Here is a 72,089-nt window from a genome sequence, read left to right as displayed (position 1 = left end):
AAGCCTCCGGCAGTTCCAACTTAAGATATTCATTGTGCTTGGCAGGGCTGATCACCAGCCTCCGCCGTTGTGCAAGTTGGATCTTGAACCTGACCCCTGGTTTTCTTCCTCCCCTCATTATTTTCATGCTTTGTTTCCTCTACAGTCTTGTATCGTTTCTGTCCCACTATACCATCTATTTGATCATCACCAACAATATTTGCTGTCAAGGAATTTTTCTCCTTTTTAATCACCATTTTCCATTTACGTACATTGGCTAGGGGTTTTTCCTCCTCATGTGGACTTCCACATGGTATATGAGTTTGTTGAGTTGCAAGGACAGATGGATCACTATTCAAACCCACACCTTTTGCTTCAATCATGATAGGCACCTTAGTAAAATTATTCCCATAAATTTTATGATTTTCCATTAGCCCCTTACTTGCCGTATACAACATGGTTTCCTGACTAGTAGTGGTTGACTCAATTTGAAAAGGAACAGAAGTTTTCTCATCTCCCAAAACCAAATTGTTAGCTCTAACTAATTAATAGCACCATTTGTTATAGCAAGGAATTGTAATCTTTCAAGCTCTCCGCCAATAACTACCAAACCAGGTGCTAATAATGGCCCGGACCTTGTCCTTGAGTTAAGCCCCTGAACTATGCCCTAGCAGCTGGCTGCAGGAACCAACTTAATTAAGATAGATTAGCATAATATAATTAAGCTACTTCTACCTGCTGTTATTGCTACTACATGTAAATAGAATGTAAGTAGCATTGTATGTGATCTTGCATATATCAAAGCCACTACCCAATCCAACGCACCAATTTTTCATTATTGTTCTGCACACACACCCCTTCACTTCCTAGGACCACCCTAACCTGAAAAAGAAAAAAAAATCGGGAACACCATCAAATTTTTTTATGCCAATAAAATTAAATTTTGCTTCATTAATTGTTCTACTTTCAAGCAAAAAGAAAAAGCCCAAAAAAAAAAATATTAACTAAAATCTTAAAAATAAATAAATAAATAAATAACATAGCAAGCCCACCCCAGGGAAAAAAAGCCCAACATCAATCCTAAACAAGACTAATCCAAACGGATTCTCAAAAAAAACTTAGTTAAATTTTTATTAACTAAATACGGCCCAACCCAAACTAATTCTAAAAAAAATTTAGTTGAATTTTTATTAACTAAATACGACCTAACCCAAACGGATTCTAAAAAAAAAAAAACAAAAAACCCAAATTACCAATACGCGTCCGCCGATTAATCAAAATCATCAAATGGTAAAGCAAATTAGCGAAATTGAAATTAGAACTAAAATCCTGACCTAAATGAAAAAAACCTCATCAACGACCAAGCCGTGGCACCACCCCTTATGCCTCAAGGTATTTCAGTTCTTTACTTCTCTCTCTTTTTCTCTATCCGTCTAATCTCATCTAAATCTTACATCTTTGGTTTTCCTAATTATTGTGCTCTGATCTGAGAGTGACTAAGTGAGAGCGGAGCTCTCTCTTTCTTTCTCTTTGTATTGAAATGAGATTCTCTTTATCTCTCCGTTTCTCTATGTCTAAATGTCTAATTGCCTTTACTTTATAACTTTATTTGACATTTTGACTTTATTGGTTTGTGAGTTTGTCGTTTTGTGTATTGTGAATTTTGTGTGTTGTGAATGTTTGATATGTTTAATATTTTGTGGAATGTTGATTGGCTCTTGTGACTCTTGTCTGTTGAGTGAGCAGTGGATGGGGGCCATGGGGCCATGGGGTGGGATATTTGAATTGGGGAAGTGGACAGGTAAAGGCAATAAAGGCTGAAGGCATGCAAAGGCAGTATAAAAATCAAAAAATTAAATTATGTTAGGCACTAGGCAGTGGGTTGAGTCATGGATAATGCACATGGGGTGTGTGCTAGACTACTAGTAGTCAGTAAAGAAAAATAATGAAGCAACTAAATAACAATAATTAATAATTTAATTAACCAATACATTATAAAAGACAAACAAATTAAATATTGTTAGGTAGTGGGTTGAGCTGTGGATAATGCACAGTGGGTTGTGTAATTTATACTCCTTAAGGAACACCCAAAGAAAAATTCCTAGAGCCGCCACCGGCAAGAAAAGCGTGAAGAAGAAATAAGATGAAATCAAAGCCAGCAGGAAACGCATGAAGAGGAAGAAGCCAAAGAACGAGAAGTGAAGCAGTTGGAGCCCTATTAACTTGCAACCCAACCAATGCAAGGGAGGTAGGGCCCACGGCTGAAGAGGAATAAAGGGTATGGTTTGGTGAAGAGGGGAAAAGACGTAGCTTTGGTATCCTGCTAAGACCCCTTTTGGAAAATGCTCTGCTGGGAAAGGTGGGAACCATTTGATGCATGTTAGGGAGTGTGGACAAGAGAGATTAATGAGGTTTTGCCGTTAGGGGAACGAGGCAGATAAGGGTATTATGGCCGGATTGGCTTTTGTCCAAAAGATGAAGGAAGTTCGTCACTAACCAAGTAGTGGGACTAAACTTGCTTCTAGCAGCCAGAAGGTAGTGGAATTGAACCCACCTACACACGGCTAGAACGATACGCTGTGGGTGTTGGCTGAATGCCTATAGCAAACAAAATTGTTGGTGGAAAGCAAGGGCAACAAAGGGAAATCACCTAGGCTTGATCTTTGGTGTAAAAGGAACAGTACCCATGAATATGGGGTAACACACATGGTAACAAGGAGAACACAGTAACTAAGAGAATCAGAATAGTGAGTTGAAAGTGAAAGAAGAGAGAAAGAGGAAAAGAAAGTGAAATGTAAAAGAGAATAGAGAGTTGAGAAAGTAGAGTATACACGGTAGACTTAACATGCATCACTATACAACCTTTTCCCTCCCTCATACAAAACCATACTCTCTATCATCTCAATCGAGAGGATAGCTATTTTGACCCACTCTCCAAACTACATAATTTTATGGCCTTGTAGGGTAATAAGGTTAAGTAAGTTGGAGTTTGGGCTCTTTTTAGTATATATCCTGCGGAGAACCCTTTTACTTTTGTTATTATGTTTGCTGTTATTACTATTTATTTCTGCTGCTAACATTCTCAGACTAACAGTTATTCTGCTGTTACTATATACATATACGTATGAATATTTTTCTTTGTTTAAAGTGTTTGGTCTTGTGCACAAACTGATTCCAGGGGAATCCCACGGAGAGAGCCAAACCCAACTTCCTTCCCCCCTGCAGAAAGCCTTAGCCCAATAGCGCAAAGAGGCACCCACAATATTCATATAACTTAATTTAATTTTACTACGGTTTGGTGAATTGTTTACATTGGGCATTGTACCCTAAGAGTAGGTTTGTAAGCGAATCAAATCGTTCATAAATGGCTTGGGTTTGGCTTAATAAAAAGCTCATTCATGTTTTTTTGTATAAAAACAAGCCAAATTTGAGATTTAGTTTTAGACTTGTTTGGTAAATGACTAGATCCAAAGCAATAAAAACTATTTATGAATAGGCTTGTGAGTAATAAAGCTTGATAAAAACCAAGTTGAGCCTAGGCTCATTTATGCACTTGGTAATAAGCTTGATATGAGTTTGGAAAATAAACTCATATCTTACTCAACCTTTAATTAATTGAGAGTTGGGACCACTTTGTCCAAATCAAATGAGTTTTCTAATATACTTATTATGGACTTAGATAATGTACTTGAGTTGAATCTCGCATTCAAGAGTTTGATATTGAGTTCAAACTCGGCTTGACTAATGAATTAAGATGATCCAAGCCAAGCAAACATTGTTTATACGTTTGGTTCAAGCTCAAGCCGAGTTTGAATATTTTACTTTTATTGTTAAACCAAGCTTTAACATTCTATCATCAACAGAGCTCGGATCATTTACTGCACTAACTAAGAAACTAAGGTTTGGCATAATGGGTAACTAATGCATTTCCACCCAAGTGAGACCGCATCCCAAAGGGGTAGTGTATCCTCGGATATGGTGATTCAAGTGTCAATGTTTTACCCTTCGATTGAGGGTTTTATAAAATAGAATCCGCTTAATTTAAACTGATGAACAATAAAAAGTAGATCACAAACAAGAAGATTAAGGAGTCAAATTACAACAGAGTTTCTTCATTTTCCCGGGACAAAGTTAGTGGCGTAGGCCCATGCATTGTTGGCGACTGGGTCAGCAACATGGTCAAACAGGTTCTCAATTGGACCCTTTCCAGTAACAATAGCCTGAACAAAGAAACCAAACATGGAGAACATTGCCAACCTCCCATTCTTTAGTTCCTTCACCTTCAATTCTGCGAATGCTTCAGGATCATCAGCCAGTCCAAGTGGGTCAAAGGCACCACCAGGGTAAATGGGGTCAAGTCCTTCACCGAGTGGTCCTCCACCAACTCTGTATCCTTCAATGAAGCCCATAAGCACAACTTGAACAGCCCAGATTGCCAAGATGCTTTGTGCATGAATGAGGTTTGGGTTGCCAAGATAATCAAGACCACCTTCAGAGAAAATCTGTGCACCAGCCTTGAACCAAACTGCTTCACCAAACTTGACACCATTCTTTGAAAGGATTTCAGGGAACACACAGCCCAAAGCTCCAAGCATGGCCCATCGGCTGTGGATTACCTCCAGCTCACGGTTCCTAGCAAATGTCTCAGGGTCTGCTGATAATCCAGCAGTGTCCCAGCCATAGTCACCAGGGAATTCACCAGTAAGGTATGATGGAGTTTGCTCAGAGAATGGTCCCAAGTACTTTGGGCGGTCTGGGCCATACCTGTTTAATTTGTCACATTTACAGGTTAATTATGTGAGTTTGTAGTTTAACATAAGGGGTATGGAATTAAAAAGTTTTGATATGAATTTCCATGATAATAATTTCCTTCTCGAGTTCATAAGTTGAACTAAAACTGGTTGTTAAAAGTTTCTTTCAACATGATTGTATAATAGTTTTTGTTTTAGCTAAGACTATTATGAGTCCACCAATCAGACTATTTTGATTTATAAATAATTTGGTGATAGTAGTGGAGTTTGAAGGAATTTACTATTTCATGATGTTTAATGCCAACATAGGTAAGTCGGGATGACTTCAGCAATTGATGTATTAGAAATAGATAACATATTCAGAAATAATGATACTCTTGGAAGTTGGATTTTAATTCAGAAAATGCTAGGAACACAAAAAATCTCACAACTATTGCCACAACTTGTCACATGGATAGTTGTGAATGGTGGATGTCAAATGGTGAGTCCACGCTTCCACCACTCATAACTCGTCACGTGACGAGTTGTTGTAAAAATTGTGAAATTTTTTGTATCTTGAACAATGCATTCTTCATTATAGAAGTAATTGATTAAAACAATTGTTGTTTTGTTTTGTTTTGTTTTGTCTTTTGATCTGTGAATTGAATGAAAATATAAACACGCTGCATTAACGTGTAAAAAGAAAGTTTGGCCTCTAATGTTGCCCACCTCCTAATTTACATTTTAAGGAAACTTTGTTCCTTTTGGCTTTTGCAAGTGTTTCTTTACTCTAAAATTGATGAGCTTTAAAAACAGTGTTTAATTAATATGGGTACTAATTTTTAATTAATGTGAATGACTTACTAATTCAGCAGGAAAAATAAAGACATAATAATAATATATATTAATGCTAATTAATAAGAAATTAAGGTTGTTACCAAATGCTTTGTGGAGCACTCTTTACTGTGCGCCTCATGGTAACACGGCCACCGCCAAAGCCGCCAACCTTACGGATGAAGTCATTGTACTGCTTCAAAGCGGTGTGGGTGTGGCCGGCAAATGCAGATCGTTGGATGGTGGAAGTTGCCATGGTTTAGTACGCTAAGCTTCTTCTATGTGTTTTTTTTGTGTACATATGTTGAAAAGGGTCAGGGGATCGAGAGATGTTAATGTTATGTTATAATTAAGGGAATGAGAAGATGTTGTGGATTAGGATATATTATCTACACTACACATCAGCACCATCCTATTGGTTCACATATTGGATGTGGATTTCCTTTCGTGCTGATTTCTTCTTTGGGATGAGAATGTGGATAATACATGTTTAGCCATGTCAGAATGAAAGATTTTTTGTTGGTGTGATGTCCAACTCCATAGCTTGTGAATCAATACACGCCACAGATGTATCTTACCACACATTTCTTCTTGTTTGGGGTTGGACTGATGCCACTTCATGAATGTCCATTGGCCAATAACTCGCCATGTCATCAAGTGAAATTAATTAAATCATTGCTTCAATTACCCATATTTATTTATTTTTATTTTTTGGGTCCAGCTAGATAGAATTTAAATCATTCAAATAAATTTAGGCAGTATTTTTTAATATTTAAATATGAATTTTCTATTTTATAATTGGGAAATGTTACTAAATGCCTTAAAGGCATTTGTTAGTGAACTAGTTTAGTAAAGTTCTTATGGTAAAAGGGAAAAAAAAAATTATTAATATTTTGACAGTTTTTTCTATTTTTCATAAATAAGAAAACTGTTAACATGACCCTTTATAATTTAAAATATATATATATTCTTCTTGCTCTTTGACATGTAAAATTATCAATTAGTTTTTTTTATTTAAGTTTTACTAATATTTGTTTGCAATTGATAATAGTTAAGTGTCTTTAATCTTCTTATCTCGTAATCAATTTTAAATTGGATTTTATCAATTTTAATTTTGATTTTGGAAAAATTTTTCTTTACATAAGCAGTTGCAATAAGTATTGTAATAAATTCTTTAAATGCGTGCATTGAAAAAAAAAAAAAAAAAAAAAACCCTTGCCTTTTAATAATCAACGTTTTATTACATATTTGAACATTATTAAGATAATTTTTGTTTTTGTCTGCTGTATTATTTTATTTTTTTATAACTTTTTTTTGACAAATTTCTTGTTCATATATAAGATTTTCATCTAAATTTCCCATTATACTTTTGATATTGCAAAATAAAAAATTGACCAAATTGCAATAACACCCCATAGGTCAATAACTTCACCATGTTATCATGTGAAAAAAAATTGAATTAACAAACCCACATTGATTTTAGTCTCCCCTTTTCTTTTGTGTTTTTGGGTCTAACTTGATAGAATTTGGATGATATAAATTTAAGTACGATTTTAAAAAATTAAATATCGATTAAATAATATTTATTTAACTTTATTATATAATTTTATAAAACTTATTATTCTTGTTTTTTGAGATGTAAAATTATTAATTAAATATTTGAATTTAACTTTTCCTAATATCTCTTTGCAATTGATAATAGTTAACTCACTAAATCTTCATATAATCAATCCTAAGTAGGATTTCATCAGTTTTAAATTTGGAAAAAAAAAAAGACTTTTTACATTAAAAAAAAAAAACTATAATAAGTATTGTAAGAAATCTGTAAATGCAAGCATTGAGGAAATAAAAACGGTTTGGATCTTAGTCATATTAACCATTTTTGTAAATGTGGGACTTTTGGGGTATCCGTCATCAAGACATATGCTTCTCGAGATAACCTGGATTTCGGGATTAATCACCAAGGCCTACGCTTCTCGTAACCCCTTTTGACTATAATGGACAAACAAACTACCATCCAAGTTGACACTGTCAACAAGGACATGATGCATGATAGATATCCTTTGCTGAGACCTATGCCTCTCTAGTATACCATGGTGGCACAGTCACTATTGAGGCCTTTGCTTTCGTGTCCCATCCAGCCAACTTGTGCCAACATGGGGGAATGAATGCCACACTATCTAGCTTTTGCCAAATATTTCCATGGAAAGTTGATACTCTTACCTCACTAGTGAGATGTATTAGATAACAAGATCCAAATTATTACTTATAATCCTCTAGTAAGTTCATAACTTCTCAAAACTTGACTTCTCTTAAAAATTGTTTAGTTTCCACTGTCAACGCCTTGCGGCTGCATGTTGACCACCCATCGTAGCGACACTCGCGCGTATTGCGCATGTGCTGTGGAGGTGTGTGTCATACCTCGGGTGTGTGACTGGAATGTGAGTCGATTTTAAGGAAATTACCAAGGGTAAGTGAAGTCACCACCAAATATTGGGTTTCTTCTAAGGTGTAATTGGTCACCTGATTCTATTTGATTTTATTACCGATCCTAGGTTAAGAAAAAGATCATTTTTCCTAATCTAATATGGATGGGCAAAAAATCTTGATTCTTGAGTTCGGAAGTCTGGTAACGTGTGGGGAATGCGTTAGGCACCCCACAGCACCTGTCCGTAGATAGTCCTTTGTTTTGGTAAAATTATAATTTTTAGACATTGGCAATTAAAACAAGCTATTGGCATTAGCTTTCAGGGCTTTGAATGTGTTGGGCTTTGAGATTTGGTTTCGAAATGGGTGTGGTCCTGATCGATGCTTTCCAAGTTCGTTTGAAGTCACTACAAAATTTGTACAGCGAAAATCCAATAGAAGTTCACCTTATTTTCGTGGTGGAAATCCGACAGCACTTCACCTCAAATGCATCATAGCACACCAAACGCTATTCTCACCAATCTTTCAACATGAGAATAAGGCAATGGAGATGCCCCATTTTCTCGACAAAAATCTAGCAGAGTTTTATGTTTAATGTGCTACGGCGCACCGAAAGGGTTTCGCGTCTATGTATACAGAGCATATCAACATGCTCTCACCATGGGAAGCCAAAGCCTCCAAAGTGTTAGAAAATGTTGATACATGTCGCATACACAAGTAAATCAATGTCATTTGGTGACATGGATAATGACAATCACACCGCAATGATCGTGCACACAGTAGCATGAATATGCACATACGACAATCGCCTTGAGCACATACCCATACTACAAGGTCAAGAGATATCACGACTAGAGAGGGTCACTCATATAACCACGAGAGTTCATCATACAAAGTGCATAATCACTCACACACACGCAGGCAAAGATATATATATATATATATATATATAGACACACACATGCATTATGCACAATGCTATCACACAAAGCGGGAAAGTAAACCAAACATTGCCAACGTTCCAAGGGTATGGCCTAGCAAGGTACAGGAAATGTAAAACAGACATTATTATACTCAAGGAACACGGCCCAAGCAAAGAGTAGGAAAATAAAAGGGGGTACATGGATGGGGACCCTAATACATGCTCTAGAGAATAGGCTTAAAGAGAGGGAAAGAGAAGACTGCTTTAGAGGGGCTAGGCCCCCTAATCTACTGATCATTGCCCTCTGTGGGCTTGCCTCCTCTTACTTGCATTCTTGCACTTTTTGCTCATGTCTAGGAGGTCGTGTCCTTGCTCCATGCGTGTACAGGTAAAGACAAAAGAAATGATCCAACAGACAAGCAAAGAAACACACAGAAGGAGAAGCATGCTAAAGACTAGCCAGGAAAAGATGTCAAGCGAGGGCAAACAAACAAGTGAAGCACACGAAAAGACAAGTATGTTACCAAACAAAAGGGGGTGTCCTAGGAGGACAAATGTAGGTTTGGATCGAGTGTTCGTAGATCCATTAGATTGAAGTACGGACAACACACAGACTCATGCATGAACTTGTAGGCAAGTGTGCAAAGATGCAAAAAGGCAAAGAAAGTCAAACAAGTGGTGCAAAGCAATCAAGGCAAGCATATCAACATCACATGGAGTGGAGAGAGGTGTAAAGCAAGCACACTGACACCACGGAGGTATATCCCACTAGTTGTCACATCCAAACAAACTCTAGAAAGGACGGATGTAACCACACAAGCACAAACCCACTGAAGGCACAAAGCATGTCAAAGCCTAGATCTAAAAAGGCTAACATGGAGATAAAGCATAAAAGCAAGCAAGAAGCAAACATCGACATGCAAAAGGAAATGATCCAAACCTTTTAATATAGGCCTAGGTGTGTAGATGTAGGCCTAGACCACATGATCTAGATGTACACCCCACTGGAAGGGCCAAAAAGCAAGAAAGAGAGATATCAAATGACAAAAAAGGCTAAAGTAGCACATGGCATATCAACCAACATAGATCTAAGCACACAAGCATGGCATGAAGCACATAAACACATAGATCTAAGCATATAAACATAGATCTAAACACTAACATGTAGATCTAAACAAAAACATTACAAAGAACACATAGGCATGTAGATCTAAGCATAAACATGGCAAGGAGCCTAAAAACATGTTGATCTAAGCACAAACATAAAACGTAGACATATCCTAGCCCAAGAAGGCTAGGCCAATAACATCAAAATGATAAATCATGGCAAAAAGCAAGTAGACATGCCAAGAAAACTATAAATCATGCGAAGAAGCAAAAACATGCGAGGAAAAGCAAATAAAGCTAAGAGAAGCAACAAAGAGAAAGGGGTGTGGATTGTAGCTAAAAAGCTACATCCACACCCCTAAACCTTAAATCCAAGGTATAGAACCAAGGAGAGAAAGATTGAGAGTAAGAACACTACCTTTTGATTGTTGAGAGAAAGGAGGAATTTTGGGAGAGAAAACTACCCAGGAACTACTCCCAAACTGCCCAAAAACGTTCCCACTTCAGATCTGGTCTGGAAAAGGACATTTTGGCCATTTTATAAGCCAAAAAGTGCCCGTGGCCCTTGTAGGACCACCGACTTTGGAGGCCTTTTTGAAGGCCTTACCGAACTCGGATTAAGCTGATCTTAGTGTCTCTAGAAATCTTTGGATGTCTAGTTTCTGGAAAGCTAAGGAATTCAAAATTCCAATGGTTGGATCAAATGTTATGGCCTTAGGAAGCAAGTTGATGCGCCCAACACAGTTTTCAGGATATCTCAACCGTTTTAACTCCAATTTCGACCCATGAGCAATCGTTGAAAAGGAAATTCAATCATATTTGCAATGATACTAGCCCCAACCCATTCCAATGGACGGATAAAAAATTAGGGTTTCTAATGCCCCCAAGGGTCAACTCCAAGTTAAACTTGGTCAAACTTTGTCAAACTTGACAAAAATCTTTGAGTGGCGAGGGTTTGATGTAAAAGTATGAAAAATTTTGTTTTAAGATGATTTTGACTGATTTTGACTTTTGGTCAACACAGGGTTGACTAGGGGCATTTTGGTCAATTTGACCAGAAATAGCACTTCAAGTACTCCAATGCCATAACAGGTTGTGCCATATCAATCTAGATGTTTCAGCTGCCCCTTGGAGAATAGTTAATATTTTTGGAATTTTCGGGGTTCGACATGCAAATCAAGAGAGGAAAAAATACGATATCTACATCCATGCTTTCCATAATTATCATTTCTTGAAAATTATTTGTTAGGATTTAAATATTCTATTTTATGATGGCAAGCACGTGAACCAAAACTAGTCTTGTTATAGTCTTTAGAGCCTATAGATATGTAAAGGCAAGTGCTCAAGGTTTTGGATTAAGTGTGCAAGAATAGAAATTTGATTAATTTCTACTAATCAAAAAACTTACAATTTCGACTTATCAAAATGAATCTCAACCGATTGAAACACAGTTTTACTAAAACATATTTTCAATTTATAAGCCCATCAATTGATTAGGGTTTCAATTCTATTTCACTTAGTATATAAAGAAAACCCTAAGACACATTCTTAGAAGACTTTGGAGCTACTCATTTGAAATCTAAAAGGTTCTACAAAGTCACTATCGGTGTCCATTCTCATACAATTTGAACCAATGGATCTGAAGTTACTGCACTCTTGTTATCATAGCTGTTGGATCTAAATCTTTAAGGGGATATTGAAATCGTTGATTGGAGGTTTACATTGTAGCAAGTTGCTATCGGAGACATTTGTGGATCTCAAAGTTCAGTTTGATAATTGTAATTAAATTTATGAAGAATATGGTTATTTAGTCTACAAAATTTTATTTGATAATGGATTTGTTCACCTTGGGATTGATAAGGTCAAGTCCCTTCAAGTTTAACCTATGTATAACATTATATTTGTAAATTGGCATATCTCGAGACAAAACGCACTTTACATATAATTGAGTCCTAGTTTCTACTGTGTTTAAGAAGACCTCAAAGTTGACAAAAAAGTTGTATTATTGAAGACACAAGAACACTCAAGGAACTGCTTAAGAAAAACTGAAACTACAGCTGCCGATACCTCTTTGATACTTGTCAATCTATCGAGATTTAATGAACTTCGATACTTGCTTAAGGACACCGTTCAATCTATCAAGCCTTGGGTAAATTGAAATCCAAGATCTGTTTTCGACCCATGATGACAAGGCTTCCTAGGGATTCGCGTACTAGGGTTCTAGAGCATATAAAAGGCATACTTAACAACCGTCATTTGATTTATAAATAAATAAATATAGAGAGATACACGCTTAATAGAAGTTGCTGCAGCATTTTGTATGCCTTAGGGTTTTGTGCCAAGCTGCTTCTAGATCATCCAAGAGTGGATTGAAGAACTCAGCCAAGCTACAACAATCAACAAGTTGTTGTGGAGTTTGTCACATACTAGGATCCATGCAAAGGAGAAGTCTTCTATAAGATTAAGTCCAATTAGGGATTGGAACTGAGATTGGTATAGCTCAGTTGGTTCTTCTTTAGGTAGATACTTTGAAATAGGCCAAGGGGGTAAGATTCTTTATACCTGTAACCACTTGTTCTTGATTAGTGGAATCTTCAAGAGTGGTGACCTAAAAAGCACCCGGTGGGGTTTCTGCATGCGAAAGTTTTCTCTATCATGATCAAATCACTATTTCAAACTTATTTTACACTGCACTCAATTTAGATTGGTTATTTGATTGTGCCTTATTTTGATTTACATGTAATATTGACTAATTAATTAACTTGGGTAATTGAATTGATAAGCCGGGGTCAATCTATAACCCAACACTATGGAACTAGTTTGTTTCACTAGTTTCTTGGATCATCATTTCGTGTAATGTTTACTTTTTCACACTTGCATGATATTAATGTTTATCTAATTAGCCTAAGACTTTTCAACACCCTCCTCCTCTAATTATTATATTATAATATATATTTATATATATATTTAAAAAAAAAAAAAAAAAAAAAAAAAAAAAAAAACAACAACAACAACAAATTTGAATATATATATATATATATATATATATGTGCAGGATTTTTCCTTACAATTATGGAAATGAATCAAGACCGGCTGATCATGAGCCTTGAGCAGATGCTATTAGTAGTATGTCACTTGTCAACGTGTCTAATACGTGTAAGGTGGTGGATTATTGAGAAAATATTGTCTGAAGATGATGAAATATATAATCTGATGGGCCTATCTTAAGGGGCCTGACGGATTGGGACTGTTTGGCCTGTGTGAGGATGGTCCCACGCGCTTTTAAGGCCCATCGCTGACAGACACAGTATGGGCCCATGATCCGAAATCCGTATCGCCTAGAAAAGTCCTAAGATCCGAAAAGGGGAATCCCGGCCCACCACGCTTTTGGAGAATTTGTATCAGAGTCCCACATTGGAAAGATCTGGAGGTCAAGAAGAAAAACCTCCTCTCCACTGCTATAAAAGGACTAACATTCTCGCAAATCGAGGTATGATTAATTGACCCTACCTAACACTCTAGAGTAAAGAGACAAATTCTGACTTGACCTTCGGAGAGTATTTGGCCGGCCCCACACCGGTGCTCTCTAAAGGTTTTCTTTCGATCGTTTTTATCGTGCAGGTTCGATTGAGTCGCGAGTACGGTGTGACCCATTGGTGACAATTTTCAACGTCATCAGTTGGCGCCGTCTGTGGGAATTGACGTGTAACACCTCATCGCTTCCTAGACAAAAGAGTTACATGGTACTCACACGCTCAATGGCAACCACAAATGATGTTCAGGAAGAAGAAGCCCCAACGACTGCCCTTGAGAAACAGGTCAGGACGCTCGCCGCAGCCGTGGAGCGCCTCACCAAACAAAACCACGACCTAGAAGAACAGTTGAAACAAAAGAATGCCGCGGAGAATAACCAAGGAGCGGATCAAGAAGGGAACAGCGCTGATAGGAGAAATCAGGACGGACCACAGGGGAGTAACGCCCCGAGTAAACAAGTGCGACGGGACATTAGCATCCCTTCTCTAACGGATACGGCTCCACAATCCGTCATCGCGGAGATGCAGGCGATGAAGGAACAGATGGATGTAATGATGAACGCTCTCAAGGGGCGAGTGTCAAGTGATCTTAACGACCTTGTAAACCGGACTGACTCGCCATTCACGGCAACCGTCAACTCTTTCCCCCTGCCGAGCAAGTTCCGTATGCCAAATATGGATAGTTATGACGGAGTCAAGGACCCTCTAGATCACCTAGAGACCTTCAAGACCCTGATGCACCTTCAGGGAGTGGCAAACGCGATTATGTGCAGGGCCTTTCCTACAACCCTGAAGGGAGCAGCAAGAATTTGGTTCAGCCGGCTAGCGCCCAACTCCATTTGCACCTTCAAGGAACTAAGTGCTCAATTTACTACGCATTTCATCGGAGGACACCGACATAGAAAATCCACGGCTTGTTTAATGAATATCAAGCAGCGAGAGGAGGAGACGCTGCGGGCCTACATATCACGCTTCAACAAGGAAGCACTCTCGATCGACGAAGCCGACGACAAGATATTGGTAGCAGCATTCACGAACGGGCTGAAGGGGGGTAAGTTTTTGTTCTCCCTATACAAAAACGATCCCAAGACCATGACGGAGGTGCTTTACAGGGCCACCAAATATATGAACGCTGAAGACGCGCTACTAGCCCGAGAAGATAGACCCAAGAAAAGGGAAAGACAAGAGGATCCCCGACAGGACCAGGGACGGAAGAAAGGAAGAATGGGAGATCGAAGGGAGGACAGACGTCCAAAACCCACGGGCGGAAGATTCACAAGCTTCACCCCGTTGACCTCGCCGATAGACCAAGTCCTAATGCAGATTAAGGACGAAGGGTCCCTGACGTTCCCGGGAAAGCTGAAGAGTGATCCCAGCAGAAGGTCCAAAGACAAATATTGCCGCTTTCATCGTGACCACGGCCACGACACGGCCGATTGCTACGACTTGAAACAGCAAATCGAAGCCCTTATCCGACAGGGGAAGCTGCAGAAGTTCGTCAACAAGGGAAGAACAGATCAACCCCCACAGGAACAACACCTCCGCCGAGAAAACGAGCGACCAAGACCCCCAATTGGAGACATAAGAATGATAATCGGAGGAACTGCTGCGGCCGGATCGTCAAAGAAGGCTCGCAAAACATACCTTCGGATGGTACAGAATGTCCAGTTGACGGGCAGAGTGCCAAGGATAGCAAACGGAGAAGGCCCTATTGTTGGGTTCACGGAAGAGGATGCACGGCGCCTACACCATCCACACGACGATGCCCTCGTCGTCAGCGTGCGGACAGGAGACTACAACGTGCACCGAGTGTTGATCGACAACGGCAGCTCGGCCGACATATTGTACTATCCGGCATTCCAGCAGATGAGGATTGACAGGGACCTGCTAATACCGACAGACGCCCCGCTCGTTGGTTTCGGAGGGAGTAGGGTATTCCCTTTGGGCTCGGTAACGTTACGAGTGACAGTAGGAGATTACCCCCAACAAATCACCAGGAACGTGACATTCTTGGTGGTCGATTGCTCGTCCGCCTACAATGCCATTCTTGGACGACCTACGCTCAACTCGTGGAAGGCGGCAACATCAACTTACCACCTAATGATCAGGTTCCCGACGGAGTATGGGGTAGGAGAGCTACGCGGAAGTCAAGTTGCCGCACGAGAATGCTACGTCGCTATGATGGAGATGCAAGACCAAATCCAGGCCTTGAACATAGAAGAGCACCGAACGGTGGCGGAACCAACAGAGAAGCTGGAGGAGATAACTCTGGACAGTTCCAATCCGGACAGAACAACCAAGATCGGAACGCTTGCCAAACCCGCAATCCGTCAAGATCTCGTAGCTTTCCTGAGGAGCAATAAGGATGTGTTCGCCTGGAGCCATGACGATATGCCGGGAATCGATCCCTCCGTCATGGTACACAAATTGAATGTACTGCCCTCATTTCCACCCGTCCGACAAAAGAAGAGAGTGTTCGCAACGGAACGAGACCAAGCAATAGCGGAGGAGGTCCGCAAACTCCAAGAGGCAAGCTTCATCAGGGAGGTCTACTATCCCGATTGGCTGGCGAATGTGGTAATGGTAAAGAAAGCGAGCGGCAAATGGCGTATGTGCGTGGATTTCACCGATCTTAACAAAGCATGCCCCAAAGATAGCTATCCCCTTCCAAGAGTTGACGTTCTAGTAGACTCGACGGCTCAACACCAATTATTAAGCCTCATGGACGCTTTCTCGGGTTATAACCAGATCCGCATGCACGAGGCCGATCAGGAAAAGACTTCGTTCGTAACCAGCCAAGGGCTATTCTGTTACAAAGTAATGCCATTCGGCTTGAAGAATGCGGGGGCAACATACCAAAGGCTAATGAACAAGATGTTCGCGCAGCAAATCGGCAGGAATGTTCAAGTCTATGTCGACGACATGCTGGTGAAGAGCCGAAAGGAGGAAGACCACCTGGAAGATCTTAAGGAAACGTTTGGTACGCTTCGATCCTACAACATGAAACTCAATCCGGGAAAGTGCGCATTCGGCGTAACGGCAGGCAAATTCCTAGGGATCATGGTATCCCAGAGGGGGATTGAGGCTAACCCGGACAAAATCCGAGCCATAGTGGAGATGGCCCCCCCGCGAAATGTGAAGGAGATACAAAGCCTTAACGGCAAGGTAGCGGCATTAAATAGATTCGTGTCGAGAGCCACGGACAAGTGCTTGCCCTTCTTCCGCACATTAAAGAAATCCTTCGAGTGGACGGACGAGTGTCAGCGAGCGTTCGAGGAATTAAAGTCATACCTATCTTCACCACCCCTATTGAGCCCCTCGCAACCTGGTGAAGAACTTTTCCTCTACTTGGCTGTCTCCTCCGTCGCCGTCAGCGCAGCTTTAATTAGAGAAGAGGATAATGCACAGAAGCCTGTATACTACGCCAGCCGGGCGCTCCGCGGCGCCGAAGAAAGATACCAACCTATGGAGAAACTCGCTTTCGCATTGATAACAGCGGCTCGCAAGCTCAAACCTTACTTTCAAGCCCATACCGTGAACGTAATGACCGACAAGCCCTTGCGAAGGGCACTGAGTAATCCTGAAGCCGCAGGTCGACTGACGCTGTGGGCAATAGAATTGAGTGAGTTTGATATCAAGTACCGTCCGCGTGTGGCCATTAAAGGACAAGCTGTAGCCGACTTCATAGCAGAGTTTACGCGTGACGAGGACAAGGGGGCAGAAGAACCCCCCAAGTGGAGCATCTACACCGACGGGTCATCCAATCGGCGAATTGGAGGGGCCGGCATAGTGTTGCTGTCACCAGAAGGAGACAAGATCGAATGTATGGTCCGTCTCGACTTCCCAATTACCAACAATGAAGCAGAATACGAAGCGGTGGCGGCAGGACTTGACCTAGCCAAGGCCGCCGGAGCTGAAAGTGTAGCCGTCCATTGCGACTCTCAGGTCGTGACCAATCAAGTAAACGGAGACTACGAATGCAAGGGGGAAAGGTTGAAGAGATATCTTGATCAAGTGAGGGCAAGAGTTAACGGGTTAAAAGCGACGGTCGTCCAAATCCCAAGGGGAGAAAATGAGCTCGCCGATCGGCTAGCCAAAGCCGCCTCAGCAGAACATGTGACGACGCCGGGTAATGTACTTTCCTTTGTTCAACTCTTTCCACTAATAGACCCCGACAATATGCAGGAGATACGCTCTGAAAGAAACTGGACCACCCAGATAACTTCGTACTTGAAGGACGGGTTACTGCCACAAGAGAAGAATGCAGCGAGGAAGCTGAAAGTCCAAGCTGCAAGATTCGTCCTGATAAAAGACATTCTTTACAAGAGAGGTTTCTCCCGCCCTTACCTAAGATGCCTCGGGGTTGAGGAGGCAGACTACGTAATGAGGGAAGTACACGAAGGAATATGCGGGAACCACTCTGGATCGCGGTCGTTGGTGCACAAACTGGTACGGGCTGGGTATTACTGGCCAACCATGCAGAAGGATGCCGAGTCTTACGTTAAAAGCTGCGACAAATGCCAGAGGTTCAGCAATTTTATCGGACAGCCAGCTGAGGAGCTGACCCCTATCACGGCTCCATGGCCGTTCGCTCAGTGGGGACTGGATATCATGGGACCTTTCCCAACAGCGGTACGGCAGCTGAAGTTCTTGGTAGTGGGTATTGACTACTTCACAAAATGGGTAGAAGCGGAAGCCTTGGCCACCATTACAGAAAAGAACATTAGAAGTTTTGTTTGGCGGTGCATCGTATGCAGGTTTGGTATTCCTAGAGTCCTTGTCTCGGATAACGGGAGGCAGTTCGACAACAGCCACTTCCGGGATTTCTGCACACAGCTAGGAATAAAAAACCACTACTCATCACCCGCCCATCCTCAGGCCAATGGCCAGGTTGAAGTCACGAACTGATCCCTGCTAAAGATTATCAAGACTCGGCTCGAGGGGGCAAAGGGAATATGGCCCGAAGAATTACCGAGCATACTATGGGCATACAGGACAACGGCGAGGACTCCGACAGGAGAGACGCCATTCCGACTGACATACGGGAGTGAGGCGGTCATCCCCGCAGAAGTTGGCCTCACAAGTTACAGGGTTCACAACCATGACGAAAGCAGGAACGACGAATCTATGAGGCTACAGCTGGACCTGATAGATGAGGTAAGGTCGGTGGCGGAGCAAAGGATCGCAAGATACCAGGATCGCAAGATACCAGGATCGCATGGCCAGACATTACAATTCCCGGGTCCGACACAGAGACTTCCAAGTAGGAGACCTGGTACTTAGGAGGGTCCTGGGTGCAGCTGGAGACCTTACACAGGGAAAACTCGGTCCCAACTGGGAAGGACCTTACAGAGTCACGGCATGGAAAAGGAAAGGAACATACCACCTGGAGACTACAGAGGGGGAGAAGCTACCGCATCCATGGAATGCTGAGCATTTGAGGAAATACTACCAGTGATAGTAACACGGCGAACGGCAACCAATTTTCCATTTGGCTTTTATTATAACTATTTATAAGTTTTTTCTTTAAACTATGTTTCTCTTGCTACAATCTTGTCGTGCCTTTTTTAAGCCCAAGGGGGCAGGCACTTTTCCTTTACGCATCTCTATAATTAGATACAATTATGATCTTCTTCTACATGGATGTCATTACAATTGTCCTCAAAGTTAACGAATGCTAGTTAAAAGTCCACAAGATGGACAGACACAAAATAAAGTCCACAAGATGGACAGACCATCTTACACGAATGTCACCATCCCACAGATGATTACTTGAAATTCACAAGATGAATGCCCGACGGATCACCAAGACGATGAGAATGACACAAGTCCATAAATTGGACGGTATAGCCTCCACAAAGTGGACGGATCACCAAGACGGAGAGTAATTCTACGAGTCCATAAAGTGGACGGTATTTCCGCCACAAAGTGGACAGATCACCCAAAACATTGAATAATCCTACATGTCCATAAAGTGGACGGATCACCAAAACGGTGAGAATTATACAAGTCCATAAGTTGGACGGTCCACAAAGTGGACGGATCAACAAAACGGAGAGTCATTCTACGAGTCCATAAAGTGGACGGTATTTCCGCCACAAAGTGGACGGATCACCCGAAACATTGAATAATCCTACATGTCCATAAAGTGGACGGATCACCAAAACGGTGAAAATTGTACAAGTCCATAATTGGACGGTGTATCCGCCACAAAGTGGACGGATCACCGCAATTCAACACGTCCATAAATTGGACGGTATGTCCGCCACAAAGTGGACGGATCACCTAAAATGTTGAATAATCCTACATGTCCATAAAGTGGACGGATCACCAAAACAGTGAAAATTATACACGTCCATAAATTGGACGGTGTTTCACCCACAAAGTGAACGGATCACCTAAAATGTTAGTAATTCTACATGTCCATAAAGTGGACGGTATAGCCGAAACAAATTGGACAGATAACCCAAAGCGGTGAATAAATTACACATACAATAAAGCGGACGGTGCAACCGCCACAAAGTGGACGGATCACTGAAAACGGTGAGTAATTTTATAAGTTCATGAATGATATGCTCCCAACACGGACGGTTCTAAAACGCCCACGATGTGGACGGACAACATGACGATATAAGTCAGCTTAAATAAAGCGGACGGATAGTATATCGTATACGTAATAGACGGGTCCGATTAGAGGTGAGAAAAGCTTTTAAGTGGACGGATCAATAGACCAGTTTATGCAAATTAACACTTAACATACAAGTAGACAAAAAAATCCTTAACGGATACAAATAACGAAGAGACAATGAATGGAAAACATTGTTCAGTACAAAATCATTCTTAAAACAAACCGTCTACAAATTACTAACAGTACATAAAAAGGGGACGGATCCTCCTCAACAATTACAAGGGTTAGTCTGCTTTCTTGGGGTCGGCAACAGGCACCTCATTCGGCACAGCGGACTCCCCGTCTCCCTGGACAGCATTTTCACCAAAAAGATCTTCAGTATTTTCGGAAGCGACGGGTACAGCAGACGTCTGGTCTTGATCAGTAAGTGTTATCATGGACACGTCCAGATCTGGGTAGGCCTTTTTTATCTGACGGAGTGCATCGTCAAAGCCTTGAAGGAACGATCCCCCCAGCTCCTTCAGCAAAGCCTCCGAGTCGTGATACTCTTTGACGGCGACCTCCCTGGCCTGACGGAGTTTCTTCTTCAAATCCTTTAATTCATCATCTTTTCCCTTCAAGGCCTTCCCAGCTTCCTCCATCTTCTGTTCAAGCTCTTTTCTCGTCATCTCTGAGAGTTCAAATTTCTGCTCCATTGTGGACTTCCACTTGTGCAGCTGGCTAAGCTCCTCCTCCGTCTGCCCAGCTTTTAACCGTACCCGTTCCAGAGCCGCTTCACGGTTGAGGCAACGGTCCATCAAGCCCTTCATCATAACCAAGGACTGAAATAAACAAAATTAAGTGTTAAATATGAAACTAAGAAGTGGACGGACATACTCCGAAGGATAAAGGAGGTTACCTGTCCGACGGCGAATAACCCCGTCTCCCCCATTGCCTCCGTCGAGTGATTCCCCAGATCCTCATAGTCCTCTGCAGAAATTATGGACGAAAGCTTCTCCAAAGCAAACTTCGAGTCGTCACGGAGAAGGGGAGGGGGTTTCTACTCGTTGACGGGTGGGGCATTCATTAGGCCCTTACCGACCCCATGTTTAACTTGGGTGACGGTCTTGGCACCCTCAGCCATTAAGCCCACCACAGGTTCCATTGACACCTTTGGCTGCTTGTGTGGACGGTCAGATTTTGGGAGCTGCTTCCTTTTAGCCGATGACCCCGCCACATTAGGCACCACGATCTCACCCGTCTTCTTTTGCTCGACGGCGAGAGATTTTATCATTGCCCTTCTCTTGGCGTCGTCCATTTCTACAATACAAGACGGATAAAGGCATTTTCTGAAATAAAATTTCAACTTCAAAAGTCAAAGTCGACAGACTCACGTTTGTGTATTCTATCGTCGTATGCAATGGCCTCACGGGTAGGTTCTGGACCGTCGCAATACCAGTGTATTGTCTTTGGATTCACTAACTTAGCCCAGGTCCTTTCCTCCGGCTTAGTTTTCCTGCAAATCTTTTCAAGGAAACTAAATTCCTCGAGGCTAACCTGCGGGCGCCGTCTACCTGAAGAGAAAGACGGTCAAAATACAAACATAAAAGTGGACGGATGTATAAAAAAAGGGACAAGCAAGACGGGTGCATACGCAATTGATTTATTATTCCCCAAGTTGTATCGACGGGCATGTACTCCGTCTCTCCTGGACGGTTCATCCATCTGTCACCCTCCATGAAGAAGTAGCGACTCTTCCAGTCTCTATTTGAGTCTGGGGTTTCAAAGATAATCTTCAACAGGGGACCCCGACTAGCAAAACGGTACAACCCCCTTGATCTATCAATCTCATCAGGACGGTAACAGTGAAGAAATTCACGGACCGTCAATCTCCTTTCTCCATCTGACATTGCACCATAAAGAATCTCCATTGCTATGAAGACCCTCCAGGCGTTCGGAGAAATCTGGGTGACGGACAGTCCCAGGTAATGCAAGAGTTCCCTATGGAGTGTAGAGAGCGGGAACCGAAGTCCTGCCTTCAACACCTGCTCGTACACTCCAACTCCTTCTACCCCGTCATAATAACATTTCTCCGACACGTAGGGTAGACGAATGGGAATGTAATCTGGAATCTGGAAATTTGTTCTAAATGTACTGAAATGTCTCTCCCTGATGACGGATGTGAACCTATGCACGGTCCACTCTGGTAGCATGATGAACTGCCTTAGTCCATCAGCACCTACGACGGACTCCAGTGCTTGATTCCCGTCGTCAGCAGGACCCTCTACCTCAATTATCTCCACATCCTCACTTGTTGAGGACGAAGAGGATGCAGACGGACTCCTATCTTCGCCGGGACTATCTTGGTCTTTATGACCGGACGGGTATACATTCTCGTATTCCGTCCCGTCACGAACCACCGACTGGTTACTTGACGCACTAGACATTTCCTACAATTAATGATGAAACCTAAGACTTGACAGGTTTGAAAGCATTGACGGGTATAGTAAGCCTAACAACAATGCTTGGACGAAAAGGTAACTTGAATATGAAATTAAAGTAAATACTTACCACACCTGGCGGAGGACGGGTGACGGTTGTGGTGATTGTTGGTTATCAGTAGTCGACGGATTGCTCTGACAAGGTTGACGGTTCGCTCTGACAGACGTTTTTGTTTGGAAATGCGAAAGTGAGAGATTGAGACGCCTCATATATATAGGGGATGCACGGAAGACGAAGCGACGCATCGATCCTATACAACGGCCATTCAGAGATTGACACGTGGCATGCTCAATAAATGTTGACAACCTGTCAGTACGCATCAACAGATTGTGCCTTACTTATAACCGTCGACTCAATGAATCTTCTTCGGACGGTTGATCCATCTTAAACCGTCATCCTACCCGGCGGTTAACTCCGTCAATCAGTTTAAACCTTTTTGTCTCACGGATCCCATTCCGTCTTTAAAATACCCGTCATGCCCCTACATTAGGACCGTCACCCCATTGATCCTTTGACCTAAAAGCAGACGGATCATTGAGGTGAAGGGGGCAACTGAAGATGATGAAATATATAATCTGATGGGCGTATCTTAAGGGGCCTGACGGATTAGGACTGTTTGGCCTGTGTGAGGATGGTCCCACGCGCTTTTAAGGCCCATCGCTGACAGACACAGTATGGGCCCATGATCCGAAATCCGTATCACCTAGAAAAGTCCTAAGATCCGAAAAGGGGAATCCCGGCCCACCACGCTTTTGGAGAATTTGTATCAGAGTCCCACATTGGAAAGATCTGGAGGTCAAGAAGAAAAACCTCCTCTCCACTGCTATAAAAGGACTAACATTCTCGCAAATCGAGGTATGATTAATTGACCCTACCTAACACTCTAGAGTAAAGAGACAAATTCTGACTTGACCTTCGGAGAGTATTTGGCCGGCCCCACACCGGTGCTCTCTAAAGGTTTTCTTTCGATCGTTTTTATCGTGCAGGTTCGATTGAGTCGCGAGTACGGTGTGACCCATTGGTGACAATTTTCAACGTCATCATTGTCTAAAAGATTAATTTAACCACAGCAAGCAAAGAAAATTTGTTTGTTGACTAAACTTGAGTGTTTTGTGTGAACTTGTTTGATTGAGTTGAAACCTATATATGTCGGTACTTGTGGGCCGGGATTGGCAGATTCTATTCACCTGAGCTTGTTCAAGCCAATACGGCCGGGGCTCTTAGTGCATTTAATTATCTTTTTGATAAATTCTACCTTTCATTAACTAAAAACATTATCTTTTTGATAATCCCATGTTCAATTTGGTTCGAATTATAGGCATAGATTGAAAATTTACATTTACAGGCATGTTTTGAAGATGCTGTATATAGGTAGGCATATGTTCTTTCCAGAATGTTTTGTAATCCAAGGTAGCATTAGTGAAAAATACCGTGCTATGCCTATACATGGATTGAAAAGAAAAATCAAGCCTCATAGTTCTTTTTCTTTTATTAAAGCAACAAGATTTAAATGTGGAATCCACTCCATTATTATGATGATACCACTAGACTAACCAGCATTGGTTTCTCTCTAGAATACAAGCCTACCCATATGATGAACACTGGAAACTCAGTTTTCATATTCAGGAAACGTCTCTGAAACTACATGCAGGATTTTTCCATGCAATTATGGCCAAGGACTTCAGACAAACGCGTCTAATGCGTGTAAGGTCAAAGGTGGTGGATATTATCTTGTAACTATTTTCTAAAACTAAAAGACTATGTCACCACACCAAACCAAGCAGAGTTTTTTGTTGTGTTAAGAGTAATAAAACTTGTTTGAAGCCATGCATGTCGGTAACGCGGCTAGTTTTGGGGGTGGCAGATTCTACTGACCTGAACTTTTTTAAGTCAATACACGGCTCTTAGTGCATCTAATTATCTTTTTGATCATTTCTACCTTCCATTTCAATTTTAGATATATATAAATATATATATATATATATATAATAAAAATAAAAGTCCCAATTTAGATTTTACCCCCTTAAAATTTGAGAGTGTTTGGATTTTACACCCTGAAATTTCAGAATTTTGATCGTATCCCTTGAAGTTCTATTTTGTTCATATTAGCAGCCCATCTATCTATATTTTCTGTTAAGTGCCATATAACACTCAATTTTTGTTTATCCAATAAAATGATGCCACATCATTTTTGTAGCCTAAAAAAATTTAATAATTAAAAATGGCATGACATAATAAAAATTATGTGGCATCATTTTATTGGATGAACTAAACATGCGTGACAAGTTTATGTAGCATTTAATGTAAAATATGGATGGATAGATTGCTGATGCAAATAAAATAGAACTCTAGGGGGGTAAAATTCAAATTCTAAAATTTCAGTGTATAAAATCTAACACTACAAACTTTAGGGGGTAAAATCAAAACCCTGAAACTTTAGAGAGTAAAATCCAAACATCCTCAAACTTCAAGGGGTAAAATCCAAATTCTGAAACTTCAAAATATAAAATCCAAGCACACTCAAATTTTCAGGATGTAGTTTGCAATTTAGCCTAATATATTTTGATAGTATGCTTGTTTGAAAATATATTTAAATAAACTTAAAATTGGATTGTAAAAGTTTGTCAAAAGGTTAGTGACGACTCTAGAAATTTTTTCTAGGGTGGTCACTAAGAAACTTAAATTATACAAAATCTAATAAATAGAGATCTTAAATATATCAATGTCACACAAAAAAAAAAAAAAAAACATGCGAATTCCTAAAGTATTACAATGTCATTCTACTAACAAAAAGAAAAAGAAATGGCAAATTACAACTTACCCACTTCTTGTTTGGCCGAAATTTAAGCTGCCTACCTATGGTTTGAAATTTGACATTTTACTTACTTGAGGTTAGTTTAGTTAGATTTCCTTAACCCACCTCTATTAAAAACATGACTAAATATGTTTTGATTCACTTTTATGTTTCTATCCTCAAAAAACATAAAAATACAAGATCAAATAAGATAAAAAAGAATCCAATGGAACACTTACATCATGGGATTTCAAATCATAGGTAGACAACTTAAATTTCGATCAAACCTTAAGTAAGTAAAATGTCAAATTTCAAACCACAGGTAGGCAAATTAAATTTTGGCTAAACCCCTGGTGGGTAAGTTGTAATTTGCCCAAAAAGAAAAATGGACTAACAGGAGATAAAGTCGGAACTAAGAATGTTGAGATGAAAGTAATAAAATGAGAAAGAGTTTGAAATGAGAGAGAGAGAGAGAGCAACATATGATATTTGCTACAATTGCAAGCTGAGTGTTCGAGTAGAGCAAAGCTATTGTAACTACAAAGCTGAATAGAGCAAAGCTGCCGACATTGCCAAGTAGATCTCAGGACCATAGCATTTCCCTTGGTATTGTTTTTAGGAAAAATGAAATTATGAATTATTTTTATGTAATAGGTTGAAACAAGTTATAGATTTAAATGTTAGGGATTTTTTTGTTTTGTTTTTTAATCATATTTTTGTTGAATAATTTCACTTGTTTGTTGTTTGGCCTAGTTTTCCTTTTGTTTAGGTTATCTTTTTTGTTATCTAATTTTTATTTTTGTTTTTTTTTTTTCAAAGGGTTAAGGATTATGTTTGGGGGGCCATAATATATATTTTTTTGGAGTAATGTTATATCCATAATATTTTCACAATAAATCTTATGTGACGAATTTTTATTGGGAGATAAAAAAAAATGATGTAAGTATTGGACCTAAATTAGAATTGATAATAGCTTACCAATTAGGATTTTTTATGAAATTATTATGAAAATGTTGTGAACGTAGAATTATTCTTATATTTTTTGAACTCAAATTCTTGTGATTCTCAAGTTAGGGTATTCAATATTTTTTTAGGGTGGTCAAAATAAGTTAATTTAATATATAAATATATGTTTTTTGCAAGTATTTGTACTTTTTTTTAAGTTGGGGTGTTCAAAAGAGCACCCTAACTTGAATGTGGAGGCGCCCCTTGTTCATATGATATTAAATTATTATTTGTACTTTATTGATGATACAAAACATTTTAGTAGTAAAAATTCATACTAAAAATCCATAGAATTATGAAGAGTTAAAACATTTTAGTCATAGTGTTTCACAATATTTAGGAAAATAATAAGTTAATTAATCAAGTAACTCATAAACAAGCTCAAGCTTACTCGACAAGAAAATGAGTCAAGCTTGAACATAAAATCTTGTTTGGTGATGAGTTTAAGCTTGACTCGTGTTTGAAAAAAAATAAAAAATAAAAAATAATAATTGAACTTTTAATATTCTTGGCTCAGCTTTGTTAATTTACTGCCCTAATCAAGAGGCCCCTTTAAGATGGTACTTTACCTCTTCAACACATAAGCCTTGCTAATTCTATCAACATTAGTACTTTTCAGTTAGTTTGCATGCAACTGATAAGAAACCTTTTGATAAGCTTTAATATTGTTAATTAGCCATTGAAATTCTATTGTATGTACTAATTTCTGGATGTATTTGCTTGAGCAACTTCCGTAATCAGATAATCTAGTGGTGCAGCCCATAATAAAAAATACACACAGGTATAAAATAAAAAACCAGTGAAACACTACCATAAATATAAACTCAAGCTGTCATTTAATAGTCCTTCATTATATGATCTGTCAATAATGAAACAAACTGTCAAGGATTTTTTTTTTTTTTAATTAAAAAAAAAAAACCATTCTTCCAAGCATCCCTGACAAAGGAAATTAAGGAAGAAAGATTATTACACATAAAACAGTATTGGCATCAAAGGAACATTTGGTCATCGCATGGACTAACCATTTAGATCAGATTCCTATAACAATAATAATAACAATAAGATCCAAAGCATTACAAATAAAGTTAGATGTAGACCATAGGCTTTCTCTATCATTACTGTTAAGTGCATCAAAATGAAAAATTTTAAAGTTAAATAATCAAAATAAAAATATATCTAAACTCTAAGGGTAAACAATGTAATTTAGTAATTTCCAGGCAAAGACATTCAAAACCTGCTTAGTCTCGTGGTCCCATTCAGCTGAAAGAAGTTGTACTCTAAATGTCAACTGAAAAGGTTGGATCCACTTGTTCTTGAGGCAAATGGTGAAAGGCCATTAGTATTACGCCACTTGTCGAGGTGTATACGCAAAGCTTGGTTGTTCAGCATTGGGAAAAGTTGTTTTATCAAAGCAAGAAGAATAGCAATGTTGGGATGTTGCCTCAAATTCTAATTATGACTTGGAAAGTCAATTGGGGTTTTTTTATTGAAGAAGAAAAAATTAATTTAGTTTTCCTTGATATGGAAGAAAAGACTATTCATTGATGTGGAAGGAAAGTCTATTTCTTATTAAAGAAGTATTTATTCCTTGTTCTAAAGAGAATAGAAAAAGAGTCTTATAAATAGACAATACTACAAAGAATTTGATAGTTTAATTTGGCTCAAGGATCCTCCTTATAGGGAGAGGGAAAATAAAGTGTGAAACCAGAGAGAGAGAGAGAGAGAGAGAGAGAGAGAGAGAGAGAGAGAGAGAGAGAGAGAGAGAGAGAGAGAGAGAGAGAGAAGGATTTTCACTTGGAAGGTACCACAAAGAGAAAGACAGCAAAGTTTGAGTTTTATCAACAACGTTTTTTATATAAAAAAAAAAAAAAATCAAGGAGAATTTGTGAAGCTCTGCTTGATATTGCAAAGTGCCAAATAAAGAGGGCCACATAGAGAGAGATAACCAAGAAGAGCTACGCAGAAAAGAGAAAGAAGAAGAGAAGAAAGTTAGAGAGAAGAGTACAAAGTGTTGCCATCTTTGAGAAAAATAATTAGTGTGCGTGAGAGTAGAGAAACACAAAAAGGGTTTTCTTTAACTGTGAGACACAAAGAGAGTGTGTATGAGAGTAAAGAGAAACAAGGACATTTTTCTTTAGCCGTGAGACATACACAAGACGATTTGTTATTGTATTTGGTGGATCTCAAGTTAGATGTAAACTTGAGAATTATTGTAATTGATTTTATAATAGTGAAATTATTTGGAGTTTGTTATTTTATGTTCTTGTGCGTTATTGTTATTTTGAATTGGTAATTTTGGTGATACTTTTATTTGGTACCCAACAAGTGGTATTAGAGCTTGATTGATTTAGTGGATGCTTTTTTAATGTAAAGTACGATGAAAGAGAAGGGTTTGTTGTGATTAAGGTGGAGCTATTCCAAGAGGAAAGAAAACTACTTGATTTTGGTAGAGCTATTCCAAGAGGAAAGAAGACAGTTGATGGAATTTGGGTCAAGGTGGAGATTGTTGGGAGATTGCCTCAAATTCCAATTGTAATTTGGAAAGTCAATTGGGTTTCCAAGTTGAAGAAGGAAAATTTAATTTGGGTTTCCTTGATATGGAAGAAAAACTATTCCTTGGTGTGGAAGGAAAGCATATGCATGTTAAAGAAGTACTATATTCCTTGTTCTAGATGGAATAGGAAAAAAGTCTTATAAATAGATAATGCTACAAAGAATTCGATGGTTTTGGCCTAAGGGTACTTCTTATGGGAAGAGAGAAAATAGAGCGTGAAACTAAGAAAGGGGAAAAAAAAAAGAAAAAAAAAAAAAAAAAGAATTGATGGCTTTCTATTTGGTTAAATTTTTTGGCAGTAACTGAAAATTTACAGGCATGTTTGATAGATGATGCTATAGGCATTTATGTTCAATCTAACAAGTTGTATGCTGCATTTAACTAATGAAATTTGCTAAGAAAAAAAAAAGGTTGTAATCCAAGGGTAGGATTAGTCACAAGAATACCATAGAAAAATAATCAAGCCTTATAGTTCTTTTTCATTTATTTAAGCAACAGGAATAAATGTGAAATCTACTCCATTATGACGATAATTTACCATGACCACTAGACTAATTAAGTCGGTTCTTCAGCATCGGTTTCTTTTTTACACAAGCCTACTCATACCACGAACACTGTTAATTCTGTTTTTACGTTCTGCAAATATCTTTGAAACTACATAAAGGACTTTTCCATGCAATTTTGCAAAGAAATTCAGACAAGCACAGAATTTCTAGTTGTGTTAAAAAATTTTGAAGATTGGTTGTGTCAAAATGAATTTGTTTAAGGTCTATGTTTGATAGTGACAGATTCTATTGATCTGAACTTGTTTAAACCAAGACATGTTTGTTTTTTTTCTTTTTTGTTTTGTTTTATTTTTATTTTTATTTTTTTCACCTTATATATTGTAAAGTTGGGGAGGAAGAATTTGTACCTTATACATTTCCCGTAGAAATACTAGAAATTAATATTTGACCTAAATGTCATTTGCAAAGATAGGCTTAGTTACATAAGCTTAGTTGTATCATTGTATCAACACTTGAAATTTTCAATTTTTAGTTTTCATGCAACTAAAAATAAACCTTTTGATAGCTTTATTGTTATCAAGAAACTGAAGTGAACCTTATACCTTTTGATTAGTTAGGATGTATTGTTGGTAACTCTTTTTTTTTTTTTTTTTTAGGAAATTGTATTACTTATTAGAACACACAAACACGAAAGTAATATATAGAGTTTTTTAAACAAGCTTAGCTTAGTAATATATAGAGTTTTTTAAACGAGCTTATAATATATTACATAATCAGAGTACCACTACAAAATGACCTAACCTTTGTAGTAATAGCCTGGAGTTATAAGAACTGAAACTCTAACACACACAACCTATGTGGAATAAACATCCCTATATATTATTTTAAAAAAAACAATAATACTTATTAGAACACACAAACACGAAAGTAGTATGCTAGAGTTTCAGTTCTTATAACTCCAGGCTACTACTACAAAAGTTAGGCCCTTTTATAGTGGTACTCTGGTTATATAATATATTATAAGCCTATTTAAAAAACTCTATATACTACTTTCGTGTTTGTATGTTCTAATAAGTATTACTATCTCCTCAAAAAAAAATATAGGGATGTTTGTCCCACATTGGTTGTGTGTGTTAGAGTTTCAATTCTTATAACCATGGCCTACTATTACAAAGGTTAGGCCCTTTTGTAGTAGTATTTTGGTTATGTAATATATTATAAGTCTGTTTAAAAAACTGCTTTGTTGGTAACTACGTCATTTATATTAACTAATTCATTTATATATCTATATATTACTAAAAGCTAAAACACAGTATTTAATATTACTACGCTCATGTCATTATCAATTTTTTTCCCAATTTTTTATAAAATTTTTAAACATTTAAGTGAATTAAAAACTCTATTATATTACAATCAAAATATCATATTTAATTTATCTTATTATTAACTATTCTTATTTATTATTAACTATTCTTATTTTGGTATATATATTTTTTATTTTAGTGTAACAGTTTGACCATCAAAACATACTGATGGAATATTGAAAGCTTCACCAAATGCATCACAGAAATCAGTTTTAGACTACTAGAAGTCAGTCAGTTTGCTAAAATTGGAATTGACTAGTAATCCAGGTTGATACGATTTAGTTTTGTGTTTTATGTTGTTATTTTTTTTATTCTCATTGGTTTTTAAATGTTATATTATTGCATTATAAAGATAGTATATAAAAATATAATATTATTTCATTACATAGCATAACTAAAATTTCTTATAATGTAGTCCCATAATACGTTACAATGCATCAATAAAAAAAAAAGAATACAAAACACATGCTATTTTAGAAACACTAAATTTTTAATAATAATGATGATGATGATGATGATAATATCAAACCAAACATATCATAAAATATACTAATAGTTATGAATATACTAACTTCATGGCAACAAAATGGAATAAAATAAAAATAAAAATAAATGTTACAATATGCATATTTAGTACATTAGAATTATCATCAAATTTGGGACACAATAGGATGTTAACAAACGGAGAGAGAGAGAGAGAGAGAGAGAGAGAGAGAGAGAGAGAGAGAGAGAGAGAGAGAGAGAGAGAGAGAGAGAGAGAGAGAGAGTAAGAGAAATCAAACATCAATTAAATAAATTAATTAGTAACCATTAATTGGAAAAAAAAAAAGAGGCTAATGGCTAAAGGAGTAAAAAATTAATTAAAGATGAACTTACGAATATTATTAAAAACTTTACAACGCAAATAAATAAATCATTAAATTCACTTAATTAAATCATATAATCAACAATTAATTACAATCTTACAAGATTTAAACTTGAAACTAATCAAACTCTAATCTAGAAAATCATATTTATTATCAAAACTAAAAGGAAGACGTTGTTCAATAATAATAGAAATATATAAGAAATAAATATGAAAATTTTCGAAATCCTTTTTTTGTCATTTCATTTAACATTATTTATAAATTATAAAATAAAATAAAATAATCCTTAAATGCTCATATTCTTCACACACCACGACTTTTAAAATCTAATGAAATGTTCTAAGAATTTAACTCTCATTTAATGCCTCTATTATGAAAATCACCAGTCAGTAAAATATGATAATAGTAAAAAAATGTTATAAATGAGATCATGAAAAAACTAATTAGACACTATTATTATAGAATAAATGTCTTTTTTTATGCATCTAAAAAAATGAAATGTATAGAGTTTACTTATTAAGGTATATGTAAAGATTTACGTTAAAAAAATATTTAAAGGTCTTTTTGAAAAAAAAAAATATGTAAGGTTTTTATTAACTTAAAAGACAATGAAAAACCAATTTTTAATTACTATAACCGTCGCTACTCTATAAATCATACACAACACTATATTTAATTACATAAACTACAAAGTTAGACCATTTTAGATATATACCATCATATTCAACTTATAAATTACAACCCAAATCAATCATAAAATTACACAATCAAAACCTGAACATGTAACATGAATTACCTTCTGAATTATTGCTTGGAATTTTCACAATTATTGAAAGAAAATCGCCAAATTTAATTTTTAGAAAACATCAAGACAAGGTGAATTTTAATTGTTTTAACTTCCATAGCAAAAAAAAAAATATTACCCACATTATTTCAACCCTTATGGAAAAGAGGGTTTACATGTAACATGAAAAATGTGTTTAATTGACTTAGAGATGTAAAAATTAGTCAATTGACTATGGTAGAATTAAGGTTTCAAATTTTAAATAAAACAATTCTACAATAATAAAAAATTATCTTGTGATAAATATGATTTTGAAATGCATTACTTTTCATTAAATTAATTCAAATTACAAAATAATAATAATAATGAGACCACCTTAAAAAATAATCACGAACAACGCGCGGGTCCACAACTAGTTTTCTTAATATACGGCTATATATGATTTCTTTTGCCCTTATTCTCCTATTATTTCTAAAATTTAAATATTAAAAAAAATTTTGATTACCATTTGAATTATTCATCTAATAGAATTTCTTTTTATCATTAATTTAAAACTCGGTTCTAAAAGTCTTTCAATAATTGACACCACACTAAGATTGTTGAGGCTTAAACATCTTCAAGGTTTAAACCACTAGATAATAGTAGTAATACTATATATGGTTTGGGGGTATTTTTATCATTTAGTGATTGAAGGGATTTTTAAAAAAATAAAATAAAATAAAAAATAATCACTCCTAAGGTATTTTGGTCATTTTTGAGGTCTAGGGGTATATTGGACATTCTAGGGATATTTCTGACATTTTCTAGTTCTAGGGGTATTTGTGTCATTTTGAGTATTTTATGGGTATTTTGGTTATTAGGGTGTTAGTTTTCTACATTGAAAAAAAAAAATAAAAAAAGGGACTAAACTTTGTGGTTTTGTATTTAGAAAACAGCTATAGAAGCAAAATATATATATATATATATATATATATATTATCGGAGTTGAGAAACCGCTACCAAAAAAAAAAAAAAAACTGCTGCTACAAAGAGACTTATAGTAGCATTTGAAAATTCGCTACAATAAACCCTCTCTAATAGCATTTTTTGTAAGTGCTAGCAAAAAAAAAAAACCCCCACTGTTATAACTTATCTTTTTTGTAGTGCCTCACTCATAGAAAATTAGTGAATAATGAGCAATTAAAGCTTATGCTTGTTCTTGGCTGGGATTTGAGAGAACAATGAGGGGATGTTGTTTGGGTATAATAAAGGAGCATCAACAAAAAATCCTTAGTAGAATCCAAGTGGGCAATGTCTCATATAATTTGAAGTTGAATTGTGCGAGCTGAGAGCGTAGTTAACATTGTGGCATGGATTGGTCAGGTGCTTTAGAAGTAATAAAAAGGCAAGATAATTAAGTAGACTAATATTATATATAAAGCCTGTTATCATGTGCAATAAAACTATACATTCTGATCATTATCGCGAAAAGCTCTGAAAAAAAAAACACAAAGTATTTGACATTTATAAATACACTACGACTAGAGCAACATTTATACAATTCTGGGAAAGGTAACAAAGAAGTGATAATATTTATTATAAAAAAAATAAATAAATAAATAAAATAAAATTTAAAGACAAATTAGGCACAATGAATTACTCAAAAGTTTTATTTACAACCTGATGGCACATTTTCATCATAATTTATGATAGTGGTAAAAAGTGCAGGCAATGCAAGCAGAAGGAACGTGAAAAATGGAACGCCCAAATAAGAAACATAGGGTGAAGGCATCCCGGAAGGCAAGGGCCCTGCTGAACTCAGAAACAATGACAATATGCCAGCAAGCCATCTCAAGGCCCTATCAAATCCCAATGGAAGTGCAGCAACAAGAAAACAGCAAGTCCACTGCACTGCATTCAACTTCTCAAATTGGGTTATACTTCCCAAATAATGTATCAACACCACCTGCGTGACAATAACAATAGTTAAAGTCAGCAAAAGAGAATAGTTTTGAAGGAAACCCCAGAACACTTCCCACTTTACTAGGTCCATGGCATTGAATTGATTAAACATTTGGCATAGGATAAAAGTGTTGAAGACCATGGTTTTCCGAACAGCATCGTTCATGTCAGTTATGGCTTGACCCTTGAGTTGAAAGAGTAGCAAAATGGAAGCTTGGTAGGAGGCTTGAGTTGCTATGTTTACCCACACAGCCTTGGTTAGAAGTGATTGAGTTCTTTTAGCCGGTTTATTGGTTAGCAGTTCCTCACTTTTTACCTCCATCTTCATAATTAGGCCACCTAGAAGGCACAGAACCAAATTCATCCACGCCAATTCTAATCCTGTTATTGGGGATTCTCCACGAACCATTGTCATCACTAGGCTTATTAACAACCCAGATAAGCACGCAGTGAACTGAAGTTGAATGAATTTCTGAATATTGTGGTAGCAACATCTACCAAACTTCAAAACAGGAACTAATGAACGATAACCTTCAAGGGTGATATCAGAAGACTCTTTCACCTGTTTGGTGCTCTGGGTTTCCTCAATGATCCCTACATCAGCTTCTTTCAGTGCTGGAATGTCAATTGTTGTTGATCCTCCAATGAATGCAACTATATGACCCTTTTGCTTCGAGCACTGTATCATGCAAACCTTGTGCTCAGGGAGGCAACTTCCTACCACCGTAGCCCGATCCAATTCCTCCATTCCTTCTCTGGTTTTCAGTTTTTGAATATCCACATCCATTGAACCAGGACTAAAGATTCCCAATTCAAAAGCCATGGCTCTTGCTACTGAGGGCTCATCATCTGATACCAACTTGACTCCTACTCCAGCATTTCTTAGAGTTTGCACTACTGATTTAAACTCTTCCTGACATGGGTATTTCAGACCCACTATTGCCAACAAGCTTAAGCCATCTTCTTTGAGTTCTTGGACCTCAGTTTTTCTATAAGCAAATGCAATGGGTATAAGACCGCCATCCTCCATATCTTTAATCAGTTTCTTGAACTCCTCTTTCTTCTGACCTTCAATGGCATGAGTTTCCCCATTGCTGTCAAAGTAGTGTGAACACATTTCCAATATAGTTGATGCAGCCCCATCCCAGTGCAAGTGCATAATTTTTTCATCTTCACCTTCTTTCCTTATCAAAGCCCCTCTTCCTTTCTTGGTACAACTTTTATGGTTAAGAATGTCATAAGTTGGAAGATAGACATCTGAGTTGCGTCTTTGCTTTGCCCAAGAAATGAGCAAAGCATTGGTGGGGCTAACAGAAATCTCAGACACACGTAAGGACACATCAAATCCCTGTCGCAAAGCTTCAAGAACATTTTTAGAGTCCCCATAGTTTTTGAATTCTCTCTCTCCCACAAAGACTTTGCTAAGCTCCACCAGTTTACACATTAGCCCACTAGTTATATCAATGTAGATGACTGTAACCAACCCCATTGTGCCACAAGCTAATAAGTTTTGAGGGTGTGCCCAAGATAGCTGCACCTTTTCCTTCCAGCAACGCAGAGACACTGTAATCACAAAAGGCATTCCGTGTTGTATTCCTATTACCATTGATGTAAGAGCACTTGTCAAAATCCAAATCTTTCCTTTGGATTTCTGGGCCATTTTCTCAAAGATTTTCGTCATTGTGTCCACTGAAACATTCCCCTTAAGCTCTGGCAATCCATTACTATTACTGTGGTTACCATGTAGGAGGCGAATTAACACCACAAGACTAATAAGAACAGTGACACATAGAGCAATCATATCCATGTAAATACTCGGCTTATCAATCCGACCTTGAAACACTGTCTTCTCATTAGGCTGATCCGTCACCAAGCTCAGCAGCTTGCCCATAGCTGTATTGTCACCAACCGATGTTACAAGCATTCTACCCTTACCCTCAATAACCTTTGAACCTGAGAAGAGAAATGGGTTTTGCTCATGGTGAATTTTGGGCTTCAAAACCTCATCTAACACCAAGTCGTCCCTACTCACTAGCAAACCATCAGCAGGAACACGATCACCCTTCTTCAACCACACTATGTTACCCACCACAACTTTGGAAATGGAAATCCATTGGAAAGTTTCACCCCTTTCAACACGCACTTCCAATTTTTCTATATTCTTCAACTTCTTCTTCGCCATCTTCCTTTCATGATGGTAGTTCCCTACTGAAGGGAATGCCACAAGCAGGACCAAAGCAACAAGTATTGCAACCCCATCATGCCACCCATCTTTTCTTCCTTTCTCTATGATACCAGTAACAAAGGACAAGACAGCTGAGACCAGGAGGAGGACATTGGTGTAACTGTCACAAGCCTTCTTGAAGAAGTAAAAGAACCCCTTTTTCTCAACTGAGTTCCATGCTTGATCTTGGCCTCCATCAATTCCATCCTGTTGAGATTGAGTGAGTAAATAAATTACACCACCATTTCTAATAGCTTAAGCTAAGCTAAGAGAAAGAGTTGTATATTATATATTTAGGCTCAAAATTTGTTTTCTTTAAAATTGCATGAATTTTTATTTAAATTTAAAAAAAAAAATCCATTCCTAAATTATTAAAATTGTACTTATAATTTTTATTAAAAAAAAAATATATATATATATATATATTTCTACACTATTGAAAAGATATATATATATATATATATATATATATATACCCTGATCAATTTCATGGCACTTGTTTGCTTCACATATATTTTTTTGTAAAACCAAGTCAAACATGTCAGAATTTTTAATACTAGATATATTTCAGCCTAGTTAGACATGTAGGATAACAAAAGTTAAATCACTTAAGGTGCTTGTATAGTTAAAAAAAAGACTACATTTTAACCCATTAAACTCAAAATTCACTAATATCAGGTCAGGTAAAACCGTCTAAAAATTATATAGTTTGTATAAATTTACACTTATATTATTTATTTTGTATTTAATTTTTTATTTATTTTCTACCTATTTCTGAATGAAAAAAGAGAGGAAGGTAGCTATTGTTGTGAAAAAAGAAATTAAAAAAATACAAAAATTGATATTTTAATAAAATATAATGTATAATAAATAATCTGGTGGAAGATATTTTAAATAATGAGTTTGTAAAATAATAAATAAAAAATAGATCTTTATATTAAAATATAAAATTTTTAAATGATAGGAGGGAAGATATAATAAAAAGTATTAACATTTTTAATAGTTTAAAAATGGTAATAATTATCACAGTTTATTGCATATTTACGCTACACACTATTATGCGAGCTGAAATCAACTTTTTAAAATATAATTTTAAAAGAAGTATGTACGTACAATAGCAATGCTTAACAAAAACTTTTTTGTTTTCAAACTAGAAAAAAAAAAACCTTATGACTTAATTAATCTGCACTTTTTAATCTTTTCAACAGTTTCAAATCTCACCTCCATCTTCAACTTAAAAATAAAATTTAAATGAAAAATAATTAAAATTTAAAATTTTTTAAAACTTTTGGTGCAAATTTTGAGAAAGAAAGAAAACAATACTCTGAGCATTTTTACCAAGGATATTAAAAAAAATAGTATTTAGAGACTATATGAATATAGATTATTTTATTAAAAATTATAAATTAAAAATACTGTAGTAGAATAATTTTTAAATATATAAATAATATTGTAAAATCTATTTTAATATTTTTTTTTTTAAATAAAACGATTTGTAAGTCTTGTAACCAATAATAAAAATAAAAAGATGGGAATAATTTTATATTATTTTATTATAACAGTCATGGAGAAGCAGCTAAGTACGAGATCTTTGATGTAATGGGTGTTTTTGTGTGTTGGTGTATGCGTTTATTAGTTATTACCTTCAAATTAGAACGCAGACGTGCAAGAACCTCGTCAACGCCGCCGAGTCTTTTAAGAGAGTTCAAGTCCCTCTGTTTCACAATCTCAGCAATTATCTCCGGAAGGTGCTCTTCATCATCTACATCTATGTGAACCGAGGAGGCTCTTTCAAGTATTTTAGAGGCAGCCGGTGGTTCTTCCGGTAAAGGATCATAAGGGGTTTTCTTTTGAGTGATGAAAAGGCCTACATATAAACTTTTACGCCAAATGCGGCCATACTTAGGTGAAATAGTAGTGGTGGTAATGAGTAAGCCAGCACCCAAAGTCTGAGCCTCAATATCACAAGCTTGATTGGTGGTTGACTCAAACATTTTTCTGGGTTTGTTTTGTTGGCTAAAAGTAGAAGATCCAAGAAGATGACACAATCAGAATCAAAGCTATGTATGTTTTTTTTATGGTGACCTGGGTTTAGTTAGACTCTGCTTATAGTGGAAACTGTTTTTCTAGAGAAAAGAACCTTATATAGAAATTTAATTGGGTCAACAATTACGCTAATTAATTAAGGGCTTAGAAGTAAAACTCATCCTTATCTTGTTACGCGTCTTGGTTGGAAAATGGATATATAATAATATAAAAGTGACAATTTTTTGCATTCAAAAGATTAGTCTTGTGGGCAAATGGTGAATGAGAATGACCGACGCGTATGAGGTGAATGAGAATGACCGACGCTGTGGAAAAGTTGTGGAAAATGGTGGAAAATTAATGGAATGTAAAAGTTTTACGTCTCTTGTGGGGTTACACAATCTCTGACCTAAATTCCGAACTTCATTTAAGTCAATACCCTACGGTGCTATCAATGTATTTTGCTTTGGGATAATCTCATCTCATGCCGTTTTATTGGGTTAATTAATATGTTTGGCATTGACTGAAAGTTTACAGGCATAATGTTTAATAGATGCTGTATATAACTATATATGCCGCATTTAACTAATGAAATTTGCTAGGAAAAAACAAGTTTTAATCCAAGGTTAAGATTAGTTAAAAAACAACCATCAACAAATACCATAGAAATCAAGCCTTTATAGTTCTTTTTCATTTGTTTAAGCAACAAGATTAAATGATAAATCCACTCCATTATGATGAAATTTACCAACATTGGTTTCTCCCTATGACACAAGAATACTAAATACCATGAACACTGGTAATTCGGTTTTTATATTCAGGAAATATCTTTGAAATTACAAACAGGACTTTTCCATCAATTATGCATAGGAATTCAGACCGCGTATGGAATTCAGTCCATACGCGGAATTCCATCCGCGGTTCATAGTACATTTAACATTTAAATGCCTTTTTTGATAATCCCATTACATTCAATTTGGCTAGAATGTTTGGCATCGATTGGAAATTTACAGGGATGTTTTGAAGATGCTTTAGGTGTTTATTATCTTTCCCACAAGTATTATTCTGTATTTAACCTGAGAAAATGGAGGGAAAAGAGGGCATGAATTAAGGATAGGCCTAATAATTGGATTTTTTATTTAATTATTTATTTTTCTTCATTTTTTTATTTTTTGGACTGAATAACGACTTTATTGTTCAAGCCGAACGGGGGAGAAACAATGTATAAGGAATTTGAACTTTAAACATTTCCCCATAGAAATACTAGAAAATACTATTAAAACTAAAAGTGATTGACAAAGATAGGCCTAGTTAAAGAGAACAATTATCAATCCCTCGTTACTTTTTCAAATCCAACCATTTAAGATGTTACATAAGCTTACACATACCATCGACACTTGTGATTTTCAATTTTCATGCAACTGCAAATAAACCTTTTGACAAGTTTTACTGTTATCAAGCAACTGAAATTCATACGTATGACTGAGACCTCTGGCCGTATTTGCTCGAACAACTTTCATAATCTAGTGTTGCCATTTACTGATCTCCCATCATATGATCCGTCAATAATGCAACGAACTGTCAAGAAAGCATCACATTGAAAACAGAAACATGTATTTTCCTATCGAAGGAAGCAGCTATTCCACTCAGAAGAGTAAAAATACCTGCTTTGTAATAAAAAAAAAAAGTAAGAGAAAAGCAAAACATCAACAAGATTGTTAGTTGTATTAGACCTAACAAAATATTCTGACAATTAACAATTATCGTTCTTAACAATATTATTCCATCGGGGAAGGACCCTCTTCTAGTCTGGTATCATCATGAACACTCCCCAACATGATAGAAGTCAGCATTAGTTTGCCTGCCTCTGGGAAATCCTTATGCTGCATCAGTATTGACTCCACTGAAGAAATTGAATCCCTAAAAACTGGAGGCTCCACATTTTCTAGTCTAAGTGGCAAAACTTCATCAAAGCCCTCTCCAAAAGTTTCTGCATCGAGTCCATAACATCTACTGGAAGCCTGGAAGAGCACAGTTTCCCTCAGATTCTGCAACGTTTCCTCGTCACTCCACCCTTGAGCTGTAGATTCTTGAAAGAGTCCATTCCAATCATCCTGATCGGCAGCATTCTTCCAGCACTCCTCCAAAAGATTTCTGTGGGTCTTACGAAAAGAGGAGCTGGTCCATGCAAACACATCGAAGGCACACAAGGAGAGCTTTGCATTTTGACCTTTGAGGCACAGCTTAATAAGCTCTTCTGGACGGAGGAGACACCTTTCAACACATTGCTTCTCTTCGTCAGGAGGGAGGAGTTTTATTATTTCTTCCTGTATGAGATGAAGGAAAATATATGAACTGACATTGAATGACAAAGTCTAAAAATTGTACAGCAAAGTTTAGTTTAGTTATCATTAATAAGTAGACATGGAGGTTGACAAAGCAGGCCAAAGTTTCTGTAAATGACTTCAGCAAAAAAAGGGGAGAAAACCCTGTCTCAACAGATTTTGATGCCTCTAAAGAGATCTTTTTGGTTGCCCAACTTGTGACTTCATAAGACTACTTTTGGAATTCAAATTTGGAGCTAGTCAAGACAAATAAATTCTTAGAAATGTGGCGCTCTTTCTCTGTCTGTTTGCATCATTTGCCACTCCTTACCCACCCCCGACTTAATTAAAGCCTAGAAGACCAACCAGTGGGTGGGTCTCAGAGTAAGCTTAGAATAGTGGAAAACCCTCTTAGGGATATCATATACTATCATCAAAATGGACTCCATAGTCAATATGAAATTTCAGCACTAGCATAAAATGACTGCAATCAGACTAGTTTTTTTATGTTGTTTGGAAGAAATTTGAGATGTCACTAAACATAGAATTATGTCATTTTATTAAGGAACAAAATGGCTTGAGCAAAGAACTTAAGAACATTGCACAAAGAAAACTGGTACAATATTCCAAGCATGCTCTGATTTGCTCAACTATTCAAGCAAATTTGATAGCAGTTGGAGGTACTTGACGTGAACCATGAGCTTTCCAAAATTAAACAAACTTTGGGTGTCAAAATGGCAGCCTATTAGAAAATTGGCTATAGATAATCAATATGGGGTATAAATTACTGAGTAGAGATTGAAAAAAATAGGAATTAAAAGAGGGAAAAAAAAAAAAAAAAAAAAAAGGACAAATCCTAAGCTTCACCGCCTAGAATCTGCCTCTACCTGACGGTTTCAGCCACCTAAGGCTGTTTAAAATCACAACCAAGCTTTAGAGAAACACCTCTCTCAATCAGAATTTTTATTCAAACTGCACCGTTTCAAACCATTCCTAGAGCGCCTTTCTCATAGGCTTGAAGGATCACATTAATGCACATTGACATCCCATAAAATCCACAAAAATATTAAAGCCAAATTCAAAATTCAAAAGAAGTAAAATCTAGTTAAAATTTCAAAAATGAAATCTGGAAGATAATCTCAAATAATAAATTCTGAAATAATTTTGGTTGTTCTCCTTGTATCAAAAGACCCTTCAAGGCTTCAACTAAAGATTAAACATGATCAGTTAACATTCTACAACAAACCTGCAATTTCAGAATTTTCAAATCAGCCTCAATGCGCTTTAACTTTGTCTCAGAATCAGCATTCTTACCTGGTGCTGAAGCAAAAAAAATATAATCAGAATAAAATTTCAACACATCTTTCATAGGCAGTAGAACAAAAAAAAAATCCCCGATACAAATCATCAACATGCTACTCAGCAAAACAAGAAATTACCATAATATGACCACCAAGACAGGAAAATTTTAAACAAATCAATTGTTGTATTAAAGTGTAGAGTTAATTAAGTTAGTAGTGGATCTTCCTACTGATCTATCCAGAGGCTTTATTTCAGTTGATCAGTTTACCATAATGGCAGCTGTGATCTTTGATGTCTTATGGAAAGCCAGGAATGCTGTAGATTTTTGGTAATGAGCAAATAGACCCAGCTATTTAGCCAAGAAGAGCCCAATTAGCTTATGAGGAACACTCGCAACAAAGGAAGAAGATAGAGATGGGTTTAGGCAGCAAGTGCAGGATATTTGGGAGGGCCCACCAACGCATTGGATTAGGTTGAATGTGGATGTGGCTTGGGATGAAAGAGAAGCTTGTTTGGCAAGAAATTCTAGTGGTGCGGGTTTAAAAGCTTGGACAAAAAATCTCTCAACTCCCTCTGTTGTAGTAGCTGAAATGCTAGTTGTAAGATGGGGCTATGGAGATAGCTTTGGAGGAGAATTTCTTTGAGGTTATAATAGAAGGAGATGCAAAGGATGTCTTTGAAAGCTTGCAAATAGTTGAAGACACTTTGGAGTTGGCCAAGAGACATGTTCAGTTTCAATTCAATTGGGTTAATAGAGAAAGGAACAAAGTTGCGCACTCATTGGCAAGATGGGCATTTTGTGGCAAATCTCATGGTGCTTTGGAGCCATTGGCTTTCCTGGACAGAGTAGTTCGTGCTCTAAAGGAGGACATCTCTCTGTGTTAATCTTTTTCTTTTGTTTTGCTTGTGTTGTTCTCTGTATCTTTATTGTAGGAAAAAAAAAAAATATATATATATATATATATACATTTTTGTATAAATTTTCAGTTTCTCTTCCTGCCTTTTTGGCAGACCAATGGACTACAAACAGAAACCAATTATAGGCTATCAGGATATTAATAACAGCCTTTTTTGTCTTTAATAATCATGTGATGTCTCCTTTGTCTAGAGTTCTGTTTCTCAATCTACAGTCTTCAGAAGCTGCTCACTAAAATATTAATAGTTACATCGCTGCTTTCAAACATTTTTTTAAGATCCATGTAGACTGTGGCTCCAGGGGGTTAAATAAGATGAATATCCTTTTTCTCCATTTTTGGATGGGAATGTTCAAGACTACATATGTGGATTGTATTCAACTACAAAGCAACTAACTATGGAAGTCATCCAAGATGGATGGATTGAAACTTCTCTTACTGGTAAGTGACGCACACACTCAATTGGTTTTGATCTCACAACTTCACACTACACCCACACTTGAGAGGGTAGGAAGTGCCATTTGAATCAAAAATCATTAGCAGAAACTGAATGTTGATTTAAGGAGCTCCTGAGATAAAGTGATATGAATAGTGCTACAGCAGCTTTGAAGCATGACATTCATGAAAATTGGCCTAAAAACAATACTAAAAGCAAGCATGAGACACTGGTGCGTGCAGGAGCAGGTGAGGGAGCAGAAACAAGAATTGCAGTTTAGAAGCAGCTGTCACCTAATACAGAATACCCCAAAAAATTCTGGAGATAAATTGAGTGTATTCCTCAATTGAAAAAAGAGATAGAACAGTACCAACTACATAAGAGAGATAATAATGGATTTCCAGCATTATAGGTTGTCAATAATTAAAACCACAAGCATAAGCAAAAGTGTGGCTAAACTCACTCATAAGCCTCAACTTTGTGGTTTAATGAACATCTCAACTCGACTTTGCAGAATTCAAACAAAGTAGCCCATTTAGAGAGAAAATAGTGGGAGTGAACAACCAAAAAAGAAAGTATGAAATCAAGAAAAAACATGAGCAAACTGAGGTAAGAATATAGGATTTACAATAAAAGAAAACTATAGCTTATATCGTACCTGCCCTTGCAGCTATTTTTGAGAGATTTAAAAAGTGCTTTCTGTCTGCCAATGTTGGTTCTAAATGCATACTTTCACGGTCTGCCCCCACTTCAGTGGCTGAAATAGAGCTCTCATCATGAGAGAGAGCTAGCGTATGAAGAATTTCTGAAGCTGACGAAAATTGATTTAGGAACACTTCATGAAGCCAAAGAAGCTCCTCATGCTGTCTTAAAAAGATAGATAGCTCTTCTGGGAACTCTTCCCCAAGTCTTAAAAGCTTAGAAAACTGTCTCTGCTCATACAGTTGTTTAAAGACAAAGTAACTGAATCCTCCATTAGGTCCCATGCTCTCATGCTGCATACAAAATCATCTAAACAATCTTAAGAAGAAATACAAGCATCAAATAAGACTAGGAAGGACTGGATTGCAGAGGACTTATGTTATTCCATATCAATGACTACATATGTGTATAAGCATGCAGAAGATACAAACTTCAAAATTCACAATTAAGGAATACTTCTGAAGCAGCTTGACTCTAACTTAAAATCATTTGGGCCTCCCATAATTTAAACAGTAATGATGACAATCTGCGGCAAAGCCTGCAATTTAGCACATAAAAGGGCAAATCAAGCATTGGACAACCATATACATACCATAAGATTTCTAAGCAGGACTGAATCATTGAGGTCACAGCATATTCTCCACATAGCTCGGTAGCATTCATGCCGTTTTGCAATGGACAGCAAACGTGAAGAAAGCTTCCGAAGGATTTCTTCCTTTTTCTCGTCTTCATTTAGATCCTGCAAAGATACACATTTTAAGGATGTATACAAAATCAGCAGCAGGAAAATGAGGAACGTCTTGAACAAGATAGAATATTAACCCGATGCCTGCCTTCGACATAATCTAGGACCTGCTTATATAGGGAATCAAGGAGTGTATCCCTCCTATTCCAATACTCATCTAATAGACCTTTGTGTCCTTCACCACGGTCAACCTTGGCTGTGACAGCACCAGCATATGCCTCAAGTAGAACTTCGGTCAGTACTTCCAGATGAGTATATAAATCAGATTTTGCAGACATATCAATTCCAGATGCTTCATTGAATAGCTGAAGCATATAGGAAGCAATGCTCCAAAGCCCATTACGTACTACAGGTTGACAATACCATGGTGTCAAGTGCTCAGGTGGTGGATACCACAAGTGATTATCATTTCTGTAGTGCATGGCCTCATGAATTATAGTAACGCAAGCATTTGAGAGCTCACAAGCTCTGTGGATCTGAATGCCAAGCGGCTGCTCTATACTTATTACATAATCAAGATGTCTGTCTAGGCAATAAAATATGTCTTCAAGATCAGAAACCTTACTGTAGAACACCTCGGCATTATCTCTGTCCATCAGAAGAACAGTATTTCGGCGAGCTCTCTCCCCAACTAATTGAATAAGATCCCAAAGAGCACCTGACATTTGAATTTCTGCACTAGAATGGGAGGAGCCAACTCCAATTGAACGGTTCTGGCTAATCACATTTTGCAGTTCTCTCAGTTGAATCATCCCAGCTAGCTTTTCACCATGTTCCAAGATAATTTGCAAGGAATATCCTGCCAACAATACTACAATTTAGTATTGATATGTTTCAATTCTTTTATTTATTATTTTGTTTTAAATTTAAAATCAACAGCAAGAGTTGAGCCCCAGAAAAACCCCACTCAAAATACCTTAACATCAATGCTGACACAGCTGTGATATATAGTTGCACTAACACTAAGACTAATGAAGTCCACAGTAAGATCAATGAAACATCATCATAAAGTACAAGCTTTCAAGTTTCAACACAGATCATACATACTGTAAAAGGAATTTGAAACTGAAACAGCACACACGTATAGTTGTCATATAAAATAGGAAATAGAGCATACTCTGTCTAGAACACAGCTCCTCATGGCATTTGGATAACGCAAGAAACTGGAGAAATTTTGTATGCTTCTGCTGCTTATCCATGAGTTGGGTAGACACAACAGCCATAGCCAAAATCTCAGCACCTCTGGTTGTTGTCCAGTGTTTAGCTAAGGTGTCTACAATTGATTTGCTCATCCGCGCAAAAACATTTGTTTCCCCATCCCTTTCAAATGCCCCAGAACTTTTTAGCTTTTCCAGCAAGCTATCAACCTGCCCAGATGATAGAAAATCATGGAAAAGATGACTCAACAGAGCTTCTGATTCTTCATCTTGGCCAGTTCGACGTGCAATCCCAGTAAAACCCCCAGCTTGTCTTTCTCCAGCATCCCATGCTTCAGAACTTGCCCTTCTAGGAGCAATATCAGCCGCAAATGTGAGGTTTCTTCTTTCTTCTTGTGTAGATCCTTCATTTGAGCTCCCCTTACGTGACAAGCTTCGTTCAGGTGGTTCAACTCCACCAAGTACAACAGCCTTTTCAGGTATTGCCCATATTCCTGCTTTCTCAGTCAATACAACCCACGCCCCTTCTTCAACATCATCCGAAGAAGGAAGAACTGAAGCATCTAAAACTTTTCCAGCGTCGTAAGGCAGGTCAAATTGATAGAGCTTTGTTGCATTTCGATAATAATGAGATACTGTTGCCGTTCCATCACCTGACATTATGATTGCTGATCCTGAAGGCTTGCCCCCTACCCGAAGTCTCATGGAGAACAAGAAATCCTCATCCTCTACTCTTGCTTTTGGGATTATTACCTGGATAGGAGCTTTTTTCTCTAGAACTCTTTCATGCGTTGGCTCTATACTCATCCCAGATTTATATTGCATGGTGAGAAGAGAATATTGTGTGTAGCTTGAACCACTAGCCCGGTCCTTACAGAAGGTGGCAACCAGAATGGTAATCACTTTTCCGTGATCATCTACCTGCACATCAAGAGGCCATATTCGCTTCTGACCAGCTAGATCCTTCTTAATCCCCAAATCACCATCTGTGCCAATAATTTCATGGGACCAGAGCTTTGAAATGTGTATTTCAGGATTCAGATTAACACTGAAACAGTGTATCTCATGATCAGTCAACAGATAAAACTGTCTATTAGATTCCTCAGGAGAAACATGTGAAAAACGCCAAGTTAGTGACCTTGGATACCCCTTGCTCTCTATAAGTTGACCACTATCACCCCCTTGAAAGGATAAGTTCAGTATATCGTCATATACTTTCTTACGGTGAATGCCAGTGGGACTGCAGTAAAACTGCCAAAGCTCACCATTTGAACCACATGCAAAGGCAACACAGATGTGCTGGGAATTAGGGACTGCAGAAGCAATCAAAGAGTTCAGTGTACTTGATCCAGCCAAACTACTTCCAAGCCTAATAGGTTGTTTGTGCCTGTTTGGGGTGGCCTTTCCATCAACAAGTGAAGAAGTCACTTCTAATTCATCAGAAGATGCAAAACTGGTAATAGGATCAGTTCTCCCTTCAGAATAGATGTCAGGCCAGTATATAATCACTCGAGTTTTTTGGTTACACAAAACAATACCAGCAGAGTTGCAATGTTTAACAACTTTCTTTGTTCTCCTAGATGTGCTATCCCAATTGACAACACAAAGCAACCAACTGTTCCGGTCATTACTGCCAATGTTTCCATTTTCTGATACATCTGAAGGAAGTTCAAGAACAATGCATTTTATTGAAGCTGCAGGTGATAAGTAACTCCAAATGAAGAGTCTATTTCCACAGATAATCCAAGCAAGAGATGTTCCCTTTTCCATTCCACCAGATATACATGCATCATCTGCCAGAGAAATATCAAGATTTTAGAAATTTACACTCTCAAAGCATAATTGGTCTTTCTTAAAATTTAAAAAAAAAAAAAAAAAAAAACCAGGAATTCTCCTCCGGAGAAGGAAGAAAACCTTTGAATTATCAAACCCTATTATTTACCACTCATCCTCACAGGAATATAGCATTAAGGAATCTCCTAATAGTTTAATTTCATTGGTCAGTTAAACTAACCAGGAACACGCTGTTGCAGCCAACTGGCCTGTTCATCGCGAACCACTTGAGGGAACTCTCCAACATATACAGGCTTGATAGCATCTGCATTATCACTTCTGTTCACTGCTGGAATTCTAGGCAAAATTAAATTTATTCATTTCATTAGTAAACAGAAATCTAAACAATACATGACCCCTTACTTAGCCTCAACCATAAACAACACATAACAATAACCACCAAAAACAAAACAAAAAATTAATAGATGCCTACATCATAAACTACAAAACCCATTAGCTCTCCTAAATGCCTCTCTTTGTCAACAGAGAAGAAAATCCACCTTCCAAGTTTTACATACATACATATATATATATATATATAGTCAGGATCAAGTTACACACGACGTAACTTAAAGTAATGTTATTGGATTAAAATTTTCAAAATCCCACCATTAGATCGATATGTGCTTAACATGCATGCCAATTAGATGCTAGTTTTTGGCGTGGGCAACGTTGGAACCCTATGTCTCTTATTGGAGTACAAAAGAGTTTAGCAATAGAGATAACTAGTACCCACGTATAAATGAAATCAACCATAGATTCCTTAAACTAAAATTGAAAACAAGGAAACCATTTTCCTAGAATAAAGGAAGTAGTAGTAGTTGAGGGAACCTGGCGAAGACGGAAAGGCGAGGAGCCCAAGGAGCAGGGGTGCCGGTGGAGGGGCGATCCGGAACGGAATTGTCAATAAGGGGTCGGCGGTGAGGAGTGATCGGAGATTCGATTTTAGGGAGCAGACTCTTCTGCACTACATTTCGCTCTCTTTTCGAGCTCAAATTGCCTCTCTTTGTTCCCGGAGAGAACATTTGAGAGTGAGAGGGAGAGAAAGAGAGAGGGGTTTAGGGTTTATGGATTTTTGAAATTTTGAAATTTGAGAGAGTGATAGAGTGGTAAAAAAATAAAGTCATTTTAGTGAGAAGAGACCAGAAAATGTAGTGTGGTCCGCCTCCGCCAACGCCAAGCCAAGGATTATGTCTGTCTTAAGACGTTTATTAAAAATTAATTATGTTGAATGGAATTGTATTCCGTTTATTTAATTAAAAAAAAATGTAAAATGCAATTTTAGTACATTTAATTATTTGGGAAAATCACATTTTACTTATTTTACCCTTACCCCTAAACTACGAGAATGTACGCTTAACCCTCTTCAATTATTATCCTAAACTATGAGAATACACGGCAAAATTTGCTAAATAGCATATTTTTAGAAAAATATTAGATAAATAGCACGTGGCTGAAAGTATTTAGTAAGTTGGACTGTTTTTGAAACTTGATTTTCAACCTAAAATCGAGTTTTGAAAACTCGATTTACTCTTGGATTCATCTGACGTGGATAAATAATAACATAAAGGAACTTGAGTTTGCTAAACTCGGGTTCCTCTAATATATATATATATATTAGAGGAACCCGAGTCTAGCAAACTCGAGTTCCTTGCAGGTAATTTTTTTTTTAAATGGAACTCGAGTTTACTACACTCGAGTTCCATGTATTTTTTTTTATTTTTTTTTAAATCCATGTCAGATGAATCCAAGAGTAAATCGAGTGTGGGAAACTCGATTTTGGGTTGGAACTCAAATTTGACAAACTTAAGTTCCAAAAACAGTCTAACTAACTAAATAAGTTCAAACGTTTGCTAGTCACTAGATTTTTTTCCTAAAAAATGTACTATTTACCAAATTTTGCCAAGAATACACGCTTACCCTCCTCAATTATTACCCATATAACACGATAACACCAGCAGACTCTCTCTCTCTCTCTCTCTCTCTCTCTCTCTCTCTCTCTCTCACAAATTACATAGTTACAAAGCTCTCTCTTCGATCTTCACTCTCCCTCCTCTTTGGTCTCAAAACAATCCGGCATGGAAATGATCTCTCTCTCCTCTGTAGGATCCTTCATTCTCTCTCTCTACTAGGCAAGATGAAATTCTCTCTTTCTCAATTGAGTTCAATCGTTTTTTTTTTTTTTTTTGGCACTAAGCCAATTGGGTTGGTGGTGGGTGTGGGTGTGGGTTTTGATTTGGGTTTGGGTGTGGTAGGGGAAAATGGTGGTGGGTGGTTGTGGTATTGTTGTGCCTATATGGGTTTGGATTCGGATCAGTTTGTGGGGGTGATGGAGGTGGGACTGTGGTGGTATGGGTTTTGATTTGGGTTTAGATTTGGTGATGGTCGTGTGGTTTTTGTACCCATTTGCATTCGGTGGTCACATGGTGGTAAAAGATTTGCAGAAGCAATATAAAACAAAATTTATATTTTTCAGTTAAAGATTGTTGTACAACACAACCATAGATTCTAAATATAACAAAATTGCGTACCTGTCTTAGCAACCTAAGCGTGTTGCCTCCCAATGTATTCACTTTTCTCTCTCTGTTTCTTTTTGGGTTTTTAGAAGACTACAATATCACTTAGTAGTTCTGATGACCAACAACTGATATGATATTTTTAAAATCTTATTTTTATTTAAGACTTCTAAAACCCAAGAGAGAGATTGGACATGAGATTCTTAGGAATCCTAATCTTCAACTATAGGATTAATCAATAACTTTTTCAATGTTATTGACTTATCTTGAAACTCTTTCAAAATTATTCCTTAATTTTCTCAACCATATCAAGAAAATATTTGAAACTTTATAGATTGCAATAATGTCCATCAACACCTTGCAATTGACCCCCAAAGATTAAAGAATTACAAATGAGGTTCCATTACTTACAATTTTATATCTATGTCCTTCTAGCACGCTATATTCCCACAAGCCACTAGGACTAGATTAATATCATTGTCATGTCCCTAGCTTATGTAACCCTTAATTTCTTGATTTCATAATTTCTATTGGACTCCAAAATATTTTTGAAAAACTCTTTAAATATATATATAAAAAAATTATATATATGAAAAACATTTTTCAAAAATGTCACTAGCCGTTTTTGTTTTGAGTCTGACTTCAATATGAAAATCAACTAAATATACTATCTTCTTTATAAACTAGTGGATTCATTGTTGAGCATTTACATATTTTACTCGTTACACATATAACCACAAACCTCTCATGTTTGAGAACAATATAAAAATTGTGATAAAACAATCTTCTAATTAACAGTGATCACTCCATAAGGTGTTCTTGATCAGATCCGATTCTGTGTATGTGCTTGTTATATTACACCCACTTGTCTGCTTAAAGTCACTACCTTAATGATGGAGTAAATCATTCTATCATATAGCGGCACAACAAATGTAGGCTTTAGTGGTGATATTCAATTAATATCCACAACCTAGAATAATTTAATAATCTATGAAAAATCATTACTCCATGCCTTTGGTTCCTTAACCATTAACATGATTTTTCTACAAAGGCGACATCACATGCCACATTTAAACAATGAAATACACCTGTAAAAATTATGTATGTGAAAATAAAATTTTATTATCAAATAAAAATGCATAATATTGTTTTTGAGGGCTCATAATTCTAACAGGTGGCTATGGATTTGGTTGTGGTGGGGATATGGAGGTGATGGTGTCCGGTGGGGGTTGTGGCTGCCCATGGGTGTGATTGTTTCTCTCTATCCCTTTGTGTGTGGTTATGGCATGGCTGTGGTGCTGTAGGTTTACATATGGTGGTGGACCTGGTGGTGATGGGGGTGGGTTTGGATCAGTTGTGGTGGTGAATCTAGTGACAAAGGTGGATGTAGAAGGATTTGGTTTTGGTTTTACCATTGGTGTGTGTGTTGTGTGGTTGTTGTGCTGAATTTTTAATTGAAAAATATAAAGTGAAAAAAAGCAAAAACTATAACAGAAAATAATGCTAAACATGAAATGGGTTGGGTTGAGGAAATGAATACAGGATTTGAGAAACCAAAAATAAGTTCAAAAAACGAATAAGTAAATAAAGCAAAGGACATGCTTAACACATTGAAACAATTACACACCACATATGTAAAAATAATTTCACCAAATACATGCCAGACAACAATCACAAAAATAAAAACACCAAATACTTTGGGACTTTTACAAACATAATAAGCCAAAGTTTACTAAAATTCATTGGAACATTCTTTTTCAACGGCCAATATTTGGTACACAGAAGGTTAAAGAGAGTGTGACTGTGTGAAAGCTATGGGTTTTACCATACTTGATAGAGCATGCATTTGTTATGCAGATTGAAACTGCAATCTAAAGCCACAAATTTTATTTATATGTGAACTAAAAAACATGGCTGATGTATTGAACTTGTGATCCAAAGTTACAAAAGGATTTGATTGAACTAAAAAAAATTTGATCTATGTTAGAATAACATGCCTCGAATAGAAATTCTTGACACTGTTTTGTTGTTGTTGGATAAATCATCTTTACAGCAATAATGTAACAATATAATCTTTGTCAGTAGGTTCCAGTTAGCTCAACTGGTAAACTCTCTAATGGTTGAATTAGAGATCTAGGATTCAATCCTCGTCTGCACAAAAAACTAATTGGTGTCTTGGTCTGCTAATAAAGAGCTATCATCAGCAGCGAACGTCATAAATTAAAACTCACTCAAAAAAAAAAAAAAACTTTGCCAATCACACATTATGAGAAGCCTCTAAAAGTTGATGAGGGAGAGATAGAGAGAGTTGTGCAAACTGATTCATATATTGGGGAAAAAACACACAAATGAAGAGGGGTGAGAACTAATTAGAGTTAATGTATTGTAATGGGTAGGGCAACAACTAATTAGATAAAGAAGAAAAAAAAAAAAAAAACCTCACTTTTCATAGGTAATTTGAAAAGGTAATAGAAGGGAAAAACAAAAGTGCAAAACTACATAGTTTTGAGAATTCTAAGAGCATCCCCATCAGTATGTGCAAAAATTTTTCCCATTTTGCACATCTAAAACCTACTTTTTCTATTTTACACTCTTATTTTTACAAAACACCCACATCAGTTTGTCTATTATATACATTTATTCAAATAAAATATTCATTTCTTTAACACTGTCATCTACCTCACAAACCCAACTCAACCCACACAGCCACCATCTCCCTCACAGATACCAAAATCTACACAAGCCGATCACACTAGAATCCCAAAGAAAACCAGTAAAAAAAAAGAAACAAACCCAGTAAAAAAAAACCAAAAAACCAGCTCCACAATCACCGATACCACCAACCCACACCCACAATCACTATCATGGCAGCCTTAAGCTCAACCAAAAAAGGATCAAAACCCACGAGATTCTAGGATTTCTTCTTCTTCTTCTACTACTATTACTCCTTATAATACGACGTCTTCTAAGTCTTCGTCTTCATCTACGTGGTGGTCTAATTTCTGCTCCTCAGCGCTCAGAACAAAGCCTTAGGTTTCTTCATCAGAGAACTTCGTTCGTGTTGTAGACGACGGACTCAGATTGCTTGACCTTGTTCTCATTGGCGGCAGTGGTGATCAGCGGAAGCTAGATGAAGAAAGATTGATGAGATGAGAGAAAGAGAGAGCTATGTGCCTGAGAGAGTCTCTGATGAAATGAGAAAAAGAGAGGGAGGTGAGAGTCAGGTACAAAGAGGAGAGAGAAAAATTTATTAAGATATTATATGCACATGTTACAGTAATCGTGCATATATGCACGATTACTGTTAATTTGCAAGACCGTTGTGTATATTTAGACATTTTTACAAAGACTGATGTGGGTGTTTTTTGGGTTAAAATGTGCAAAATTGAGCACTTTTTGTATTTTGCACATTTTTGCAACCACTGATGTGGTCGCTTTAATGATGATGCTCATTTGAATGGATATATTTAAGTAATAAATTATAAACTTGACTTATGTTGAGGGATGGACCCCACCCAAGGGGAGAGGACCAGGGGCCAGAATATTTATTAGTTATATCTTTTCATTTTTGCAATTGGCCTCCTATTTCAAAACCTTAAACCCCTATCTTCTCCAATTAGTCTAACTAGCAACTACTCAACTCAAAAACTTAACAAAAAGAAAACTTAAAAATATATATAAATCCTAGCCAGCCCAATATTAAGAAACAATATTATTTTGTGTTTTTTTTTCTTTGTTGGTAGATGATTGCATCTTAATGATTTTGTGTATTTGTTTTGGTTTATAGTTTTTTTTTTTTTTTTAATAGAGTTTCACAACATATGGTGAATGTTTCTAATGATTGTGCTCTTTATCATCGACCAAGACGCCATTTGATTTTTGGTATAGACGAGAATTAAACCTCAAATCTCTTATGGTTGATAGTTTGTTAATACTATATGGATGCCTATTTAGAGTTTTCTTTTTGCTTATACTCCCCCCCCCCCCCCCCCGAGAGCTTAAAATTCAAGGTTCATCCTTGCATATGTTTGATATATATTGTATGGGTCAAAAACCAAAGACCCTGATTGATGGGTGGGGCTTTTGTTTGAAGTAATTAATTTGTAAGAGATGGATGTTTGGACCAACAGTTGAGTTAAAACAATAATTCAACATGACAAAGGAAGAAACAATGACACAAGTCCAACTTATAGAAGATGAGATCAATTCTTGATTGTTTTATCTTCCTCAGAAAATCTGAAGAGTGTTTGTTCTAGGATGGGAATACAAGACTCAACTATATTCAGTGTTACAGAGTCTCTCTCTCTCTCTTGGATCCAATCCCTTTTCATGGGGGGTTTTTCTCTATTTATAGCTCTAATGCTTCAATCTTTGTCATCCACCTATAGAGTGGATGATCTTTCAAACAAGATATTTGCCATATCTTTCTTCTCACCTCCTTTTGAGGTTGTGCTAAGCAGGTAACAGGCTGTTGAGATACTGTTCAAGGGTCATTCAATCATTAATGCGGGGGTGGTGGCATTGTCAGGAAGCTTCTCCCAACTTTTGTTCAGATGAGCTACTATTGCTTCCCTCGACCAACACCCTTGGTATGGCCTATCATTTCTCTATCCCCCTCGGTTCACTTCTTTCCTTGAAGTAACATCTTCTTCGAACTAACTCTTTTCTCGAACTATTTAAACCTGGGTACTCCATATGAACGTTTAGTTAGGCCTTCCTAGATTTCTATCTAGGCCCAATATCCCTTAACTCACCTTGGCCCACACATAAATAATTGTAAATTATGTGCTCTTTTTTCTTTTCTTTTTCGATAGAATTTCAATATATGACGTTTGCTTCTATGATTTTGCTCTTTATCATCAAATCAAGACACCAATAGGTTTTTGGTGTAAGCGAAAATTAAACTCTAAATCTCTTATTCATCCATTAGAGATTTTACTAATTAAACTAACTGGAATCCACCGTAAATTATGTGTTCTAAATGTGAATAGTCACACAAATATTACTACATAATTATTAACGTGTTCAATTCCATTAAAGTGACAGGTTTTTCAAAAGGAATTTAAAAAAGAATAGTACCATTAATATTTGTAACTACCATTAATTTGGAATTTAGAATTAAATGTATTGACACATGTCATGTGTGTTATGTTATGGATAAATTGCTACTTGTCATGTGGCACCATTGTCCATGTTATTCTAAATAGATAGAGGATTGTGCCACTTGTCATCATTGTGTGCATCCATCAATTGTGGGATCCAACTTTTATAATTAATTATAGATAGATAGATTGAATGACACAAGTAATTTTTAGGCACTTTTGCATTTTGTATGAATAGGACAACATTGAAACAAAGTCAAAATTAAGGATTGAATTGACACAATTGATGTTAAAAAGGACCAAAGTGAAATTGACCTAACGATAATATAATTAATTTTAAAATCATTATAAAAATTTGGTGATCCATGAGAAGGATTAGGAAAATCTTATTCATTATAACGTTGCAAACCCTTTGAGAAAACAAGATAAAAAAAAAAATAGAAGCTCAAACAGTACAAATCCTGTAACAAATGAAAAGCCTAATTTTGTCGTTCTATTAGTATAAAAGTATAACTGTGATAAATTCTTAATTGATTGAGATTGCATCAAAGTGTGAAGATTTTGAAAATAATTCAAATTTGCAGAGTTTTATACTTATAAGAGCATCCATATTGGTGGGCTAAATAGCTATATTGCTATTTTTAGCACCACCAATACTTAAAAAGCATGCTGCAGTGGTGGTGCTATATCTAAAAATTTTTAGTTTCTTGCTACAATGCACAACCATAAACAGCTATGCATAGCTATGCACTGTAGCAAGAAGCTAAAAAAAAAAAAATTATTAAACTTCTCTCTCTTCTCTCATTAAAAAAATGTTTTCTCTTTTTCTTTCTTCCTCTCTCTCTGGCTTCTCTCCTTTCTTCTTTTTTTCCTTCTCATTTTTTTTTTCTTTCTAGCGCCTCCCTCATCTCTTCTCTGCTTCGCCGACCCATCTCGTCGACCCACATCTCGCTGACCCACAGACCCATCTCCCTAAACTCATCTCGCCAACCCACAGACCCATTCCGCTGAGACCCCATCTCCCCAGACCCATTTCGCCGAGACCCCATCTCCCCCAGCCCCATTGCCAATCTGTTACCAAAACCCCATCGCCACCAAGTTTGTGCTGGATTTGTGTTTGTGTGCTGAGTTTGTGCTGGGTTTCTGCCAAGTTTGTGCTAGGTTTGTGTGCCGAGGTGGTGCCTGAAGATAGTGATGAAGACAGTGAAGAATAGGGAAAAAATAATAAATAAATATATTGTTTAATGTAATAGATATATTAATTTATTGTATTGAAAGCTAAAATAAAACCATTGATGTTGAATGTTTTGTAAAGTGAGAGAGTAAAATAGATAAAATAACATTTTGTGGTACTTAATAGCTAAAAAAAATAGCTCCATCAATGTAGATACTCTAATAGTCTCGTTATGTGCATTTTATTGAGGGAGAAACAATAAATTCATTATTTTGCAAAAAAGAATTATTCTCCAATAACAATAACAATAATGATGTAGTTCATCAAAAAATAACAATAATAATGTAATAATTATGGGAGCAAAGGGATATTTATTGGGTTAACAATAACTTTGATGGGAGGAAGTGGTTCATGGACCTTTCTAACTAGTCAAGCCTGACCTAATCTTCGGGCCTGGCATTGCACATCGGTTTAGGTCTGGCCCAGCCGCCCAGGCCTATCTCAGACTGCCCACTGTTTTGTAAATCAAATAGCATCTATTAATGTTTCTAATAAAAGGCATTCACGTTCAAATGCCTACTTTAACACTTAATTATAAAATAAATAAACAAAAGAAATCCTAAGAGCGTTCTCATTAAGAATGGTAAAAACTTTAACATTTAGCATATCAAAAAGTTACTTTATTCATTTTAATATCTCACTTTACAATATACTTAATATCAAAGGTTCTATTATTTTACCATTTTATTTAAATATATATTTTTTTATTCTTTCTTTATATTTTCTTTATTCTTTCTTTATGTTTTTAAATAACTACCATCCATACCTGTTTTCAGTACCCAACAACTATCATTAAACAAATCTTTTTTTTTTTTTTTGTAACTAGAGTGCAAAATTAATAGGATTTACAATTCTTGATGGAGTATGTTTTTTACAAACTTGATGTTAAAATTTAGCATTTATAACATTTACAATTCTTAATGAGAATGCTCTAAGAACATTCTCATCAAAGCTTCTAAACAATTTAGCATTTACTATCTCAAAAACCAACTTTATAACATATAACACATCACTTTACAATATCCCTTACATTAAAACTTTTATTTTTTTTAACACTTCATTTAAATATTCTTTCTTTATTATTCTTTATTCATTTTTTATTCTCTCTCTCTCATTTGTCTCTCTCTTTCTCAACCCAACTATTCTCAGCACCGAGGGCCACCACATCCACTCACCTATACCACAACCACCACATCCACCCACCATCGCCGCCACCAGCCAGATCCACCACAACCACAAAAAAAAAAAAAAAAAAAAAACCTCCACATCCACCCACCACACCCACCATATCCATATCCACCCATCATCACCGCCACCAGCCAACAGCCTCCAGCTAGATCCACCACAACCACAATCAACAGTAGAAAAAAAAAATCAAAATCAAAATCACTCAGACCGCCGGTGACCTAGGAACACAATCCATCGCCACCAGCTAGACCCACCAGCAATCGGACTGTTGGTGACCCAAGAACACGACCCACGACCGTTGGTGACCCAAAATCAAAACCACGACCTAGTAACACCACACTGTGACCCAGGAACAGCATCGTGACCATCGGACCATCAAACCACATTAGACCCATGACCATCGGACCACCATCGTTGGACCAAAACCATTGCCGGACCACAACCATCAAGAGAGAGAAGTGAGAGAGGAAAGAGAAGAGAGAAGTGAGAATAAAAAAGTTTTTATTTTTTATTTAAATCTAGCTACAGTGAGCTGTTATTAATAACAACTCACTGTAGTTGAATGTTAAAATCCTTAGCATTTAGCATCTTTGATGTATGTATGTTTTTATGATTTGAAGTGTTAAAAATACAAAAAAAGATAGTATTTATCATTTTTAACACCTTTGATGAGAATGCTCTAACCATATTAAACAAAAGAAACTTGTAATGAAGTGACTAAAGATACCAGATTATTGCATGATTTTCTTGGATTTTGAGTCTTGCTGTTTTGTTATACGCCAAACAAGTGATGTGCCAAACGAGATTTTCCTTAGGTTCAGGTCTTACTGTTTTAGTATGTGCCAAACAATCTATAGGCTTAATTGGCATTATCAACTAACTTGTGCATGTCTCACATCGTTTGATTTACATATTTTAAATTCAGGTTTCCTTATTTATTTTTTTTTTTTTAATGATGGTTTTTATGAGTAACTATTATAATAATTAAAATTGCATTTAATGGTTTGGATGATTAGTCCATTAAATTGATAAAATCTATTGATATCGAATAAGGTACCTTGATTCGAATTTTATCTATACTAAAAGTCACTAAGTACATATTTTCTTCTTTTTAATGAAAAAATCAATAAATATCTTAGTTCGATGATTAAAAAAAAAAAAAAAACAATTAACATAGAGTGGACCCATTTTATTAAGGCATAAAAACAAATTTCTCTCTCCCTAGCTCCAAGAGGTCTTGGAAAGTAAAAGCTATCAACTCGTGTTCATTCGTAAGATTCTAACCTCTCTCATCTGAATTATTAAGATCATCATAAGAGATTTTGCTCCTCTTTTTTTTTTTTTTTTTTTAACGACACTTTATACCCCTCAAGATGGATGCATCTATGGATGAACTTTGGAAACGCTTTTGCATTTTTGACCCAAAAAAAAGGGGGCGATGGCAGTCAAATCACACGAAGTGACTCCCTCTAAATCTCGATTCAGTATTTTGTTCAAATTGCAGACCAACAAGGATTTTAACAAAGAAGCATTCAAATCCGCCATTCACCAACTTTAGTATTGTTCTCATGGTGTAGTCATCAAAGCCGTTGATATTAATTTCTTTTTGGCTATCTATAATAAAGAGGAGAACTTGAGGGAAATCTGGATAAAAGTCCCTAGACTTTTAACAAAAGACTTATTCTGATGAAACGTTTTAGTGGAGATCTCAGCCTTAGTAATGTCAAATTCTAATATTCTCCATTTTGGATTTGGGTTTTCAATATTCCCATTAAAAGCATGAACAAGGACGTGGGAACTCACATAGCCAATGGATTGGTCAAACTTATTACAATTGATGCTTCCAAAAGTGGTCTCACTTGGGGTCCTTTTCTTTGCATCAAGGTGAATATTGACATCACAAAGCCTCTCATGAGATGTAAAATGGTTCATATTGATGAATTAGATGAAGGTTGGGTATTTTTCAAACATGAGAGATTGCTTATTTTGTTATCGATGTGGGGCGTTTGGTCAATATGATTGTGAATGCCCCCAACTTAAGTTAAGCTGTTTTTTGACAGATGATGATGATTTGATCCATAGCTCCAAAAGATGTACAGAGGAAAGATTCAAACTATTTTCCTTCCGATCCACAACATGAAGAAGATAAAGTACAATTGTCAAAAGAGGAAGAAGAAGAATCAACTCAACATCGACACTCTCAAGTGGTGTTTCACACGATGGAAGAAACTAGTGTAAATTCTGGGTGGGAAAAGGAATCAATTTCTCTAATTCCAAATTGAATCCAATTTCTAAGAGGGATGATATTTCACCCAATCTGGGAAAAAAACTGGTAGCTTTACCAAGGGAAAAAATCTTGGGTGAGACAGGCGCATGCACCCGTCTCACAAGATACCTTCTCTTCCCAAGGAAGAGGATACCGTACCGTACCGGTACGTGCACGGTACTGAAACTCTAATGTTTTGTATCGGTTTAAATACCGGCCGTGTACCAAGCGTACTGGCCGATTTCGGGTGTTTCGGCCAGTACCAAGTGTACCAGCCTATTAAAAAAAAAGCTTTTTTTTTTTTAGTTTTGTAATTGGTAACTTATTTGTATTATTTATTTTCTTAGTATGCAATGAACAATTAAGGTTTCTGTTTTTTTTTTTTTTAGTTGATGCTAAATTCTAAAACCATGAATAGTTTGTTCTGAATTAAGGTAATGTTTTATGGTAAATTTTTATTTTTATTATATATATATATATTTATAAATATAAAAAAATAGCGGTAAATCCAAAATGAGACACCGGTATTGACTGGTACCAAAATATATCGTTTCACTAGTAAAGTCTCCAATACAAGGTTGATTCCCTTGAGCTTTACCCCTTTTTCAAATTCTAACGGTATTTTCCAAGATGGCAACCATGAAGTACCTATTCAACCTGATCCTCTTCCAATAATTCTTTCGGATAAGCCACCCTCTCGTCCTGATAAGGTAATCTCAAATTCTAATCTCACTACTACAATGTTGGGAATTTTGATTCAATCCAACATCTATCCTCAATAGACGTTTGTCTAAATCATGATAACTTGAGTTTGAATTCTCCCCAAGATAGACGTGCCCCTATTGAGATAAATGATGAAGTTAAACAATTTTCAAATAATGGGAATCTGTTTTTTTTGAAACAGTGGTGGATGTAGATATGGAGGTAATTTCGGGCGATCTGGTTGAGGTTTCGAGCCCCACCAAACCATCTTCTAGGACTTGGAAACGTATGTTATGTAAATCTACAAACCCCTCTCCAAATACAAATAGTTCTCATAACATCACCCATTTATTAAACAAACAGCCACTAAAGCTTCTGAAACTATTTCTTCACTTGCTGGAAACTCTCATCGCAAGAGACAAGCAATTGAGATTGGCAAGCAATCATTATCTTCTTCCTTTCGGGTTGGTACTCAACCCCCTTTTCCTCCATGAAAATACATAACCTAAACTACCATCGGCTTCAGACAGAATTTGCTCTTTAGAAGTTGCTTGGATTCTTGAGGATATTATTAAGCTTTATTTGTGAGAGTTTTGTTTATATATTCTTTGTTAGTGCCCCTTTATGATGTAATTGTGTTGCTCTAGATTCTGCTAGCATTGCAAAAAAGAATGAAGTGGCCATTGTTTAGTTAGAAAAATGCTCATCTTTTCTCTTTCTCATTATACAATATAATTCTGAATAAATAAAGTCTACCATCATTTTTACTCAAAAAAAAAAAAAAAAAAGAGTGGACCCCCTGGGATATCTAATATATCGTGTATAGATGATAATATTAATAATAATAATAAGAGAGACTGGTAAATACGTGGACTCAAGCGGGTTTATCAACTAGCTTGTATAATCAGATCAACTTCTCAACTACTAGGACCAATTCTAGATAATTATAGGACTCAATTATTCGTTTGCAATATTGGAATCTGAATTAGTACATAAATATTGGCCGACCAAAGTGCAAACAAAAAAGGATCCATCTGTAGGAATGATATATCTCTCTCTCTGTGACAAGCAACCGTTGTCTCATGTCCAACTACTAAAATAATCACAACGCTATTTACTGTATCGAACTAACCTTTTGCAAGTGATAAATACGCAGCTACCTTACTAAAGCTAATGACGCATCTTTTCAATACTAGAAATTTAGAACCAAATCTCACCCCTACCAGTAATAATGAATGCATTTTCCACTACACATATTAATAGGTAAGATTTGTGATCTGTGTCTCGCTTCTCTCATTTACCACTCTGGTTCTTTTCTCTCCTCCTTTTCCCTTTTCTTGCTCACATCAATGTCCATTTCTTTCAAGACATGACAAAAGGTTCTCTCCCATGATAACAAAGGGGGAGAAATAATAATAATAAGGGATTGGTTAAGGACGTACATTAATCATCGATTTTGGGAAACTTTTTATGGAAAATTGAAAAAGCTGTTAATCATAATAATGAAGTAATAGAAACTATGACTTCAGATATAAATTACTTAAGGAAAAGAATGTGTAACCAACTGACTGATATGTCCAGGATCCACAGCCAACTCTAAAAAATTTGGGACTACAGTTCAGTTTGTGTTTTTGTTATCCTAAGCCCGTTATCATACATAGTTTCTTATACTGAAAACATGGTAGTACTAGTCACAGAGTAGGGGAGTTATCTTGATTACTCAAAACATGCTCTTTGTTTTGTTTTCCACAGATTAGGATAGAATATGAACTATAAAAACCAACAGAAATTAAAACATTAAAGGGCTTGTATGTAAAATATAGTTCTCCAAAAGAGAACAAACAGCAACCTTTGCCAGATTCAATACCAAAAAAAAAGGTTCTTTCCTACTTTCTGTTTCTGTTCTCTAAACAAAAAGAAATTTAAAAAAAAAAAAAAATTAAAAAAATACATACATATAAAGCAGATCTTGCATCACGGTTCCAGCTTCAAGGAAACAACTCGCGACTGTCTGTTACGTTTTGCCACCTTGACAAAGAGTACTGAGAGACAAGATGGAGCCCACCACGGCCGGCGGACCTTTTGTTCCCCTTTCAGGCAAGCCACTGGAGATGTAATAGGTTTCAGTATATACAGCTAAGTATCCAGTCCAGAAGTAAATAACAAATATCTTCCTAAAAAATACAGAGACTTTATCTAGAGAACCGTGCATCAATTTCATTATTTAAGAGAGAGTATTCCATACACACACAAACAAAAGATGAAGGAGGCACTCATTTCATTATTCAAAAGAATAAAAAAGATACTACACATCAGTTTCTCAATTAAAGCTCAAGTTGTTATGACAGAAAAATGGAATAACATGAAAATTTTAGTAGTGCAGCTGACTGGAAATGCAATATCATGATTAACATTTGTGCTTATCAGTAAAATGACCTAGATATTTGAGAAGAAGGAAACAGTCACAGCCAACCTATTCCTCAAGAGAAAACACATCTCATAAATATAAACAACCCATGTTCCTTCATGTTTTTAGAAAGATTAGAATTTTCCTCCTATAAACATTAACAATGAAAGTACAAAATTACTCAACAGCCTTCAATTTACAAATACAAAATACAGCATTAGTGAAGCACTGAGATTTTTCCTTTAGATCTTCAACAATAAAATATGACACCTATGGTCTTTGGACCAAATGGCTTTCCCACTTTCTCCCCATGTTTCTTTTGGCCAATAAAAAAGGGTGGGAGAGTGAGGCCAGAGATTCAATCCCAAAAGGTATGCCAATTGTACTTTTATAAGAAAACAACCACTAAAAACAAGGAACATTCAAGGTTACGAAATACTCAGGTAAGGGAATGGAGTGCCATCCTCCATTGAAGTTACATTGTTAACGTTCCAAAGCACACCCTCATATGAAGCATACTTCAACAATGCCAAGATTTTATAAGTTCACAACTGAGGCATTCTGAAGTTGTCATGAGAAAAAAGTGATCACAAAAGCTTCTTCCAGAAGAGACTACAGACATAATCAGAATTCTCTAACCATAAAACTTCTTAGAAGTAGCATGACTAAACAAATTTTCTCATGCTAAACTAACTTCTCAGTGACAGTCATCAGATACAAAAATTTGTTGTACACACGCATTAATCCCTGCACCTACACACACACACACGAGAGAGAGAGAGAGAGAGAGAGAGAGAGAGAGAGAGAGAGAGAGACCTTTAATTCGCCTGAGCTCCTTGCATAGAGTGATGAAGTCTCCCCATTTCATGTGGCATCGTCTTATAAACCGAAGAATCTGCTCAGTAGTGAACATGGACATGCCTTCCAGGTATTCTCCATTGACACCATTTTCTTTAAAAATCTGGCGATAACTACCAAGGTTTATCTCTTCCAACCACAAACCAACATCCTGGCAAAATAGAAAAAAAGTTGTGGAGGAGCCATGCCAATAAGCCACATATCCCTATCTTTAGGTTTTTATTTTTATTTTTTGAAAGTCACATACACATTATCAAGACTTGAAAATAGCAAAAACATAAGCTTATGTTCCTTAGTTCACTTCTATTAGCACAGTGTTCAGGTCAATTTTAGGCTACATACAAACAAAAATAATTAACAAAACCAAAGCACATTTCCTTCAGTCACCATTAAAAAATTGCTTTCCACATGCATTTCTTTGAAGCTTTAGCGTATCTCACTAGTTTGTTAACAAAAAAATGCATGGTTTTGGAACCCTTTCATTGTTCTTAATCCACATCACATAAAACTAGTTTTCATGGTGAATGAACAACTACCAACTAACGCAAATTTTCTTTTCTCTGTTCTTTTTATTATTATTATTTTTTGGATAAATAACTTTCATTCTACTAGGAAAAAAAAAAAATTTGTTTCCTTTATCACCATAATTATTTCATCTTAGTTCTGGTTGCCTAATATGTCTTAACAGGCAATCTCTTTTAGTTTCTATTGTGTTATGATGCTGCAATCTCTAGCAACTTTTAATCAAAATATAAAATTTATTAAAGCATTATTCTTCTGCACAGGATGTATAGAACAGAATAGCACAGGATACACAGAAAGAAACAAAGAGATGAAATCTTTAGCAACTGTGCTGAACACCTAGCCAGATCTCGGCCACATAGCATTCAATTTTCAAACAAAGAACTCCAAAGTAGAAGCATCCATGTAGCACATGCTAGGTCTCAGATACATGCAATGGTAATATGGAGTAGGTGCTCCAAGACAATTAGAAGCATTCATGTATAACATGCTAGGTCTCACATATGTGCAATGGTGATACAGAATTTGGGTAGTTACACTGTAACTTTCAAAATAATGTTGTACGAGTACAATCAAGACCCCATATTGCTCAGGCATTTAACCAATAATTGCAACACTCAACAGTATCACTTTAGAATTCTAATTGGATAGACTTGAATATATGAAGAAAAAAACTCTTTTCAAATGTGCTTATTAGGGTCCTCAACCTCAAATGCGTCATTTCATACCAATCCACATCATTGGTAAAGCAAATATGACATCCATAACAAGACAACAAAGTTAAAAGTTCTATATCCTACATAAACACAAGTCCTTTCAAATTACAAATGCATTGAATAGAAACCGGACCCCAAATTCCTTGCTCGAATGTTAGGAAAGACCGTTAATTAAACAAAATCAACATAATCTCTAGTTACCGTTATTAGAGCCAATAAGTCAGGTTTTACAACATCAAAATAATCGAAACAAAAACTTTCCAGTCCAAACTTCCACGATTCAACATAACCACCAAAATGAATCACTAAATACTATCAAATTCAACTAATACCCAGATTTAAATTCAACCCAAAATCACAATCAAATTTAAAGAGAAAACAAACTATAAAAAAACCCAAAATTTAGAAAAATCAATTATCGCACATACTAAAACAATCAGATAACAGAACCAATTTACCAACCACAATCAAACCTCCCAAACAAGCAATTCTAGTATATCAGCATAGAAACCCAAATCAAATATAAATAAATAAATAATTAAACAAGATCTAACCGCAGAAACAGGACCCAAACAACTAGAATCAGATAGAGAGAGAGAAATACAGTACCTCAACAGTCCAAATAAAGAAATCAAGAGGCTCAGGTTGGTGTTCTTTGCTCATCTCCCAAATCAATCCCCCACAAAAAAGTACCTAAACCATTTGCAACCAAACAGAGTCTTTAAGACCTCAAAATTCCAATGAATTTCAACTCAAACACAAAAATATCAAAGGAAGAAGCTTTTTTTACAACATGGGTTCCAGAGAAAAGGAAATCAAAGAAAAATTGAAAATTGGTAACAACCAGAACAGGTGTGGGACTGAGAGGCAGTGATAAGATCCCTATTACTCTGTTTAATATGATTCTTTCTCGGGAAACAAACAAAGGGGTAAGAAAAATTAAAAAAATAGAAAAACTGTTAAGAGAGGAAAGTGAAAGTGCTTACCGTTAGAGAAGGGTGAGTTTGTGGAAAATGATATGTATGGTATGGTCGTAGAATAAAGTTTCTACATTTGAGGAGGGCTGACCACTGAGCCTACACTGACTGAGGTGAGAGAGAGAGAGAGATAAGAGAATGCGTGTGGGTCAAATAGTTTGGTTTTGGCCACTCTTGTGTGTCTCGACTCTACTCTCTACTATTTATTTTATTTTATGGGGATTGATGGATATTGCTCTCTCTCTCTCTCTCTCTCTGGCCTTTCAGGCTTCAGCTCAGAATTACATGCATGCTTTGGCGTTACTTGTCTCTCCTCAAGCTCACTCAAGGATTTTTTTTCCTTGTTTATATACTATTTCCTTCTCTAATTATGTAATCAATAGACAATGGTCTTATTAAATACTTCCCCTATCTTACTTTTTTTTTTTTTTTTTTGAAAATCAAACTTTTTAACGGAACATTATTTATTATCTTGGTCAACGGGGGCTTGGCTGAGTGGGTAAGGTTCGAGCACTTCATGCAACACACCTAGGTTTGAGTCCCACTACCCGCAGGAGTCCGTTGGTGGGCATCTTTAGCGGGGTTAAAACCCCGTACAGGCAATAACCATAAATTCGGTTTGTCTGGCGCCTTGCCCGAGGGTGTAATATAACCATAAATCCCTCCATTTTTATTTACAAAAAAAAATCATTTATTATCTTGTCTATTTTTTAAAAATGTATAAATTTCCAAAACTACCATTAAAAAAATTTATCAAAAAATTGAATTAGTAAATTAATAGGGGTATAATAGGAGTATTAGTAAATTAATAATTTTTATTTTTAAAAACAGGACAATATTTTGGGATATCTCAAAATGGAATGGAAGACAAAAAAAGTGGGACGGAGGGAGTAGTAAAAAAAATAAATGGTCCTATATATAATAACCTTTGAATTTTTTTTTTTTAAAAAAAAAACCCCTATAAACAATGTCAAAGAGGTATATTTCAAAAGCAAATATATATATATATATAGATTTATTGGCTTAAACCCTCAAATTCAATATGATTATATTAAATAGTGTTTTTCTTGATATTTGTGTACAACATTAAATGTGAGTCCAAATTAATTAGATGAACACGTGACAAATTTTTATTGGTAAAGTATAAGGTGGAGTAGGAAAAATGGGACAGAAGATTTGGACTCATTAAATGTACCTTAGTTTTTTCTCAAAAATATTTACCTTACTTATTATGCTTAAATGACAAGGCTTTATTACATATTTATACTAACTAATAAGCATTGTTGTAATTATCATAAAAAAATAAATAATTAAATTAAAAGCACTAGTTCTTCTCAAAAAAAGAAAAAAGAAAAAAAAGCACTAGTTTATGTACTAAGCTTTAAGATCAAAATTCTACAAATACGTGGCTTCTTCTTTTTTTGATAATTCGAAATTTACAATTTAAGAATCGAGAGGGAGATTTAAACCCTAGATATCATGGACAAATTATAAGGTGTCAACCAATTGAGTTACAAAACTCTTGGCAAGTTGTGAGCTCTACTTAATTCAATTGATAATGTTTCTCTCCATCAAATAAGAAATCAAAGTTTATATCACATCAACACCAAAAAGAGACTTATTGCTATATTAACTTGATGATGAAGAATAATTACTATAATACTTAGGAATTTTTTTGTATATAGAAAAAAAAGAGAAATTACAGTAAACCCACCTGTGGTTTGGCCCGTTTTCACTTTGCCTACATGTGATTTAAAATTTAACACTTTGCCCACCTGAGTTTCAATCCGTTTGCTCTCCGTTACTCACCTCACCCTCAAACGTTAGAAAAACACATTTTTAATACAAATCATAACATAACACAGGTCAAAACACGAACCCTTTGAAATCTTTCCTCATGAGCCCTAAAATCACGAAAATCCTTCTCCAAAATAAGAAGAAGGCTGGGTCAAGGCTAATTTCATCTAAAAGAGCAAAGCTTGAAGAGATACCTCTAGAAGAAACTACTGAGCTTGAGCCATTCTCATCTGCAAGATGTTGAATCTTTAAAAGATTGAACAATAACAAGAAGGTAGCTTACATGAAAGATTTAGATCTTCATGTATGTTATAATCATCTAAGTAGTTAGTTCTAATTTTCCCCCTATATATAAATGTTTCAGATTTAATAAATTTTGCATTATATGATAATAGCGTTAATGTCACTATTTTTCTCACTATTTTTTTTTTCTTTTTAATGATTGCCAGAGAACAGAAGATGAAGCCAGTTCCCACAGAGTGATGGGGGCACTGTCATCATCCTATAGAAGCAATACAAAGCTTGAACACCTATAGGGTAATTTTCTTTTCCTTTCTAGATTAGATGTGACTTTTTATACTTCTGTTCCTTGTGATATGGGATTCAATAAAATCAATCAAGAGGTGACATTAGTTTTTCTTTTTAAAATAAATTTAGCAGGTTGTAGAGGAGCCGAAAACCTTTTCTTCTTTCAAGGAATGGCTTTACCACTTACGGGCAAATTTTCAACCTTTCCATTCATTAGTAATCTTCAAAGGGTTCGTGGTTTTGATCCGTGTTCTGTTGTGATTTATATTAAAAATGTGTTTTTCTAACGTCTGAGAGTGAGGTGGGTAACGGAGAGCAAACAGATTGAAGCTCAAGTGGGCAAAGTGTTCAGTTTTAAACCATAGGTAGGCAAAGTAAAAACGGGCCAAACCACAGGTAGATTTATTGTAATTCCCCCCCCCCCCCAAAAAAAAAAAAAAAAAAAAAAAAAACTCTAGAACACCTCATGTTATGTATGAAAAAAACTCTAGAACACCTATATAGTTTAATTGATTGGTGTTTTACTAATAGTTTACAATAAATATTTTTTAATTTTAGGTTTGTAGCATGTTGTTATGAAATTAAAAACCTAAATTTTATAATTGATAATATATATAAACACACACGTGTGTACACACTCATATATATAATTTAATATATAATCAGGATGTTTTTAAATAAATATAATCTAAACTCAATATCAATATTTCATTTTTTTTAATATCATGTGATAATATTGTTTGGAGGTGTGACAATTCATGTTTCAATTTTTTTAATTGGAGATGGAAAAAAATCGTATAACAATATTGTTATTATATTATATTATTTTCAAGAGATGATTTTATTGAATATCATGGAGTATAAATAATGTATAAATGTCTCTGTTTGAAACATTAGAAGGTGCAAACTAATCGAATTATAAAGCTCTTGACAATTATTGATTTATTTCATTACTCATTGCTATTAAACACTCTCTTCGTCCAAAATTGTTGGTCATGTATTCAATTTTGTGATGTTCCAAAATTTTGTCCTATTTCTAAAATTAAAGCCATTAATTTAGTGTGTTTCCTATAATACCCCTATTAAAACACAAGCACTTTAAATGATAAATTTTTTTAGAGAAGTGTTACGTTCACAACATTTTCACAACAAATCCTAATTGACAGAATCTACCATTGAAATTGCTTTCTTACCCACTAGTAACAGCAAGTAAAAACCTGTCACATAAAATTTTATTATAGAATTGTTTATAAAAACGTTATGGACATAACATTTTTCAACTTTATTTACAAGTAATTTTAGACATTTATATCTTTTTAATTTAAAGAACAAGATAATAAATTTTTTTTGAGAGAGTTTCAATATATGGCGTCCGCTGGATTAAACCCCAAATCTCTTATATGACCATAAAATTTTTTATCAGTTGAGCTAACTGGAACCTATAAATAAAATAATAAATGATGTTCTTTTAAAAAGTTAATTTTTCTAAACAAGACCAATAATTTAATTTAAGACAAATAGAGTAATATTCATACATATATATATATATATATACATGGAATTTATTTAAAGAATAGGTCTATTCATGATAAAATGTGATAATGTAGGGCATAAAACGCAGGGGAATCAACCGTACCTTATGGATTAAACTTTAATTACATCATTAAAATTGGCCATTGATTACAATATGTAAAGCTGTGATTTTGTAGGGTGATGTTGTCCTTTTAATGACTCCTATATTAAAAGTGATCATTTATGAACAATAAAAGTAATGAGCAACGCCCCTAATAAAATTATCTTAATTATCGTACAGGTACAGACCTAACCACAAAAAGAATTCATATAGACACATGTCCACCTACAAGGGGTCTAGGTTGGGAGGTCCCTCTTTGTCGCTGCCCAACCATGTCTTCATTGTGCACATACAGGTACGGCCACAATTTTGACAAGTGGGGCCAGTAGATTCCCATGATCATAACCGTCAATGACCAAATTATTGAGCCAATAGTGACTAGATGGAACGGCTTTGATTGAAGCACCACGATGCCAACACCCACATCAAACCTCTTTTAAAATTTCATTTCCATTTTAACTTTTTTTTTTTTTTTTTTTTTTTTCATTTTTTGAATATTTTAATTAACTAATTTTTAAGGCATCTCACATTTATCCTAAACTTTATTTCATTAAAATTACATATTTTCTTAATTTTTCTCTATTCACATATTTCAAAGTCCATAACCGTTATTCATTCTCGGAAAAAATTTTCTTAAAAAAAGAATAAACAATTTAAATGTAACGTGCCTGCATATATTTAATAACAAAAATGCATTTTGAACAATTGATACATGAGTTAAGGAAGATGAATTATAAGGAAGATGAATTTTAAGGTTTGTTAAGACAGAATTTGGGTGTCTATCCACATTGTTTAAGAGAGTGTGTTGGGTGTTGTATAACTTGTTTTATTCTCCTTTAAAATTTACTATAGCTTTTGGATGGAGTTATGATGTGCTTTTGTGTTAGAACTCATTTTCCTCTTTCTTGGATGTAAGTGTTTGTTTCTTGAAAAAAAAAAAGAAAAAAAAAAGTCATTTTAAGTGAAATCTAATCCCCGTAGGTGTGGTATGCATGTACTAGCTAATGCCTAGCATAGAGTTGCATGTGCAGCATGTGTACAGTAGCGTCCCTTGCATTGCTTCTCTTCATTAGGACCCCGCGTATGCGCGCGCACACACACATACATATACATAGAAGAATTAGATTAGAATAGAATAGAATGTTGACCTTAATTTTGGTACTCTTTACTCCACTCCCCACTATATATATACATATGCTCGTTAATTTATATAGGTGAAAATGCACTTTTAGTTCCTACATTTGGGGTCAATTCTCGTTTCAGTCTTTAAATTGATTTTCAGGAATCAACTTGCGCGCGGGGCCATGATGCATGCACACGCAGGCCTAAACCTGTGAGCGCATGTAGGGTTCCAGAAATTATGAAAGACAAGTTTTTTGCATTAAATATTGAGATTTGGAACGAATCCCACATCGTTTAGGAGTCATTCTAAACCCACATTTTCACAATATAAATAGCCATACATGGTACCTTTTCAAAAAAGACAGAAATCCTAAGGGAAAACACTAAGGGAATGTTTGGTAACT

At 36.2% G+C, this 72,089-nt stretch overlaps 4 protein-coding genes across 4 annotated transcripts; all 4 read right to left on the bottom strand.

Annotated features, from left to right (window-relative positions):
• Window positions 1-3,917: 3,917 nt before the first annotated feature.
• LOC115957598 (chlorophyll a-b binding protein 5, chloroplastic-like) lies at window positions 3,918-5,878 on the bottom strand. Its single transcript, XM_031075888.1, has 2 exons — window positions 5,648-5,878; window positions 3,918-4,743 (listed from the first exon to the last, which is right to left on the bottom strand). Exons 1-2 carry the CDS (start codon window positions 5,797-5,799, stop codon window positions 4,092-4,094), a joined length of 804 nt encoding a protein of 267 aa, XP_030931748.1. The 5' UTR covers window positions 5,800-5,878; the 3' UTR covers window positions 3,918-4,091.
• A 28,118-nt stretch (window positions 5,879-33,996) lies between these two features.
• LOC115958372 (calcium-transporting ATPase 12, plasma membrane-type-like) lies at window positions 33,997-38,774 on the bottom strand. Its single transcript, XM_031076788.1, has 2 exons — window positions 38,323-38,774; window positions 33,997-36,886 (listed from the first exon to the last, which is right to left on the bottom strand). The coding sequence occupies exons 1-2, from the start codon at window positions 38,671-38,673 to the stop codon at window positions 34,163-34,165; spliced, it is 3,075 nt and encodes a 1,024-aa protein (XP_030932648.1). The 5' UTR covers window positions 38,674-38,774; the 3' UTR covers window positions 33,997-34,162.
• A 1,496-nt stretch (window positions 38,775-40,270) lies between these two features.
• Window positions 40,271-49,237, bottom strand: LOC115955464 (nuclear pore complex protein NUP133). Its single transcript, XM_031073588.1, has 8 exons — window positions 48,949-49,237; window positions 48,299-48,414; window positions 46,245-48,077; window positions 45,205-45,926; window positions 44,975-45,121; window positions 44,339-44,675; window positions 42,275-42,348; window positions 40,271-41,031 (listed from the first exon to the last, which is right to left on the bottom strand). The coding sequence occupies exons 1-8, from the start codon at window positions 49,140-49,142 to the stop codon at window positions 40,483-40,485; spliced, it is 3,972 nt and encodes a 1,323-aa protein (XP_030929448.1). The 5' UTR covers window positions 49,143-49,237; the 3' UTR covers window positions 40,271-40,482.
• A 13,673-nt stretch (window positions 49,238-62,910) lies between these two features.
• LOC115957942 lies at window positions 62,911-66,802 on the bottom strand. Its single transcript, XM_031076293.1, has 4 exons — window positions 66,615-66,802; window positions 66,238-66,321; window positions 64,349-64,541; window positions 62,911-63,230 (listed from the first exon to the last, which is right to left on the bottom strand). The coding sequence occupies exons 2-4, from the start codon at window positions 66,289-66,291 to the stop codon at window positions 63,100-63,102; spliced, it is 378 nt and encodes a 125-aa protein (XP_030932153.1). The 5' UTR covers window positions 66,292-66,321; window positions 66,615-66,802; the 3' UTR covers window positions 62,911-63,099.
• Between the last annotated feature and the right edge of the window lie 5,287 nt (window positions 66,803-72,089).

The sequence above is a fragment of the Quercus lobata genome, chromosome 8 (genome assembly GCF_001633185.2).
Source record: "Quercus lobata isolate SW786 chromosome 8, ValleyOak3.0 Primary Assembly, whole genome shotgun sequence".
Taxonomy (NCBI): Eukaryota; Viridiplantae; Streptophyta; class Magnoliopsida; order Fagales; family Fagaceae; genus Quercus; species Quercus lobata.
Note: the sequence above shows the minus strand (reverse complement) of the source record. Positions and strands in the feature narration are given on the sequence as shown.

Coding starts and splice junctions, on each gene's coding strand:
- LOC115957598 (XM_031075888.1), bottom strand. CDS start 5,799: ATGGCAACTTCCACCATCCAACGATCTGCATTTGCCGGCCACACCCAC. Junction 4,744..5,647: donor AGTGCTCCACAAAGCATTTG/GTAACAACCTTA, acceptor CAAATTAAACAG/GTATGGCCCAGACCGCCCAA.
- LOC115958372 (XM_031076788.1), bottom strand. CDS start 38,673: ATGTTTGAGTCAACCACCAATCAAGCTTGTGATATTGAGGCTCAGACT. Junction 36,887..38,322: donor GTCTGCGTTCTAATTTGAAG/GTAATAACTAAT, acceptor CAATCTCAACAG/GATGGAATTGATGGAGGCCA.
- LOC115955464 (XM_031073588.1), bottom strand. CDS start 49,142: ATGTTCTCTCCGGGAACAAAGAGAGGCAATTTGAGCTCGAAAAGAGAG. Junction 48,078..48,298: donor GCTGCAACAGCGTGTTCCTG/GTTAGTTTAACT, acceptor TTTCTCTGGCAG/ATGATGCATGTATATCTGGT. Junction 42,349..44,338: donor AAAAATAGCTGCAAGGGCAG/GTACGATATAAG, acceptor TTTTTGCTTCAG/CACCAGGTAAGAATGCTGAT.
- LOC115957942 (XM_031076293.1), bottom strand. CDS start 66,291: ATGAGCAAAGAACACCAACCTGAGCCTCTTGATTTCTTTATTTGGACT. Junction 64,542..66,237: donor TCTTTATTTGGACTGTTGAG/GTACTGTATTTC, acceptor CTATTTTGCCAG/GATGTTGGTTTGTGGTTGGA. Junction 63,231..64,348: donor GGAGCTCAGGCGAATTAAAG/GTCTCTCTCTCT, acceptor TTACATCTCCAG/TGGCTTGCCTGAAAGGGGAA.